This window comes from Muscardinus avellanarius, assembly GCF_963383645.1.
Source record: "Muscardinus avellanarius genome assembly, chromosome: X".
Classification (NCBI taxonomy): Eukaryota; Metazoa; Chordata; class Mammalia; order Rodentia; family Gliridae; genus Muscardinus; species Muscardinus avellanarius.
The window spans coordinates 33,099,273-33,171,050 of record NC_137792.1 but is presented as its reverse complement, the minus strand read 5'-3'; positions in this window follow the sequence as shown (position 1 = coordinate 33,171,050).

The window sequence follows — 71,778 nt, the reverse complement described above, 5'->3', positions numbered from 1 at the left end:
TATAGCATAGTAAAAATATAAACCACGAACAGTCATTTATTATTATTATAATTCATTGTTTTTGTCAAGTATGATTTGCTGTCCATAACTGTATATGCTATGGTATTATATGGCTAGCAGAACTGGGCACGGTGGCGCACACTTGTAATCCCAGTACTTGGAGGCTGAGACAGGAGGATCACAGGTTCTTGGTCAGCCTCAGCTACTTAGGCCCTGTTTCTAAATAAAAAAAAAAAATATAGGGCTGGGGGTTAGCTTGGAGGTAGAATGCCCCTGGGTTCAATCCCTAGTTCTACAACACACACACACACACACACACACACACACACACACACACACACACACACACCACGAGTGGCAGTATAGTTTGTTTACACTAGCACCACCGCAAACGTATTAGTAAAGTGACAGGAAGGTCTTAGCTTCATTCTACTTTCATGGGCCCACCGTCATATTGCGGCCCACATTGGCCTGTGGCCTGCGCGGCGTCTACGCAGCACAGGACTGCCGTCCACTGGGTGGGGAAGTAAACTCCTCCCACCGAGGGACTGGCGCATGCGTGCGTGTGTGCGTGCGTGCGCGCGCGTGCGCACTTGGCGGGCAAGCAGGTGTCTACCACAATGCGTGAAGAACGTAAGCGTTGATTAAGGACGCAGCCCCAAAGGCCTGAAGCCAGAGCCGTGGAACCCACGTTTTTAGGGCACATCCAGAGGGAAGAAGGTCCTGGATAAGCTGTCACCGGCGAGGAGGAGCTGGGGGCTGGTATCATAGCCTTACGGCTCACGTGCAGTGTGCTCAGTGTAAAACTGCACACTTCTAGAAACTTCCAGTTTCTGACTGCAGCTCAAGGCTCCTACAGAAGCTGCTAAGGACATTGCTATGATTATTGCCAATCGGTTTTTCCATCTCAGTGATTTCTCTCTCTCGTCCCACTGTTCACTCTTAGCAGCAAATATTTTTTTTTTCTTTTTGGTAATGGGGATTGAACCCAGGGGTGTTCTACCTTTGAACTACATTCCCAGCCTTTTAAAATTTTTTAATTTGAAATAGGGTCTCTCTAGGTTTCTGAGAGTTTCACTAAATTGCTGAGATTGGTCTCAAACCTGTGATTACAGGTGTGTACCACCACACCCAGCAGCAGGGAAGAATTTGATTATCATTTTCCCTTTTCTTTTCCATTTTTCTTTCTTTCTTTTCTTCCTTCCTCCCTCTCTTCCTTCCTTTTTGTGGTACTGGGGATTGAACCCAGGGACATTCTGCCTCTTAACTACACCCCCAGCTCTATTTTATTTACTTGGAAACACGATCTCCACTAAGTTTCTTAGAGCCTAAGTTGCTGAGGCTGTCCTGCGATCCTCCTGGCTCAGCCTCCCAAGTACTGGGATTGATAGGCTTGCACTGTTATTCATGCCTGGCCCCACACTGGTTTTGAAATTTAGCCAAGTTCTGCATGAGGCTGGTAGGCCTGGACAGAGGTGACCCTCGGGTTGGGAGGATAGGAGGTGATGGATAGATCTGAGGGACTGCCCATATCCACTCTTTCCCACTGGGCATGTGTGAGACATCAATCACCTGAAAAGATTCAAGTCTACCTGATGTTGAAAAATCCGAGAATGAATTGAATGGAACTAAGGTACACCTCGTGAGAGGGTTCTGCGGGCTGATGCTTCTTCAGTTGAAGTCAGGATTCTTATTCTGATATGGTGGTGCATGCCTGTAATCCCTGTACTTGGGAAGCTGAGACAGGAGGATCACAGGTTTGAGGCCAGCCTCGGCCACATAGCAAGACCCTGTTTCAAAACAAGAAATAAAAAGGCTGGCGTGTAGCTTGGAGATAGAATACCCCTGGGTTCAATCCTCAGTACCCCCCCCCCCCCACACACACACACAAAAGTCGAGTCAGGGTTGTCAGAATTCTTTTTTATTTTGTGGTGCTGGGATGGAACCCAGGGCCTCATACATGCTAGGCAAGTGCTCTACTACTGACCTACACCTCTAGTTTCTCCTTTCTTTTCTTTTATTCGTACTGGGTTTGAACCCATAGATACTCTACCACGGAGTTATACCCCCAGCTCTTTTTATTTCGAGATGGGGGGGGGTCTCACTAAATTACCCAGTTTGGGCTGGGCGTGGTGGCGCACGCTTGTAATCCTAGGATTCAGGAGGCTGAGACCGGAGGATCGCAGTTCGCGGACAGCCTCAGCTACTTAGTGAGGCCCTTTGCAACCAGTGAGACCCGGTTTCAAAATAAAGAATAAAAAAATAGGGCTGGGGTTGTGGCTCTGAGGTAGAATGCCCCTGGGTTCCACCCCCAGTACTGCAAAATAAATAAATAAAAATAAAAAAAATTGCCCAGGTTGGCCTTGAACATGCAATCCACTTGCCCCAGCCTTGCAGTGAGCTGGGATTCCAGGTGTGAACCACCCCACTTGGTTCAGCAAACAGGTTTTGATTCACAGTCCCTCGAGTCTCTGGGTGGCCCCGCTCCTGTGGCCTTCCCTGGCCCTGGCTTGTGATCTCACCTAGGTGACCCGAGACCAGAGCCTGGGTTTTCTAGCTCCAGATTCCCTGCCCTGCCACCAAAAAGGCCATCATCAGTTCCCGCCGGAGCCACCCCTGAAAACCCGGCAGCATGGCATTGCGATCTGTTAAGGAGGACGGAATCATTTTGTCACCTGTCACCTCGCAAAATAAAAGCTCTGGACAAGCACGGAGACGGGGAGACCTTCGCTGCCACGCATATAATTAGAACTTCGGGCTAAACCCATGCCGGAGGAGCAAAACATTATGTTTTAAGGCACATGCTCTTTTGGTTCATAGTTTAAAAACTAAAAAGGGGGCCGGGCAGCCGGGCGTGGTGGCGCACGCTTGTAATCCCCGCGCTTGGGAGGCAGAGACAGGAGGATGGCGCAGGTTCGAAGTCAGCCGCGCTGGCTTAAGAGACCCTGTTTCAAAAATATAGAAAATAGGTCTGGGAGTGTAGCCCAGAGGTAGAAGGGCTTCCAGGAACCCCAGTACTACTAAAAATAAAAAAAATAAATAAAAAATAAAATAAAAAGAGGGCCGGGGATGTGGCTCAGTGGTAAAGTGCTTGCTTAGCATGCAAGAGGCCCTGAGTTCTATCTGCAGCACCTCCAAAAACAAAAAACAAAAATAAACAAAAACAAAAGGAGCGAGGCATGATGATACACACCTGTAATCCCAGTACTTGGGAGGCTGAGACAAGAGGATCACAGGCTTGAGGCCGACTTCAGCAATGCACGAGACTCTCAGAAACCTATAAAGACCCTGATTCAAAACAAAACAGCAACAAAAAGGGGCAGGTGGTATAGCTCAGAGGAAGAGTGCCCTGGGTTCAATCCCCAGCACCAGAGAAAAAAAAAAGAGGAAGAAAAAAAAAAAAAAGGCCGTCCCCTCCGGTCCCCTAATGACATCATGGCTGAAAATAGCTCTCAGTTCCTCACCACTTTAAAGGGGTAACTTTTTTTTTTTTTTTTTTTTAGCGGGTCTGGGGATGGAACCCAGGGGCATTTGACCTCCGAGCTACACCCCCTGCCCTATTTTTTATTCTTTATTTTGAAACCGGGTCTCACTGACTTGCAGAGGGCCTCACTAAGTACCTGAGGCTGTCCTCGAACCGCGATCCTCCGGTCTCACCCTCCCGAATGCTGGGATTCCAAGCGCGCGCCACCACGCCCGGCTGGGGTAACATTTTTTTGTGCCTTATTTGACTGGAAACACTCCGAACCGCGAGGAGACCTGCGTTCAGAGCCCCGGCTGGACGGGTATTTTTCTTCAGGTGTGAGGATCATTACAAAGCAGGCATTCTGAAGCCAGGCCGGCTCCCAGCACACCATTTCCACATATGGATATTAATTTATGTGATCACTTGAATACAAACGCTCAGCTGTCTCCATAAGTTATAGAAGCAATCATCCCAGGGAGCATCGGAGACACCGAGAGTCAATTCTTGTGTAATAATTTCATATTCGAGCCAGGGATGCCAAATCATGGCCCCTTTGGATAAAATGTGGGCCTGCGGAAGCGCTCCCTCCCCCTCTTTATTATGGTGCATTTTTATTCCTCCATAAAATACGTTTATGCTCTGGAAAAACAAACCAAGCCAGAGGGCCAGGCTGACAGTGGGATACGGGGCTTCCTTCTGGTCGCTGCCTACAGCTGCAGGAGAGCTCCTGGGGCCTGGAGTGCGGAGAGGTCACCTGGCCCCAGCTTCGGTGGGAAGCCTCTCTTCTTTTTGAAAAAACGAAATCAAACCAAACGTGATGGTGCGTGCCTAAAATCCCAGTGCTTTCGAGGCTGAGACGGGAGGGCGGCAAGTTTGTGGCCAGCCTCGGCAACCCTGTTTGAAAATACAAAATAAAATAGGGCTGGGGGAGGGAGCTCAGAGGTAGAGCACCTCTGGGCTCAATCCTTAGAACCACAAAACAAACAACTAAAACAATCACAATCACAACAACAAGTCCAGCTTTATTGAGATACGATTTGCATACCATGGTTTTCAGTACATTGAGTTGTGTACCTATAAGCACTGTGTGTGTGTGTGTGTGTGTGTGTGTGTGTGTGTGTGTGTCTTACTGGAGATGCAACCCAGGGGCATTCTACCTCTCAGCCATAATCCCTACCTGATTTTATTCTTTGTTTTGAAACAGGGTCTCACTAAGTTGCATAGGGGCTCACTAAGTAGCAGAGCTGGCCTCAAACCTACAATCCTCCTGTCTCAGCCTCCCAAGTACAGGATTACGAGCATGCGTCACCACGCCCTACTTCATAAACACTCAAAATGGAATCCAGGGCCTCACACTTGGTAGGCAAGTGCTCTACCATTAAGGTACATTCATAACCCTTTTAATTTTTCAAGTCTTGAGCTGGGTGTAGTGGTACACTCTTGTAATCCCAGTATTTGGGTGGCTGAGACAGGAAGATTGCTGGTTCGTGGCCCTCCTCAGCTACTGTCTTTATTTTAATTTTTTGGTACTGGAGATTGAACCCAGGGGCGTTCTCATTCTGAGCCACACTCTCAGCTCTTTTATTTTTTATTCGGAACCAGAGTCTCACGAAATTGCCGAGGCTGGCTTTGAACCTGTGATCCTCCTGTTTCAGTCTCCCAAGTACTGGGATCACAGGCGTGTACCACCACGCCCGGCTGGTGTAACCACTCTTGTGTGTACGGTTTGGTAGCATTAAGTACATGGACAGTGTTGTGTAACTGTCACCACTATGTATTTCCATTACGTTTTTCATCATCTCAAAGAGAAATGCTGTATGGGTTAAGTGCAACTCCCTGCTCTCCCTCCACCAGCCCCTGCTGGCCTCTGTTCTACTCTCTGTCTGTGCATTTGCCTACACTAGTGCTCATTCCTTTTGCAATTGTCCCAACAGACATTCGTGTGAGTTCTGCACAAACGCCTCCGGTGACGGAGCGCCCACGCCTTCGCCAGACATCTCACTCCAGTATCAAAAGTGATGACAAGAAAATCCCCGCGCTTGGGAGGCTGAGACAGGAGGATGGCACAGGTTTGAAGCCAGCCTCAGCTACTGAGTGAGGCTCTCAGCAAGTCAGTGAGACCCTGTTTCCAAATAAAATAGAAAAAATAGGTCTGGGAGTATAGCCCGGAGGTAGAAAAGCCCTTGGGTTCCACCCCAGTACCAAAAAAAAAAAAAAAAAAGTTTAAAAGTGAGTGGTGACATTCTCAGCACGTAGTGAGCCTCTCTCTCATCGATTCAGTGAGTCCTTGTTTCCAAATAAAAAATAAAGCCGGGCGTGGTGGCGCGCGCTTGTAATCCCAGCATTCGGGAGGCTGAGACCGGGGGATCGCGGTTCGCGGACAGCCTCAGCTACTTAGTGAGGCCCTCCGCAACTCAGTGAGACCCGGTTTCAAAATAAAGAATAAAAAATAGGGCAGGGGGTGTAGCTCGGAGGTCAAATGCCCCTGGGTTTCATCCCCAGAACACCCCCCCCAAAAAAAAAGGAAAAAAATAATGATGATGAAATTTATGGAGATTTAAAAACAGGTGGATCTAAAGCTACCACTAACAATAAAGGAGAAGATGGGCGAGTGGAATTGAAATTCATTCATTTTGACATCCTTGTATTATTTGGGAGGAGAGTAGAGAGATACTAGTTAATTTTATATTAGTTTAAGTTCAATATGCAAATTACAGTTTTAGGAGTAATTGCCGAAAGAGTAGAAATAAAATGTATAGCTTCCAAAATAGAGAAAGCAAAAAATAATAAAATTGATGTATTTTGTTTATTTGAAAACTGCAGTAGGTACTTTTTTATGCCATCCTTCTCTAGATGACAGATAATTTTTAGTAATAATTAAGAAAAAATGAAAAATAATAATGATCAGAAAGGAAATAGCTTTTATAAAGCTGTCAGAAACTTTGTCAAAATATATGTATTACTGAGCATGGTAGTGTATGCCTTTAATTCCAGTATTTGGGAGGCTGAGACAGGAAGATTGCAGGTTTGAGGCCAGCCTCAGCTACTTAGCAAAGCTCTCAGCAATTTAGGGAAATACTGTTTCTTTATTTTTCTTTTCTTTTCTTTTTTTATTTTTACGGTACTGGGGATGGAACCTAAGGCCAGTCTACCTCTGAGCTACACCCCCACTACTATTTTTTATTCTTTATTTTGAACCAGGGTCTCACTAAGCTGCAGAGGGCCTCACTAAGTAGCTGAGGCTGGCCCTTGAACCTGTGATCCTCCTGTCTCAGCCTCCCAAGTACTGGGATTACAAATGTGGGCCACCACGCCCAGCTAGGGAGACACTATTTTTTCTTTCTTTCTTTCTTTCTTTCTTTCTTTCTTTCTTTCTTTCTTTCTTTCTTTCTTCTTTTCTTTTCTTTTCATTTCATTTCTTTTTTTTTTTTGTGGTACTGGGGGTGGAACCTAGAGGCTTTCTACCTCTGGGCGATACTCCCAGACCTATTTTATATTTTATTTGGAAACAGGGTCTCACTAAGTTGCTGAGAGCCTCACTCAGTAGCTGAGGCTGGCTTCGAACCTGTGTGATCCTCCTGTCTCAGCCTCCCAAGCGCGGGGATTACAAGCGTGCGCCACCACGCCCGGCTGAGAGACACTTTTTAAATAAAAAATAAAATAGGGTTGGGAGAAATAAAATGCCCTTGGGCTCAATCCCCAGTACCACAAAAAATAAAATAAAATAAAATAAACAAACTTTTCATATATTCATGTCCAGGACATGATATCCCAAATTTGTCAAATCTGTTTGTTCACAGTTGACCAAATAAAGCTTTTAGTCTAAAAAAACAAGAAGTTTTTTTCTTAAAATAACATCTGCCCCCAATTGTCTCCTATGAAGCCCATCTATTGATCTCTGTGTCTTCTGGATTAGGGACCTCTAGAAGAGGCAGCTTCCCTACCCACAAGAGGGCCTGGCAGGCAAAAAACACCGGGCTTTCCTTTTTCAAACAAAGCCTAGGGCCTCTAGGCTCTGGCTCTGGCAAGACAATCTCTTAGAGAAGTGAGCAACTCTGACCTCGTGCCCCGAGAGGCCCCTTCCCCAGGGGACCCTCATTTTGACGTCCTCCGATGCCACCGAACTAGTGTCCAACGCTGCCCCCCTCCATTTTATACCTGGGTGCCCTGCGTGGCCGCACTCTTTCCCCATTGGCTCCTTTTGGCTCAGCTGACACCACTAAAAAGGAAATTGACACAGAATACAAAAACCGTCAAAGCAGCTGGGCTTACAGAGTGCAGGGGTCGCCCCCAGCCCGCCGGGCCTGCTTGGCGGCATTGTGAGCGGCCGCGAGGCTGGGGCTGGGGGCGAGGCTCAGCCCCTCTGACTCCTCTCTCCTTTCTTTCTAAAAATCCTATTATTCCTCGTATATTGGACCTCCCAGAAAGATTCTCTATGTCCCTCATCTTTTCTCTTATGGTTTCTGTCTCTTTCATTATGCCTGTGTTCAGGAAGATTCTCTTGATTTTTTTTTTTTCCTTTCTGGCCTTCAATTGGTTTCCTTCACCTCTCTCTCTCTCTCTCTCTCTCTCTCTCTCTCTCTCTCCCCATACTTTTAATTTCCAGGAGTTCTCCTGTTCTCTCATTGACTCGCTGTCTTTCTGCCTTACAGATGCCATAGCTTCCCAAATGGCTCTGAGGATGCTGCTATGTAAAGCTTCTCCTCTTCCTCCTCCTCCTCCTCCTTTTTTTTTTTTTTTTTTTTTTTTTTTTTTAGTACTGGGGAAGGAACCCAGGGACTTTCTACCTCTGGGGTACACTCCCAAACCTATTTTTAATTTTTTTTTGAGGGTCTGGGGATGGAACCTAGGGGCATTCAACCTCCGAGCTACACCCCCTGCCCTATTTTTTATTCTTTATTTTGAAACCGGGTCTCACTGAGTTGCAGAGGGCCTCACTAAGTAGCTGAGGCTGTCCGTGAATCGCGATCCTCTGGGTCTCAGCCTCCCGAATGCTGGGATTACAAGTGTGCGCCACCACGCCCGGCTCCAAACGTATTTTTTAAAAAAATATACTTTATTTGGAAACAGGGTTTCATAAGCTGCTGAAAGCCTCACTAAGTAGCTGAGGCTGGCTTCGAATCTAAGCGGTCCTCCTGTCTCAGCCTCCCAAGTACTGGGATTACGAGCGTGCGCCACCACGTCCAGCACCCCGTTCTCCTTCTGATTGAACCCAAGGACATTTTACCTCTGAGCTGCACCCCCAACCTTTTGTGTGGTAGTTGGGATTGAACTCAAGGACATTCTACCTCTGAGTGAGCTACAGTCCAAGCCTATTTATTTATTTATTTATTTATTTTTGTGGGTCTGGGGATGGAACCTAGGGGCATTCGACCTCCGAGCTATACCTCCTGCCCTGTTTTTTTATTCTCTATTTTGAAACAGAGTCCCACTAAGTTGCAGAGGTCCTCACTAAGTAGCTGAGGCTGGCCACGAACCTACGATCTGCCTGTCTCAGCCTTCCAAATACTAGGATTACAAGCGTGCGCCACCAAGCCCAGCTTTCCTTCTTCTTCTTTTTTTTTTTTTTAAAGTTCTCCTCTACTTACTAAATCATCTGTTTCTTTAGGGATAATTTTTCTGTTGATCATCCCATAGTTTTTTCTTTTGTGTTGCCAGCTTTCATTAGATGAACAATCGTGGTGGTTGCATTTTCCTGTGGAGCAAGAGGTACGTGGCGTGGAAGCCGTGTGAGTGGAGGCGGGGTGCTATGTGGTAAGCTTGGCTCTCCCACATGATGGGTTCTGGGGAGACTTTCTTGCAAGACATTAACATACATCCAACCATTCCAGTTGTCTTCAGAAAATGTGCTCCCATTGCCAGGTGTGGTGGCACGCGCTTGTAATCCCAGCATTCGGGAGGCTGAGACCTGGAGGATCGCGGTTCGTGGACAGCCTCAGCTATTTAGAGAGGCCCTCAGCAACTCAGTGAGACCTGGTTTAAAAAATAAAGAATAAAAAATAGGGCAGGGGGTGTAGCTCGGAGGTCAAATGCCCCTGGGTTCCATCCCCAGACCCGCAAAAAAAAAAAAAAAGAAAAAAAAAAAAGAAAATGTGCTCCCATTGGGCCAAGCACGATGGTACACATCGGTAGTCTTGGCAACTCTGAACGCTGAGGCAGGGGAATCACAAATTTGAGGCCAGCAAATTTAGTAAGACCTTGCCTCAAAAAAAAAAAAAAAAGCCGTGTGTGGCAGTGCACACCTATAATCCCAGTACTTGGAAGGCTGAGACAGGAAGATCACAGGTTCGAGGTCAGTGTGTGGTAACTTAGACTACGTTTCAATTTCAAAATAAAATAGGAGCCAGGAGTGGTGGTACACACCTTTTAATCCCAGTATTTAGGAGGTTGTGACCAGAGGATCAAAGGTTCAAGGCTAGCCTCAGCAATTTAGTGATACTTTCAGCAACCCAGCAAGATCCTGTTTCAAAATAAAAAACAAAATAGTTGGGCACATTCGGGAGGCTGAGACTGGAGGATCGCGGTTCGTGGCCAGCCTCAGCTACTTAGTGAGGCCCTCTGCAACTTAGTGAGATCCTGTTTCAAAATAAAGAATAAAAAATAGGGCAGGGGTATAGCTCAGAGGTAGAATGCCCCTGGGTTCCATTCCCAGACCTGCAAATAAAATAAAATTAAAATTAAAAATTTAAGCCAGACATGGTAGAACACACGTGTGATCCCAGTACTTGGGAGGCTGAGACAGGAGGGTCCCAAGTTCAAGGACAGCCTCGGCAATTTAGAGGTACCATCACAACTTAGTGAGACCCTGTCTCAAAATAAAATGTAAGCCAGGCACAGTGGCACGCACTTGTAAGCCCAGCACTTGAGAGGCTGAGACAGGAGGATCATGATTTGCGGCCTAAGCAACTTGTGAGGCCCTTTGCAACTTAGTGAGACCCTGTTTCAAAATAAAGAATAAAAAATAGGGCTGGGGGTATAGCTCAGAGGTAGAATGCCCCTGAGTTCAATCCCCAGTACCACAAAATAAATAAATATAAATGAAATGTAAAAATGGGCTGAGGGTGTAATTCAAAGGTAAAACATCCCTAGATTCAATCCCCAGAGCAAATATATATATAATGTATGTATAGAATTACATATATATTAGCGTATAGATATACTTACATAGACATATATAGAAGCCAGGGCATTCTATCTCAATGCTACACCCCCAGAAATTTTCTTTTATTTTTTTGTTTTGAAACAGGGTCTCAATAGGTTGCTGAGAGTCTCACTAAATTTCTGAGGCTGGCCTCAAACCTCTACCTCTCCCGTCTTAGCCTCCCAAGTACTGGGATTGGAGTCATATGCCGTCAGGTCCAGTCAAATTTTTTTTAATTGAAAAAATTAAGGAGCTGAAATGTAGTTCAGTAATAGAGTGTTTGCTTCTCATGCACATGACCCTGGGTTTCATCCCCAGTACTGCAAAAACACAAATACAAATTTTAATTTAAAAAATAAAAATAAATACAGGGCTCCTGTGATAAGATCAGGCCCACCGGGATAATCTCCCTACTTTAAGGTCAACTGTGCCAATCAACATAACATAATCCCTGGACTGGAATCTCATCACGTTCACAGGCAATTTGGCTATGGAATCTCAAGGGGTCATTTTTTTTTCCAGAATTCTGCATACCACAGTGTCTTTCGAGATCTTTCTCTGTACACGTGTGTTTCTAAATATATATGTGTGTTATAGATACAATAAGAACTTGCTTTTTCCAGTCATCAATCTCCTGCAGCAACCTCTCACCTCCGAGACTCTGAGAACAATGTCCAGGGGTGAACTGAACCGTGAAGCTGTGGTATCACGACAGACCCCGGCGGCCCGGCCCAGGCAAGGACGCCTGGGAGATGAGTGGCCAGCTCCTTTGCCCCTTGGGTGGGTCACCTCTCCACTGACTGGCAGAGGTCCCCTGAGTTGAGCACAATTCAGCACAGTAGCAACGTGTTTAACAACGCTTCCTCAGCCCAGCGCAGTGACACAGGCCCGTAATCCCGGGGACTCGGGAGGCTAAGGCAGAAGGCTCACAAGTCGGAGGCCACCCTGGGTAACCTAGCACCACTGGGTCCGATCCTCAGTAACACACACACACACGCACGCACGCACGCACGCACATACACGCACACACGCACACACACCCTTCCTTTTTTGGTTTTCTTCCCTTCCCTGCCTGCTCACTCCTCCACCTCCCTCCTGATGTCAGCCCCTGCTTCTGGAAACCCAGCTAAGCCTGAAGGCTACAAGGGCTTGGAATCGGCATGAGACTGTTTCAGTGTTTTATGGTTTATTACACGGGATGTATTCATGTATTATTAATGCAATTAAAAATCCATTTTAAATAATAAATGTTTTAAGAGGAGGAACTATGGGTAGGGGACGCAGAAGTCACTGAGAGAGACCACGCCCACATCCCTCATTTCCTCTCCTCTTGCTCTGAGACCTCCCCGTTCCACTGACCCCCACATCGCCCTCCACCCCCCCCCCCACGACAATGGCAAATGATCACTTTAACAGAAGCTGACGTTTGTGGAGCAGACCCCGTGCATGGTGCCTCCCGCATCTTATCTGTTTAACATACTTAGAGCGCACGCATTGATCTCCCCTCCCTCCCTCCATGCCCTCCCGCGATCCCTTTAATAGGATCGTGAAGGAACAAAAAGGTATAAGCCCGCAGTAAGGAAGGGGGGTGTGAGCAAACGAGAGATTTCAACACGTTTCTGGAAGACAGAGAGCAGAAGGAAAGGTGGTGACAGGTGACGCAGACCAGAGAGAGCCCCAGCTGGAGCCCTTCCAGGCCAGGAGACCAGAGGGACGGGCCAGCGGAGACTGCAGCGTCCCCCAGGGCGGGCGCAGGCGTCTGGCTGGAAACTGGGCTGACTGGGGGGGGCTCGAATTGGCCGCCCGCTACAGTCCCCTCCTGGGGGCTCAGCGGAGGGGTAGGAGAGGCAGCTCTTGATTTCTTATGGTGACAAGTTAAAGATTGCACTTGCCAACAATCACACACACGCACACACACATGCACCCGGAAGACCTTTTTTGGGGGGTATTGGGGATTGAACCAAGGACATTCTACCTTCCAATTATAGCCTCGGCCCTATTTTATTTTTATTTGGAAACAGGTTGTCACTAAGTTGTGAAGGCCTCACTAAATTGCTGAGGCTGCCTGTGAACCTGCGATCCTTCTGTCTCAGCCTCCCAAGCACTGGGATTACAAGTGTACTCCACCACACCTGGCTTCCTGTGTAGTGTGTATTACTGAGGATTGAACCCAGGAGCATTCTACCTCCAAGCTATGCCACCAGACCTTTTTTATTTTATTTATTTATTTATTGGTGGTACTGGGGTTCCTGGAAACTCTTCTACCTCTGGGCTACACTCCCAGACCTATTTTATATTTTTATTTGGAAACGGGGTCTCTTACGCCAGCGCAGCTGGCTTCGAACCTGCGAGATCCTCCTGTCTCCGCCTCCCAAGTGCGGGAATTACAAGCGTGCGACACCACACCCGGCTTATTTTTATTTTGAAATGGGGTTTTGTTAGATTGATTAAAGTCTTACTACTTACTAGTGCTGGCCTCGAACCTGCGATCCTCCTATCTCAGCCTTCCAAGTATTGGGATAGAAGATCCTTTTCTGAAGAACTAAAACATGTGGTATGTGCGTGTGTGTGTGTGTGTGTGTGTGTGTGTGTGTGTATGTGTGTGTGTGCGTGTGTGTGTGTTACTAGGAATTGAATCCAAGGGCATTCTACCACTGAGCTGTACCTCCAGCTCTATTCTATTATTATTATTATTATTATTATTATTATTATTATTATTATTATTATTATATTGGTACTGGGAATTGAGTCCAGGGACATTCAATCTGAGTTGGCTTCTGGCCCTATTTTGTTTTTTATTTATTTAACTAATTAATTAATTTATTTTTTGCAGGTCTGGGGATGGAACCCAGGGGCATTCCACCTCCAAGCTACACCCCCTGCCCTATTTTTTATTATTTATTTTGAAACCGGGTCTCACTGAGTTGCAGAGGGCCTCACTAAGTAGCTGAGGCTGTCCATGAACTGCAATCTTCCAGTCTCAGCCTCCCAAATGCTGGGATTACAAGCGTGTGCCACCACGCCCGGCTTTATTTTATTAAAAAAAATTGTTTTTGTTTGTTATTGGTGGTACTGGGGTTCCTGGAAACCCTTCTACCTACGGGCTACACTCCCAGACCTATTTTATACTTTTTATTTGGAAACAGGGTCTCTTAAGCCAGCGCGGCTGGCTCGCACCTGCGCAATCCTCCTGTCTCGCCTCCCAAGCGCAGGGATTACAAACTTGCACCACCACGCCCGGCATTGTATTTAAAATTAAAAATTTTTGTGTGGGGGGGTCTGGGGATGGAATCCAGGGTCATTTGATCGCCGAGATAAACTCCCCCTCCTCTTTCTTTCTTTCTTTCTTTCTTTCTTTCTTTCTTTCCTTCCTTCCTTCCTTCCTTCCCTCCCTCCCTCCCTCCCTCCCTCTCTCTCTCTTTCTCTCATGTTTTGTGCTACTGGAGGTGGAACCCAGGGGCTTTTCTACCTCCGGGCTATACTCCCAGACCTATTTTATACTTTATTTGGAAACAGGATCTCACTAAGTTGCTGAGAGCCTCACTAAATAGCTGAGGCTGGCTTTGAACCTGTGCAATCCTCCTGTCTCAGCCTCCCAAGTGCTGGGATTACAAGTGTGCGCCACCACTCCCGGCTTTTATTCTTTATTTTGAAACAGGGTCTCACTAAATTATGGAGAGCCTCACTAAGTAGCTGAGGCTGTCCGCGAACCACGATCCTCTGGTCTCAGCCTCCTGAATGCTGGGATTACAAGCGTGCGCCACCACACCCGGCTTAATTTTTATTGACATCATTTAATGTACACATCCATGGGGTTCAGTATGGTATTTCCATACATGCATACAATGTGCATTGATCATATCCAGCCTCTTTTTATTTCCCTCCCCTTTCCAACCTTTAATAATTACTATCAGCGGGCGTAGTGTTGCACACTTATAATCCCAGCATTTGGGAGGCTGAGACAGGAGGATCGTGGCTCATGGAGAGCTTCAGCTACTTAGTGAGGCCCTTTGAAATTTAGTGAGATTTGTTTCAAAATAAAGAATACAAGCAGGGCGTGGTGGCACACACTTGTAATCCCAGCATTCGGGAGGCTGAAACCGGAGGATTGAGGTTCGCGGACAGCCTCAGCTACTAAGTGAGGCCCTCTGCAACTTAGTGAGACCCTGTTTCAAAATAAAGAATAAAAAAAATAGGGCAGAGGATGTGGCCCGGAGGTAGAATGACCCTGGGTTCCATCCCTAGACTTGGGAAAAAAAAAATACGATCTTACATTTAGGCCCACTTTTGTTTTCTTGTTTCCACACATGAAGGAGCATATACAATACTTGTATTTCTGTGTCTGGATTCTTTTACTTAACATAATGTCCTTCACATCCAACCATTTTGCTTCAAATAGCAGGATTTCATTCTTCTTTATGGTTAAATAGTATTCCATTGTGTGTGTATACCACATTTTTTTATCCATTTATCTGTTTGTTTTTTTGCAGTACTGGGGATTGAACTCAGGGGCATTCTACCTCCAAGCTATACTTCCAGTCCTATTTTTTTATTCTTTATTTTGAAACAGGGTCTCACTAAGTTGCAGAGCGCCTCACTAAGTAGTTGAGTAGACACAGCAGTAGAAAATGAAGACAGTTACACACTGAGGTGTTAATGGTGGTGATATCTACGAGGTAAGTGTACAATTTTTATTTGGACAGTTTTGATGGTTTGTTTTCTCATGGTCTCTAGTATGTCTGTTCTTCTGTTGTATTAAAAGGATATTAAAAAATTCTTTCAAGCAGAGCATGCAGCCTATAGTTTCAGTATTTGGAAGGCTAAGGCAGAAGGATCACAGGTTCGAGACCAGTCTCAGCAACTTAATGGGACTCTTGGCAACCTAGCAAGACTCTGTTTCAAAACAAAAACTAAAAAGGACTGGGGGTATAGTTTAGAGGTAGAATGTCCCTGGGTTTAATCCCCAGTACTGTCCCCCATGCAATTCTTTCAGACAACTAGGGGAACATGCTCCCCTCCATTTCTTCCCCTTCTGAGACAGCCTACCACAGATTCTTCACCTTCTCCATGATATTTGCTGTATCTTGTATCACCAATTCATTTATTTAGTTTTTATGGCATCGAGGATGAAACTCAGAGCCTCCCACATGCTAGGCAAGTGCTGTACCCCCAGCTATACCCCCAGCCCTCGTGCTACCTATGTTATTATTAACACAATATTTTTATTTAAATAATCTTTTTCCTTTAAAAAAAGCCCTAAATACTTTAGCCTCCTCCTGAGCAATAATATTCATAATGTCATGGCTTAGCTGTGCCAGTTCTCTTTCCCCTAGTACATCGAAATACATAACCATAATTATTAAAAAATATGGGCCTGTGTACCTCCAACGGTATACAAATCAAGCTCTGGAAAGGGCTGATCCCATATATAAGCCTTTCAGCGCTTGGGCTTCAGTTGAAAACAACGGCCTGGGAGGAGGGATTGGCTCCCGGGTGCCTGACTTCAGTGGCGGCCCTGCCCCCACAGCCTGGGCAATCAGGGATAAATTTAAGCCCGGTCGCCTTCTCCAAACCGGAGAGCTGGGGAGCACCAGTGTCTGGCCACCGTCTAGGGCCACAGAGGGGACTGAGCCTACAGCAGGAGGTAGCGCCTGGCTTTGTATTTCTGTCCACTGCCCTGACCCTAGTGGGTGTCAGAATAGGGGTTCCCTCAGGCCTTCGGACTCCCCAGCCCGGACTAATGCCACTTTGCCTCTCGAGGAAAAGACCAGGAGGAATCTGGCATCCAATTAAAGATCGGTGGACAAAATAGGAATTTTTGTGTTTTTACCTACAGGAAGGAGGGAGGGACAGGAAAAGAGAGATAGGTTTGGGGTTTAATATGAATAGGCATCATGGAAAATCCACACCACCCAAATTTTTCTGGTCAAGGACCTTACCATCTGGGAAACTTGAGTGAATTACTTCTCAGAGCCTGCCTGCCTGCCCCTTCCTTCCTTCCTTCCTTCCTTCCTTCCTTCCTTCCTTCCTTCCTTCCTTCCTTTTTTTTTTTTTTTTGGTACTGGGGATTGAGCCCAGAGGCATTCTATCTCAGAGCTACACCCCCAACCATTTTTATGTTTTGCTTTGAGAGAGGGTCTTGCTAGGTTGCTGAGGGCCTTGCTAAATTGCTGAGGCTGGCCTTGAACCTATAATCTTTCTATCTTAACCCCCCCAGTACTAGGATTACAGACACCCATCACCATGCTTGGCATTCATGTATGTATGTATGTATGTATGTATTGTTGTCATGCATCTTAATGGGTACAAGATGGTAGAGGCATACATGCACACATTGCTCATCATTGTCTTTTAAATGAGGAGAATGAAGAAGGTGGGTTTTGCAGAATGCTGATGAAGTCAAGAAAAATTTCTACTAAAATGTACATATAGATGCACATATTTTTTGTGGTGTTGATGTACCTCAAGCCATGTGAGGCAATTGTTTTGTCACTGAGCCATATCCTTAGCCACTTTCTAAAATTTTTATTTTGAGATAGCCGTTTTCTAAAATTTTTATTTTAGTGAGATAGGATCTAGCTAAGTTGTCCAGGCTGAGCTCTAAACGTCAATCCTCTTGTCTCAGCCTCCTGAGTGGCTGGGATTACAGGCCTGTACCACCGCACCCAGCCTAAAATAATACAAGTCCGTTAGTGGTGTTCAGTATTGGATATGGAGAATTACTGGTTGTATTGTCTCTTCATTGGCGACCCTCTTCTGCCCTCTCCCCTCTACAGTCTGTTCTGAGAACATTCTGAGGGATCCCCTAAAACCCTAGTCCCACCTTTTCATTCCACACAGAATGTTCCAGAAGCTTTGAAGTCCATTATCGGAGAGAAAGCACAGGGCACCAGGGAGGCTCTGAATGATCTGGTAACCTCCCGTGAACTGGTGGCCAGCTACCTCCTTCCTTCCCCTCAGCCGCACGGCCTCTTTGTGGTTCTTGGAGCACACTGGGCACCCTCTTCCTCAGGGCCTTGTCTATTAGGCTGTTCTCCGGCCTGTGCGGGCACGCACACTCTGTTGTCCACAAGGCTCCCTCCTTCAGCTCCTCGAGGTCTTTGTGGAAGTGGTACCCCCTCACTCTTCTGTAACCTGTTCCCTTTCCCCAGACCCGAACCCCCACACTCTCTGCTCCCCCGCCCTGTGTCTGCCTCCCACCTACCACCCGAAAACACCCAGCGGGGCTTGCCTGTTTATGTGCTGCTACCTTTCTCCCCCACAAGAATGTAAGCTCCGTGACTACAGGGATTTTTAAAAAATCTGTTTTGCTCACTAGTTTCCCAGGGCCTAGAACAGCAAGTGACATGTAGCAAGTGCTTCGTGATTATTCGTTGCATAATGAACGGCTTGGAAGGATTAAAGGAGACCACGCGTGCGAGGCAGGAGCAGAGCGGGAGGGTTTCTGGGGCAGTGCGAGGAGCTAGAAAGCAGGTTTCCTCTCCTCTCCCTCGTTTTCATGAGGCCTTGGTCCCACAAGCTGCTGTTTGGGGGCAGAAGAAAGCGACTTGTGTGAATGCTGAGGCTGGGCTGGGCTCAGATCTGCTGTGAGCTGAACTTTAGCCCCTTGGGGAGTAGGTGTGGCTGAGGTGGCCCCTCCTCCACAGCCCCCCTCTAACTTCCCAGGTCTAGAAGCTGCTCTCTTGAGGCCGACTGAGCCCCAGCTCCTGGCTGAGAGCCCCAGCCGGGCCCCTCCTCTGCCTAGTGACAGGCCTTACACCTGTCCCCAACGGCCCACTCAGGAGGAGCCAGGTTCTGCCCTCCTAGGCTTTCCAGCATCTGATTCAAATGGCTGTGGGGTAGCCCCTGGGCTTCACCCATATTTACCCTTGTGCCCCCCAGGCCCCGACTAATGGTTAAACCTGTGTGACTGGAATTTTGCCCTGGGGCACCTCTGCCCCTCCCGAGGGACTGCCCTGACCTGCCCTTTGCAGCAGGCACAATGGGCGTCCCACCCACCCATCTGCAGCCCGGCCCCAGGCACCGGTGCTCAGAAGACCCCCGCTTACTGAGAGGCTCAGGACTCTGCCAGGGGGAGGTTTTTTTTTTTTTTCTTTTTTTTTTTTTTTTCTGGTGGCTCAGTCTTCCTGCACAGGGGCAAGCCATACGTACAGCAACGTGATAAATACCCCAGTGGCTCATCCTCGCCTAGGGAAACTTTGAGGCATGTTCTACCCTGTATCCCAGAGACCCCTGGTAGGAGCAGGCCCCAGTTACCCTCATTCCATAAACGTTTTGTGTGTGTGTGTGTGTGTGTGTGTGTGTGTGTGTGTGTGTGTGTGATACTGGACATTGAACCCAAGGGCATTCTGAACTACAGCCCCAGCTCTTTTTATTTATTATTATTATATTATTTTTTTTGAGGGTCTGGGGATGGAACCCAGGGGCATTTATCTCTGAGCTATACCCCCTGCCCTATTTTTTATTCTTTTTTTTTTTTTTTTTGGTGGTACTGGGGATGGAACCCAGGGGCTTTCTACCCCCGGGCTACCCTCCCAGACCTATTTTTATATTTTATTTGAAAACAGGGTCTCACTAAGTTTCTGAGAACCTCACTAAATAGCTGAGACTGACTTTGAACCTGTGAGATCCTCCTGTCTCAGCCTCCCAACTGCGGGGATTACAAGCTTGCGCCACCAAGCCCGGGTTATTCTTTTTTTTGAAACAGGATCTCACTAAGTTATGGAGAGCCTCACTAAGTAGCTGAGGCTGTTCGAGAACCACCATCCTCCAGTCTCAGCCTCCCGAATGCTGGGATTACAAGTGCACCACCACGCCCGGCTAGCTCTTTTTGTTTTTTAAATTTAATTTTTATTTGAAACAAGGTCTTTCTAGGTTGATGAGAGTCTTTACTACTTGCTAGGGTTGTCCTTGAACTTGTAATCCTCCTGATTCAGACTCCCAAGAACTGGGCTTTACAAGTGTGTGCCACCATGCCCAGCTGATTCCATAAACTTTACCGGCTTCCTTCCCTACTCGTTTCCTTCTTGGGATCAATTTCGGATTGTGGAGGATTAATGATAGCTGAAAATTCTTTGTCATTCATTGCCCTTTTACAAAAGGTAGAGTGTTGTTATGAATTGAACTGGGTCCCCCCAAAAGATGATATTTAGGTTCCAGCCTCTCTCACCAAAGGATGTGATCTTGTTTGGAAATAAGGCCTTTGCAGATGTAATCGATTTAATATGAGGTCACACCGGATTAGGATGAACTCTAAATCCAATGACTGGTTTCCTTATAAGATGAGAAAATCTAGTCTGGGCAAGGTGGCACATACCTGTAATTTCAGTACTTGGGGGCTGAAATAGGAGGATCACAGGCTCGAGGGCAGCCTCAGCAACTACTTAGTGAGGCCCTCAGCTATTTAGACCCTATTTCAAAATAAAAAATAAAATAGCTCAGTGGTAGAACCTCCTGGATTCAATCCCCTGTTTACCCTCCGGCTCCTCACTATACACACACAAAGAAAAGGACATCTGGACACAGAGACACACAAACACACAGAGAGGAGAAGGCCATGTGAAGATTCAGAATTAGATGCGTAGACACACCATGTGACCGCAGAGGCAGAGGACTGGGTGTTGTGGCAGACCCTAAGGAATGCCAAAGATCGGAGGTAACCTCCAGAGGGCAGAAAGTCCTCCCTCTCAGCCCTTACCACGAGAGCTAGGCTGAGCTGATTGAGCTGATTTTACCTTGAGTTTGGACTTCTGGCCTCCAGGACTGTGAGGGAATGAATATTCTTTAAAGTCACCCGGTCTGTGGCAATTTGTTATGGCAACCCTGGGAAACTAACAAGGTGTCTTCCTCCAGCCCTTTGAATCTGGGTTGTGCCTGGGACTGCTCTGGCTAATAGCAGTTGGTGCCAGGATGCTGGGCCAGTTCAGGGCTGACACCTCAAGAGACCTGGCAGCTTGTCCCTTGTCTGTCTTGCAGCCCAGCCACTGTGCGGTGGGGGAATTCAAGCAATCGCATGGGGAGACCCCTACAGGGGAGAATCGAGGCTTCAGCTGAGCTGCCAGGCAATGGCCTGTCGCAACTTGCTGGCTCTTTGGGAAATAGGTCTTCTATGTCTAGTCAGGCTGCCACAGCTGATGGATGCTCAAATTGTAAAACTGTGAGCAAATCAGTATCGGTCATTATAAGCCACCAAGTACTGTGGTGGTTCCTTGCCCAGCAGTGGATAATTGAGACAGACCATGGACTGCTTGCCCTGGCATCTTTGTCTCAAAGTCTGTCTCTGCTGGGGAACCCTCCCACAAACATCTTCTGCTATGGCTTGCATGCTTTTGTCTGCTCAAAAACTTATATTGAAACTTAAGTCCTGCTGGGCGTGGTGGCGCACGCTTGTAATCCCTGCACTTGGGAGGCAGAGACAGGTGGATCGCGCAGGTTCGAAGCCAGCCACTCGTGCTGGTTTAGGAGACCCTGTTTCCAAATAAAAATGTAAAAATAGGTCTGGGAGTGTAGTCCAGAGGTAGAAGGGCTTCCAGGAACCCCAGTACCACCAAAAAAAAAAGAAGAAAGAAAAAAGAAACTTAAGTCCTGATGCTACGGTGTGGAGAGGTGGGGCCTGAGGGGAGGTGTTTAGGCGCTGAGGGCTCCATCTTTATGAATGCGGTAGCGGAGGTAGGCTAGCATCCCCTTTTGTTCTTCTGCCATGTGTAGACCTAGAGTGTGTTTCTTGTTGCTCTTTTGCCTTCTGCCACACGAGGATGGAACAAGAAAGTCCTCACCAAATGCCAGTGCCTTGATCTTAGACTTCACAGCCGGTAGCCTGTGAGAAATCAACTTCTATTTTGTATCAATTACCCAGTCTCTGGTATAGTAGCATAAAAGGGACCAAGACAGCTTCCATGTTCTTTGCAGCTTGAGCCTTGCTTCAAACTCAGCCTGGTTCTAAGCACCCCACTTTTCCAGGCCTGGCTCCCACGGATGGTTGTCCTGCCCTCAGTTGCCTACACATACCTGGCTTCCTTGCCTCCACCAAGTGTCCCGTGCAGGCATTCCCCAGGGGTATGGGTGCCAATATGCACATCGTCCTTAGCCTCCAGGTTGCCCTCCAGGAGCTGGCTTTCACGTGGCAGTCAGGGTGGCTCAATACCCAGCATACCTTTCACCCCCACCATCTAGCATCAGCTGCTGGGCAGCCATCGCAGATCCTGTCTGTTGCCCCATTCAACCTGTCACCTTGGCTGAAGACCTCAGGAGTGGGGTTTCTTGGCTGACCTCCATAATGAGGGCCAACCCTGTGGGCTCGCAGAGGGTGATATGGCCAAGTCCTTGACACCCATCACCTCGCTGGGGAGTGTTTGGGAAATCCTGACTTGCTCTTAAGAAAGGTAAGTGCTCAGACCCCAACCGGCCTCTTTCTGTCTCTGGACAGAAACCTAAATGTGTCATGTGGGATGGTAATGAGCACCTCAAGACCTCCAGAGAAACCAGTCTTAGCGTGAAGCTGACGCAAAGCCAGCTGAGCAGGCCAATGGGGCCACGCAAGTGCTGCTCCTGAGCCGCTGAGCGCTCGTGACCTGGAGCTCGTCCCCACTCTTCACGCTGCGCCACGGACATCATCAGTCCCCTTAGTGCTTAGACCACTATTTTCCCAATCGTTGATCAGCACCCATGAACGGGCCATAAAATCGATTAAGTGGGACACAGCCACCAGTGAGAGATCTGAGCTAGAACAGGGAAGAACAAGAAAGAGTAAAAGATACTGGAGTGCATCGCATGCAGTGGCACCTTGTGACGCTTTTGTCTCGTAACGTGGGCATGCGCGGGTACATGTGGACAGTGTGGAAGTGTAAACTCATTTCCTATGGTGGCTCAGGGTCAAAGAGTTCTAAAGCCACTGGTTTAAGTCAGTTTGAGTTGAGGTTTCTGTAACTTGTAGTCAAAAGTATCCATGACATCCTCTTTTCCCATCCCCCACCCAATGGTACAAACCATTTCCACCCTCACTATTTTCTCCTCCCTCCTCTCTCTCTCTCTCTCTCTCTCTCTCTCTCTCTCTCTCTCTCTCTCTCTCTCTCTCTCCCCTTTCTGTCTTGTGGGGAGGGGAGGATACTGGGGATTGAATCCAGGCATGTTCTATCTCCTAGCTACACTCCCAGCATTAGCATTAGCATTATTTGTGGTGCCAGGGATTGAACCTAGGGGCATTCTGTCTCCAGACTACATTGCCAGCCCTATCTTATTTTTATATTTATTTTTGTGGTAGTGTTGATTGAACTCAGGGGCATTTCTACCTCTGAGTTACATCCCAGCCGTATTTTATTTATTAGTTTGAAACAGGGTCTCACTAAGTTGCAGAGGGTTTCACTAGATTCCTGAGGTTGGCTGCAAACTCGCAATCCTCTTGTCTCTGCCTCCCAAGTACTGTGATTACAGGCATGTCCCACCGTGCTCAGCTTTTTTATTATTAAAAAAAAATTGAAATAGGGTCTTGCCAAGTTCCTGAGCTGTCCCTGATCCTAGGGCCCTTCTGTCTCAGCCTCCCAAGTACTGGCATGGCAGATATGCGCCATTGCACCTGGCACTCTTGTTCTTTTCTTTCTGGCCTTCCTTCCTGACCAGCCACATGGCTCCCAGTCCTGATTAGGTCTTGGTTTGCTTTGCACGCTTCTCTGCTCCTTGAAAAACCTTTTGCTCTTCTCTGTTCCCATCATAGTCATTTCTTCAAGTCCTTGCTCAAGCTTGATTGAGTCTCTCCCTGTGAACTTCTGTTGCACTTATTATCTGCAATGGCTAGGAGTGAGGGCTTTGTTTATTATTACTTTTTTTTTCTGTGCTAGGGATAGAACCCGGGGCACTCTAGCACTGAGCTATACCCCCAGCTCTTTTTATTTATTTATTTATTTATTTATTTATTTTTATTTTATTTTTTAGCAGTACTGGAGTTGGAACCCAGGGGCATTCTACCTCCGAGCTGTGCCCAGCCCTGTTTTTAATTCTTTATTTTGAAACAGGGTTCTCACTGAGTTGCAAAGGGCCTCACTAAGTAGCTGAGGCTGGCTGCGAACCCCAATCCTCCTGTCTCAGCCTCCCAAGTACTGGGATTACATGAGTGTGCCACCACGCCCAGCTTTATTTTTTATTATTTATTATTTTATTTTATTTTTGTGGTACTGGGGGGTGGAACCCAGGGGCTTTCTACCTCCGGGCTATACTCCCAGACCTATTTTTATATTTTATTTGGAAACAGGGTCTCACTAAGTTGCTGAGAGCCTCACTAGGTAACTGAGGCTGGCTTTGAACTTGTGTGATCCTCCTGTCTCAGCCTCCCAAGCGCGGGGATTACAAACGTGCCTGGTTTTATTTTTTCTTTTGAGATAGATTTTCACTAAGTTGCTCAGGCCGGCCTTGAACTTGTGATCCTCTTGTTTCAGCTTCCCAAGCACTGGGCCTACACGTGTGGGCCACCATGCCTGGCCAGTGGGCTACTTCTTGCTTGAACTTTTCTCTAGGTTTCTGGTTGTTCTCCCCCTACCCTCATTAGTTGCTCTCCCCCTAGGTAGCCAAGCATACCACCTGCTCAGAGCTGCCCCTCCCACCCAAGCCTCCGCCCAGCCTTTCTTGCCAATCTGGGTGATGGTCACAAGCATTGCTCAGAGGAGGCAAGAGTGTCATATCATTGCTAGGGAGGTGGCACGAGGGATACTTTTAGCCACACGAGTTTTGAGTGTTGTGGCAGTAAGAATCATGCTTGTGAGAAGATAATCGTGATCCCTAGCGCCTTGTGGCGGTGACCTGCCAGGACAGGCTGCAAGCAAGCTCTGTGGCGAGCGACCTGCCTCACTAAAGTCACGTACCAGCTCAGCAGAGCCGGCCTCATTAGCACTGCCTTACAGATTCGGCCACTGAGGCATAGAAGGGAAGGGCTGCTTTCCCGGGCTGCACAGCCGGGGAGAGGCTGGGAGAAAGCTCTCCCTCCTCTAGTGACCTTCCTCAGATAATGCTCTGGCTCTTCCTGACAGTGCGACCCGCTGTGACAGCCTTCTCTGAGCCTGGCCTGACCTGCCCCTCCTCAGGCTAGCTGGGTGCTGTTGGAGGCGATGTGATTAAAGTTGGTTCCCCCCCCCCCCCCAGAGAGCGTCCGTGTTGAAGGATAGAAGGCCTCAAGCAAGGCAAATATTCATAATGATCATGGAGGCCTTGTGCTTGGGCGGCAGTGGAAATATTAGACCGCACAGAAAAACCTGCAGGGTGGTCAGTTCAGAAATGGAGAAGTAAAGAGGAGAATAGAAACAAAGCCCCATCCCCAGCAAATGAAGAAATCCAAAGAACAGCAACATACCTAGAATCCTACCGTGCCAATTCTAAATGAAAAAGTATCTGTGCAAGCGGGAGGCTCTCGGTCCCGCTTTTAATTGCACCTGGAAAGGGGCTTAATATCTCAGCCAATTTCTCCATCATCTTTTGCAAATCTTGGGCTGCTCAGGTCCCGGGGGGGGGGGGTTGTGTAATAAAATGGGATGGCTAAAGGGCATGTTTCTGCATTAACGAATCCTTCGGCATTGGCTGGGCCAGAGCATTATGTAAATGTTTACTGTAATTAAGAGATGAAGTTGTCACCGGTGCAGTATTTTGGTTGCTGGTTTGGAGTTCCTGCCATGAACATGCGTTCCTAACCCAAGAAAAAAGAGAAAAAGGAAGAAGCAGAGAGAAGAGAAGGTGGAAATGTATGTATGATCCGCAGTTAACCCTGGGAATAATTGCCTGGTTTTAATGTGCCCCTTAGAGTGTGCTATAATGGAGGGCCTGGGCCCCAAGGCGGAAGGCGGCAGGTCTGGGCTCGGCCCCACAGAATGGCCTTCCTGGCACTGCCACTGCGCGGCCGTCACACTTAAATACCTGCTTTGGGCTTAAAGTAGGATTTTTCTTGTTTGAACCCAAAGACAGATGTTATGTCGAATTCAGGGACCCCTATTTGTTGTTTGCTTAAGGACAGGTGGCAGAATTCTAGTACTTAAAAACTGAGATATACATTGCCAGGTGTGGTGGCGCACGCTTGTAATCCCTGCGCTTGGGAGTCTGAAACAGGAGGATCACATATGTTCGAAGCCAGCCTCTGCTACTTAGGCTCTCAGGAACTTAGACCCTGTTTCCAAATAAAATATAAAATAGGTCTGAGAATATAGCCTGGAGGTATAAAGCCCCTGGGTTCCACCCCCAGTACCACACACACATACACAAAATAAATAAATTGAGATACACACACACACACACACACACACACACACACATACTTGTGTGTATGGTACTGGAGGTTGAACCCAAGGGCATTCTACCTCGGAGCTACATCCCCAGCCCTGTGTTTTATTATTTATTTTGAAACAGGGTCTCATTGAGTTGCAGAGAGCTGGCCACAAACCTGAGTCCTCCTGATCTCAGCCTCCCAAGTACTGGGATTATAAGCGTGTGCCACCACGCCCGGCTGAGATTTCTTTTTCATATAGTAAAATCTTTCTTTTTTGTGTATGTGGTACTGGGTACTGGGTCATCCGAGTCCTTCTACCCCCAAGCTACACCCACAGCCCTTTTATATTATTATTATTATTATTATTATTATTATTATTATTATTTGATGGTGGTACTGGGGTTCCTGGAAGCCCTTCTACCTCCGGGCTACACTCCCAGACACCTATTCTTTATATTTTTATTTGGAAACAGGGTCTCTTACGCCAGTGTGGCTGGCTTCAAACCTGCGCGATCCTCCTGTCTCCACCTCCCAAGCGCGGGGATTACAAGCGTGCGCCACCACGCCCGGCTTTTACTTTTTTACTTGAAATAGTGTCTTGCTAAATTGCCGATAGTCTCTCTATGCTGCTGAGGCTACTCCTATCTTAAAACAACAGAACAAAACTTTACTAGTTGGGCACAGTAGTGCATGCCTGTAATCCCAGTACATGAAAGGCTAAGGCAGGAAAATTGCAGGTTTGAGGCCAGCATGCAGTAATACAGAGAGACCTGTTTCAAAATAAAAATGAAGCCGGGAGTGGTGGTGCACGCTTGTAATCTCAGCATTTGGGAGGCTGAGACAGGAGGATCCGGGTTTGCAGACAGTCTCAGCTACTTAGTGAGGTGCTTTGCAATTCAGTGAGACCCTGTTTCAAAATGAAGAATAAAAAATAGGCCGGGCGTGGTGGCACATGTTTATAATCCCAGATTCGGGAGGCTGAGACAGGGGGATTGTGGTTCTCCGACAGCCTCAGCTATCTAGTGAGGCCCTCCACAAATTAGTGAGATCCTGTTTCAAAATAAAGAATAAAAAATAGGGCGGGGGTTCCATTCCCAGACCCGCAAAAAAAAAAAAAAAAAAGAACTTGGGGGTGTAGCTCAGAGGTAGAGTACCCCTGGGTTCAATTTCCAGTATCATGAAATAAATAAATAACTTTACTGAGGATTAATTGATATACAATCAACTGTACAGATTTAAAGCTACTTAGTGCATACATTGATAAACTTTGACCTATGCCTATACCCACAATATCACCGCAATATAAATACTGAGCAAGCAGGGCATGGTGGCGCACGCTTGTAATCCCAACGCTTGGGAGGCTGAGACAGAAGGATCGTATAGGTTCAAAGCCTGCCTTAGCTACTTGGTGAGGCCCTCAGCAAATTAGTGAGACCCTGTTTCTAATAAAATATAAAAATAGGTCTGGGAATGTAGCCCAGAGGTAGAAAGCCCCTGGGTTCCATCCCTAGTACCATAAAAAAAAATAGTGAGCAAATCCAGTGTCCCCCAAAGTTTTCTTGTGCCTCTCTGTTATCCCTGCAGCCCACCTCTCCCTGTCTTCTCACCCACAAGCGACCACTGATCTAACTTTCTGACACTATAAAATAGTTCGCATTTACTAGAGTTTTCTATGAGTGGAATCATAAGGCATGTACTCTGGCTGTCTTCACTGAGCATGACAATTCTGAAATTCAGGATGCATGTGTTGCTAGTTTGTTCTCTTTTATTGCCAAGACTCATCCTGCTGTCCAAATTCACCGACATTTGTTATCCATTTTATCTGTTGGCGGACATTTGGGTTGTTTCCAATTTGGGGCTATGACAAAGAAAGCTGCTGTAAATGTTCGTGTATTGCATTTGGGGCCATATACTTACATTTCTCTTGAGTAAATACCTAGGAGGGGAGAGGTTAGGTCTGAGTATGTTTATTTATTTATTTATTTTTTTTAATTTATTTTTTTTATTGGTGCACTGTATTCATACATCATAGTGGGATACAAACTTTTGTGGACATACATGCACACATCACCCAGTCAGCCCCCACCCGATCCCCATCCCATAATCTCCCCATCCCTCCCTCCCATGCTTGGCTTAGTGGTTGACATCTAGTATTATAGCAATTTATCCAAAATTAAAAATGATAATCTCACATAACAGTTTCATTTGTCTGATACCAAGCTTTTGATGACTTAAAGATAACATTTCAATATTTCTTTTTACTTTCTTTCTTACCAGAGAATATTTTTTTTTCTATTTTTTTAGGTGAAACTATCATATATTTATATATTTATTTTTCAGAAAAAAACTCTATCCTAATATGGAATATGGACTCTAGATACCCAAAACGATCTTGAAAAAAAACAAAGCTAGAAGATATATATTTTCTGATTTCAAACCATATAAAGCTATAATAATTGAAACAGTGTAGTACTATTCTAAAGGCAGATATATAAACCATTGGAGTTAAATAAAAGCCTACAGCTAAATTCTTCCCTATATTGTCAAGTTATTTTTGACAAGGTTTCCACGAACATTTGGTGGTAGAAATAATAATATTTTAACTAAATATTGTTGAAACATAATAATTACATGGAAAAGAATAAAGTTGGACCCTTACCTAATCCCATATAGAAATATTAACTCAAAATAGATAAAAGACCTAAATATAAATCTTAAGACTATAAACTTTTAGGAGAAAATCTGGGTCATAAAACCTCACAACACTGAAATTGGCAGTGATTTCTTGGATATGATTTCAGTGGCACAGGCAACAGAAGAGTATACAAACTCCCTAAAAAAAAAAATATTGTATATCCAAAGACAATGTAAACAGAGTTAACAGTTACTAATAGAATGGGATAAAATATTTCCAAATGCTATATCTGAAGGTATATTAATATTCCAACTAGGAATCCTAAAAATTAACAACAATAAAGGCAAACAATACCATTTAGAGATAGGTAAAAGACTAACATAAGTAATGATGGATGGAAACTCTTGTTTCTCTGGTTCTGGTGTGTGTTACCTATTTCTTTGTAGTTAATCTCTTTGAGTATTTTCTCTAGTGCTGGTTTTGAAGACAAAATTTCCTTCAGTTTCTGTTTGTCATGGAAGCTTCTTATTTCTCCATCTAATTTGATAGAAAGTTTTGCTGGGTAGGAAATTTTTGGCTGGAAGTTGTTTTCTTTCAAAATTGGGAATATGTTACTCCAAGCCCTTCTGGCTCTCATAACTTGGTTTGGGAAGTCTGGAGTGATTCTAATTGGTTTGCCTCTGAATGTCACTTGGCCCTTTGCTTTTGTTGCCTTTAAGATTCTCTGCTTGGCTTCCACATTGGTCATTTTGACAATTATGTGGCGTGGGGATCCTCTTCTCCGATCCTGTCTAAAGGGAGTTCTATACGTTTCCTGGACCTGCGTATCGACCTCTTGCTCTATGTCTGGAAAATTTTCTGCTATTACTTCCTTGAAGAGATTGTTGATCCCTTTGGTTTCACTTTCTTTTCCCTCCTCTATTCCAATTATTCTTAGGTTAGCTCTCTTAAAATGGGCCCATATTTCTTCAATATCAGATTCCTGCTGTCGGATATTTTTTCCTAGATTAGAAACTATGCGTTCATTTTTGGAATGATCATCTTCTAAGAGCAAGATTCTGTTCTCCATGTGGTCTAATCGGTTGTTTGTGCTTTGAATTGAGGCCTTTACTTCATTAATTGCATCCTTTATCTCTTTTTGGCTCTCTCTGAGTTCTTTTCGAAGCACCTCTATTATTTCTACAGTTATTTTCCTGATTTGCTCTTCTAGAAATTTCTGATTTTCTGTTTTATCGGGTTCTGGTGTTGTGGGGTTGTGGGCATTCATTGCTCCAGTATTATTCCTCTTTCCCATGATTTCGGAAGTTTGTGCCTTCTCTGGGTTCTTCCCTTGGGTCACTATGACTTCACTTAAGGCGTTCTGGATCTCGAGTCAGTAGTATCTCAGACCCCACTACTCCTTTACTGGGTTGTATCACAGAGTCTCCGACCCAGAGAGTCGATAGAGGCTGCTTTAGACTGTGGGGGGTGCCAGGTTGCACGTTCTCCTAGGGTGTGATATCTCTGCCACCGCCACTCCCCCACTGGGTCAAGTCCCTGGGAGTACAGTACTGGGATTTTTCCTCTGTGGCCCGCAATTTGACTCACTGTTCTTGAGTACGCAGATGTAGCTGTACTGGATTCGGTGAATTCTCTGCTGCTGCTGCTGGTGGCAATATGGCGCCGCTGCCATGCCCTCAGCCGTGAGGCTGGCGTATTTCTTCTTGGTTTTGATTTCCACTCTGAATCCCTGCGGCGTGTGCTGAGCTCAGCCACTGGGAGCTTTAGATTTTACCTGCGGTGAGAAATCCCGCCTGGCTGTTCCGCAGCGGCTCACCTCGGCTTGCTGTAGCCGTCCGGTGAATTTGCCGCTACCACCGGCAGTATGGCGCTGCTGCCGCGTCCTCGGGCGTGAGGCCAGTTATCTCCTCTGTGGCTCTGAGCTCTGTTCTCAGTCCGCTTTCTCTCTGGAGCCTGGTGATTTTTTTATTTCTCTGGTGATGGTGTTTTCTGGCTATGAAAGGCGCTGATTTTGTGGTAATGGAGATTGGTTGTTAGCGGGGCTCTTAAGCCCCGCTTTTCTCGGTCGCCATCTTCCCAGAAGTCTGAGTATGTTTAACTTGATAAAAAAATTGCCAAACTACTTTCCGAAGTGGGTGGAACCATTTTATACTCTTATCAGAAATACATGGGAGTTCCAGTGGCTCTGCCTCCTTGCCAACATTTAGTGTTATCATTTTTAATTTCACCTAGTGTTTGTATTTTAATTAAAATTTCTTTTTATGCTCTTTAAAACTTTATAAGGCTGATGAGTATATACATATGTGAAAATCCACCAGGGTGTACACTTAGGATTTCTGTATTTTAATATGTGTAAATTATTTCTCAGTAAAATACAGACGTTCTTCGACTTACGATGGAGTTACATTCTGATAAGCCTATTGTCAGTTGACGATATTATAAATTAAAAGTGCGCTTAATACACCTAAACTATGGCCCATCAAAGCGCAGTCTTGCTTATCTTAAATGTGCACAGAACACTTACATGAACCTATGGCTGAGGAAGACCATCTACTTCTACAAAGCTTATTTTATGACAAGGTGCTGAATATCTCATGTAATTTGTCAAATACTGTATTGAAATTGAAAAACAGAATGGTTGTATGGGTAAGCTTTCAGTCTATTGTCAAGAAATTAAAAGTTGAACCATTGTATGTCCAGGACCATTTGTACCATTAAAAAAAACCTTCATGGGGAGAAGACTCCCTTGAAATTAAAACATCTATTTATATCCTTCTATATGGTCTCCTACTGCCAATCTTACTAACATGTACAGGGAGGGGAGGAGAACTATGGTGGGATGTGGAGGGAAACAACCAAGTCTGAATGTATCACTTGCAATCTCCCTGTAATGTGTAATTATAATACATCAATAAAAATGAGAGAAAGCCAGGCGTAGTGGCGCAAACTTGTAATTCCCCGTGCTTGGGAGGCTGAGACAGGAGGATCTCACAGGTTCGAAGCCAGCCTCAGCTACTTAGTGAAGCTCTCAGCAACTTAGTGAGACCCTGTTTCCAAATAAAATATAAAATACATCTGGGAGTATAGCCTGGAGGTATAAAGCCCCTGGGTTCCACCACCAAAATAAAGAGAGAGAGAGAGAGAGAGAGAGAGAGAGGGAGAGGGAGAGGGAGAGAGGGAGAGAGTCATTATTGAGAGAATAAGTAAGTAAGTAAGTAAATAAATAAATGGCTTTCCAAATCAGGTCAGAGACTCAGCTTCAGTGACAGATACTTTTAAGAAAGGCTGTGTCCGGGCATGGTGGAGCTTGCTTTGTAATCCCACCATTCAGGAGGCTGAGACCGGAGGATTGTGGTTCACGGACAGCCTCAGCTACTTAGTGAGGCCCTGTTTCAGAATAAAAAGAATTAAAAAAATTATGGCAGAAGGTGTAGCGCAGAGGTAGAATGTTCCTGGGTTCCATCCCCAGATCTAAACAACAACAACAACAACAACAACAACAACAACAACAACAACAACAAAAAGGCGGCCATGAGCTGGTGCTTAAGGTGAGGCCGGGTAGGTGTGGTTCAAGTCTAGGGAGGCTAGCTGGAACCTCAGGCTGGTGCCAGCCCAGGTGAGTCATCTAGTTTCCTGGATCCTGGAAAATTGTGCTCGGGGCATTTTTTTGAAGCTGTTCTTTGAAGTCTTAAAGATGAAAGTGTGGCAAGCCATGGCCACTCCCCATTGCTCCCAGTGGAGAGGAGAGGAGGTTGCCCCCGTGCAGTGGGGTGGCAAGGGAGCTCAGGTGGAGTGGGGCAGGGGTAAACCTTGCCACCTCCCCTAATGCCACAGCCTGAGGATGGCCTGGATCTGCTAGCCTTGCATTGTGTCTAGGGAGTTTTTGAGTTTGCTTTTACACCTAGGTGCCTGCCAAAAATATCCACCCGGGCAGCAGCCGAGTGGAGCCTAGATCAGGTGTTCCCACCCCAGAGCTGCGCTGTCCACCACCCAAGTGGCATTTTTAAATGGGCCCTTGTGTTTTCGGTGGTCACAATGTCAGGGGACCACTCTGGGATTAGTGAGCAGGTACTTCCCTCCCCAAATACTAATAGTGCCCCAGGTTGAGAAACAGGTCGGTTTCGATAGGTAAGAATTAGCTGATTGCTTAAGTGGTAGATATTCCTGTTCCTTCAATATCTCAACTTCATCTCAGGATGCCCATCAGATCCTTGGGGTTTCGTGGGTCTCATTCACACAGTTGCTGCTGCTGATTAAGAAGTATGCCTGGAATACCAACCACACACAAAACCACACACACCCTCAGAGAAACAAACCCTTTCCTATAGTAGTAAAGGTTGCCCTTTGACCTTGCCCCATTTCTAAAATGTTCTGGTGCTTAGACACAGAGTCTTAGAGACATTTAAAGAATAGGGTTTGACCAGACATGGTGGGTGGCGCACGCTTATAATCCCAGTACTTGGGAGGCTGAGACAGGAGGATCACAGGTTCGCAGCCAGCCTCAGTTACATAGTGAGGCCCTTCGCAACTTAGTGAGACCCTGTTTCAAAAATAAAAGAATAAAATAGGGTTGGGCGTGTAGCCCGGAGGTAAAAGCCCCAGTATCGAAAAACAAAAAAAAGAATAAGATTCACTGAGACCCTATTTCAAAATCAATTAAAAAAAAGGGCTGAGGTTGTAGGTTGTAGGTAGAACGCCTCTGGGTTCAGTCTCTGGTATTACACACACACGCGCGCAAACACACACACACACACACACACACACACACACATGAATAGGGTTAATTTCAAAAGCAACAAAAGAATTCCTTACGTTTATTTAATTTGAGTTTGCTTGAGAATTTATTTTGCACCTAATCTTTCAAGGGAACCTAAATCACTTTGCTAGTCTTGGCATGGAGCTGTGTGTGTGTGTGTGTGTGTGTGTGTGTGTGTGTGTGTGTGTGTGTGCTGGGGTGGGAGAGTCCTGGTCGCTGTGACCCGGGCAGGTCTGATGACGTGCAGAGACGGGAGCTGCAGTTTTCTGACATTAAATATTAACACTGGGTATTAATAATGAAGGCGGCCAGTTCCTTTCGTGGTGTTCCCGAGTGTGTCTCTCCCCAGCCTGCAAGCTTGGCAAGCCTCGGGGCCCTTCCCCTGCCTGAGCAATGTGGCCGGAGCCCCTGTTCGCTAAGGTCAGAAAAGGTAAGGAAAACAAGTCTGTGTTCTCACCCAGAGAGGCAGAGATTGGCGGCTGGGCCACTGCACACACACACAACTCCTAGCTCATTGTCCTCCCTGTCGACAGGAAAGCAGCTGGGGGTGGAGGAAAAAGCAGGAGGTGGATGTGGGAAGTGGAATGGACCGCAGGGCTGGGGAGGAGGAAAGTACCTCCTGGCAGAAGTCTCAGGAAGGCTCTGGGCTTGGACACAACCCAATACATCCCCAGGGTGTCCCCCGTCCCGCTGCTATGTAGCTTTGTTGGCCTGAACAGCATTTTCCTCTTCTGGGCTAGGAGTCCTCAGACCTGGGAAAAGGATGACACAGATTGTCCACGTGGGCCTGGGCCACGCAGCCCCTGACCAAAGTACGGACCTTGGCCATGCCTGCGGGAGCCCCGCGCATCCTGTCTTTGCTGCCCCTCACCTTAACTGGACACTCCCCAACTCCCAAACATGCTCCAGTACCACTAGTCCCCCGGGCCGGCTTAGCTCTGGTGGTCTGTGGACAAAGGATGGCCAAGACAACCTTGAACGTCCGTTCAGGGAGGAGCAGGCTGAAGCCTGTGCTTGAAGCTGGAAAATGCAACCTTCAGGGCCCTCTCATGAGATACAAGGAACCAAATGTGAAATAGCCCCCATTTTCCACACCCCATTTATGGATGGTTGTGGGTTACCTTGGCTTAAGTACAACCTTGCCCTCAGGTGTGTACATTTGCCTTTTTCCTCCTCTCTCCCCAGGGGATGATGGCCAAGAGTACAGAAGAAAAACAGAGTAGAGGAGGGGAGCAGTAGATACTTTGAAGTTTGGATTTGACCATGGTGAATTTATTTGATTTTTCTGCAATGCTGGGGATGGAACCCAGGGCCTTACACATACTAGGTAAATGCTCTGCCACCAACGGTCCATTTACTTAGGATTCTTGGAGCTGGTTGGACTTGGCAGGCATTCATGAAGGATCCAGTTCACTTTAAGGCATGGGCCAGAGTTTTGTAGGTCAGTGTCTTGACTTCGCTGTAGGAAAAGCCTTATGCTTGGGGAAGAAACTCATATATTTGAGGAATATGATCATTTTCTCTAAGGAATTTTTTTTTGTGTGTGTGTGGTACTGGGGATGGAACCCAGGGGCATTCTACCTTTAGGCAACACCCCAGTCCTATTTTTTATTCTTTATTTTGAAGCAGGGTCTCACTGAGTTGCAAAGGGCGTCACTAAGTAGCTGAGGCCGTCCACGATCCGTGATTCTTCTGTCTCTGCCTCCCAAATGCTGGAATTATAATCATGCACCACCACGCCCGGCTTTCTAAGGAAATTTTTTATACACAGAAAGCCTCAGTGACTCAGAGCTTGTGGGCCACTGCTGCAGGGAGCTGAGGCTTTGGCGAGGGCCCCTCAGCTTCGTGGCCTTTTCTTCCCACCCAGTAGCCCTCTGGGTTGGTTCCTGCCTGATGTTGCCCTGCGGTTGGGCAAGCCGGCTGAAATGAAGGAGGAGGTGGGGCCCCAAAGGCTCCTTTGGCAGTGGTAATTAATTGGGCTTGTGGTCGCCGCACACCTCTCATTTGAGGCTGTTCAGGTGCTCCACAGACATTAATTAATTAGGCCTTCCGCGCCTCCTGTGGGGTTGGACAGATGTCTGATTCCAGGGCGCTGCCTTTCTGATATCAGGGCAGAGCAAGAGTGGTTTGGTTGGACAACCAGGAAAGCACTGAGTTGCTTGACCCACCACTGCCAGGGAGGCCTGGGCAAATAGGGATTCATTCACTCGTTAGCAGCACTCCTGGGGCCTCTCTGGAAACACACTTGTTCAGGATTCCCAAGCCGAAGCCCTGTTCCCAGAGTCCTCTTCTGTGGAGAGCTCCATCTAGGCCCCATCCGGGGACCACTTGCTGGGTTTGGAATCAGAACAGAGATTCCAGCCTTCCCAGTCATCCACTCGCCCACACAGTGCGAGCATGAACGCGGAGGATCCCGTTCTTCCTCCGGCTGGAAAGCCACGTGGGGGGAGGAAAAGGTTATTTTTGCAAGCAAAAAAGTTAATGAGTAATGTTTTCTGGAATTTCTCCTCCGAGAATATAACCTAGTCAGGCTCTAGGCTGCTGGCTTCTGAATAATTGTTCTCGGTAATAATACAGAACGCCTTCGTAATAATACAGTCTTCTGTGTGTTCAAGAAAGTAGCAATTTATTCCAGGCAAGACAAAAAAAAAAAAAAAAGAAGTTGTCTTTATTATTCATCTTGATACCTGCCCACCCCAGAGATCAAGTAGTGGGGGAGGTCGGTTAATAAGCTCAGGTATTCTGGAGGTCTTTAATGAGCGCCTCTGGCATGCCTAGCAGTGTGTGTGTGTGTGGGGGGGGGAGTGCCATGAGGAAGACAGACTAAAGAAGCCCCAGGAGCTGAGAATATTTCTGTGAAGATAATCCCTAAATTCATACTGCACTTGCTTTCCTTAGAGTGTGCTTTTGAGAAAGATAGGGTGGCCTGATGTTCAGAGTTCATTTCAACTTCTTTTAGACACCCGAACAATACATTTCCCAGACTCCCTTGCAGCTAGGGTTCCATGTAGGAGGAAGTTCCGCCAATTGGATGTTTTCATGTGATACTTGCGTTAAAGAGGGGAGGGGAATATATTTCTCTCTGTGGCTCCTGGCTGAAGCCACATGGTTCTCAAGAAGGCTGTGGTGACTTTGGTTGTGTCATGGCTCACAATTCAGTTCCGTGGTGCAGATTTGGGAAACCTTCCTGAGAGCTTGGCATTAAGCGGCTTCTTCAGCTCTCCCGAGAATCCTGTTAGTTTCTAATACCCAGCAAGGATTCCTCTTCTGTTTCAACTAGCTGGAATAGATTCTCTTCTCTACAACTGGCCCCTGACCCCTGACAGCTCTGTCCACTCTGGCTTTCACTCCCATTGGTCCCCGTTCCTCCCTCACCCCATCCATTCTTGTGTGGGTAACGCCTACTCGTTCTTCAAGACTCCATTCAGATGTCACCACATCCATGCAGCTTTTCCTGATACGTGACCTCTCCATCCTCCACATCCATAGCACAGCTTCTCACATCGGATTGTCACCATCCTTTTTGCTTTGCCTTTCTCCACCACTAGATTGTTAGTCAGTGGACAGTCAGTACTCTGACTTTTTTCTTTATCGTGTTCCTGGTGTCTAGTATCATTCCTTGCACACAGTAGGTGCTCAGTAAAGCTCTCTTGTTGAATTAGGAAACGATATACAGCCGAGGTTCTAATGTGAAGCTGTGTGGTTCAGACTTCGATTCAGTAAAGGGAGATAGTGATGTTGTCTAGATCAAAGAACAGAATCACCAACGAAAGGAAATTATAGCTCAGAAGTCAGGAGAACCCCTTTCTGGGTCTGGTTTCCTCAATTATAAAATGATGGCTGCGGAGTGGGAGACTTCACTAGAGTTTCCTTAAATTGTTACTGGGGGGAAAGGGTTCCATGTGCAAATGAGTTTGGGAAATGCTGGATTCAGCATCCTACTGTCCAAATCATATGCCATCGTCAGGAGGAGGGCACTGCCAAGTCTATGCGAAGGGCCCAGAAGGGTAAAGAATCCAGCCCAGATGTAGAATGCCCCTGGGTTCAATCACCAGTTTAAAAAAAAATCAAGCTGGGAGTGATGGTGTTTGCTTGTAATCCCAGTACTTGGGAGGCTGAGATAGGAGGATAGGAGGATGGCAGGTTCACAGCCAGCCTTAGCCCTTTAGTGAGGCCTTCTGCAACTTAGTGAGACCTTGTTTCAAAATAAAGAATAAAAAATAGGGCTGGGGTAAAGCTCAGAAGCAGAATGCCCCTGAATTCAATCCCCAGTACTACAAAAAAAAAAAAAAAAAAAGAAAAAAAAAGAAAAGAAAAGAAAGAAAGCGGGTGTGGGGGGAGATGCAGGCTATTAAGGCTGGCTACCTTGCAGTGTTTCCCAATCTCCTGACCAAGGACCACCTTCCTTTACATCATGGGTCTCCCGACATGCACTTAGGAAAACACTAGCCTAGCATTGCTTCCAGGCTTTTGCAGTCAGGCCCTCTGATTCTCCATTCTTCTGTGGTTTCAGGACGGGGTGGAGAGCAAAGGTGGATTGTGCTGATTGGATGGAATTGGCCAGAGGCTGCAATCCATTGTGGGACGTCCCTTTCTGCAGAGTTCCATACCAGCTCTTCCCATGATGTCCCTTTTCTTCACCCCAGCCTGTAGTCGCTGGGCCTGCCATTGTTGGGGTAAGCAGAGCCTTGCGGAAGTGTGACTTCCGGAGTGGTGTAGTTCTAGGAACTGTCCAGCTGGACCCGGAACTCAAGTTTCCGGTGTTACATGACTCCAGGAAGGCCTGACTTTGGGACAGCTTTCCTTGGCATGGGCATTGTGCCAGTGGCCTTTCCCCTCAGCTCTAGGCTGGGGGCCAAGCTCTTGACACTGAAAACTCAATCAGGGCCTTGAGGGTTGGGATGACCTTCATTCCAACATACCTGGATGCCTGCGCTATGCACCTACTAAATCCAGGGGCAGACCTGGGGGGGGGCATCACCTGCCCTACTCTCTGCCCACCAGCTGAGCTCAGTATCATAACCACCATGGCTGCCAAGTCCATGCGTACATGACAGCCAGCAGGGACTTCTGCAAGGGGAGGGCCGGGAAAGGCATTGGGTGGGTTGTTCTCTGCACCCACCCAATGCCTCTCCATTTCTCAGACCAGAATCCATCCCCGCAGGCCCGCCTACCTCCCCCGGGCTTGGTGCAAAAGCTTCCTGTTTATGACGGCCTTGTGAACCCTGAAGCGGGAGAGGTGGGGTTTCCGACCTGCCATCAGGGGCTGGCTCGGTTTTATCAAAGCCTGGCCCACCCCCTCGTAAAGGCCCTGTGGCTGTGCGGCCGGTAGTGGGTGGGCTCTGGGAGGGGGAGGCTGGCAGCTGGGCAGCTCAGCTCCCGGTGGGACACATAAATTTGGCCTCGTTAAGAAAACCTGCGGGGATGGCAGGGTTGAAGGTGATCGTGTTACAAAAGCAGGCCAGGGCCAGGCCCAATGGCTTCGCGGGAGGCCTGGGGCAAACAAAAGAGGGTGGGGTAGGTTGGGGTGGGGGTGGAGGCCAGGCCCAGCCAGCCATCCTTAACTAGGTACCGAGTGGCCAACCTACCTCAGGGGACACCTCTCAACACAGCTTAGAGAAGTGGGTTCCCAGGTAAAAAATACCTACCAGAAATAGATTTCTTTCCCTTCCCGGATGGGGATCGCCTGGGAATTTATTGTGATTTTATCAGAAATAAACGCAGTAAAATTTATGCAAAGAAAAAAATACTAAAAGGAAACATAGGGCTATGTTACCCTTAGAAAATTCTTAGCAGGCAATTATAGGTAATTTACATTTCTTTTTTATAGCTTTTTTTTGTAATTTTCCAAATTTTTCTACCGTGGCCACATGCTATTGTTAAATCAGGGGGAAAAAAGTGACAGAGAAAAGAATAAAGAGAATGGTACATTCACGTTTTTGAGAAATAATTGTTCTATAATGCTCTGTACTGTACATTCAGTGGAATCTCAGTTTTATAAAACAAAAAAGTTTATAGGGAGAGACTGAAAGGAAAGACATAAAATTGTTATAGGTGTTTATCTCTGGAAATGCAGTTGATTTAATTTTCTTTCTTTTTTATATTTTGTGAAGGAACATATTACTTTTTGAAATTAGGAAAGGGTAATTGAAAATGAGTGTATTTTTTATTTGTACCTTTATTCCCTCAACAAACATGTACCGAACACGTGCCATGTAAGAAGTGTTGATTGGTAGCAGACACTGAATGAAGCAAAGAGATCCCACGCTCTGCCTCCCAGAACTGAGAGCCTGGGGGAGGCCACAGTCACCAGGTGACCTGAGAGTGTCCCCCATGGGGCAGGTCTGAGGGGGGAGGACATCACAGGTCTGAGGGGGGTATAAAGGCCCTGACTTAGGCTGAGGTGTTAGCCCCAGGAGTCTGTGCTTCAGAAGCCACGTTTGAAATGCATTTGGAAGGACAGGAAGAGATTAACTAGATGAACACTGGAGGAAGGGTTTTCCAGGCTGGAGAGGCGGTGCCAAGGCCCTGAGGCAGGACCACAGACCCTATGGCTTAGGCCCAGGAAGTGACCTGGAGGGGCCTGAAAGCCTGCCTTGGCTTCCAGAGCACAAGGAGCCGAGTTGGTAGCTGCAGACACACTGGTTTCCCTGGCGTCCTTTCTTCAAACTGTACAGTGTGGGACAGTTGACTTTCCCCAGGCCACCCGCTGATCTGGAAATTAAGATCTGGGGTGGGGGCAGAACATTTTTGAGAAGGGATGTGCATTCATCAAGTGGTACAAAAGCAGCCTGCCAAAGGCTCGTTATGTGGTCTGTGACCTTTATCGACATATTAAGTGCCATCTCACACCTTTCCCGAGAGGGCTTTTGGAGACCATTTTCCCAATGCCTTGCAGCGGCCTCCTGACACACAGGATCTCCGAGAGTAAGCCGGTCTTCGGGGCTGCCTTCTCCCTCCTCAGCCTCCTGGGACTCCCTGAGCTGTCTGGTTCCAGCAAGGGGTCCTCAAATCCATATCTGGGCCAGGCAGTCTGTGCATATGTAGCTGAATAAATATTATGTCTCACATGTGGAAATACGACCATTTTTCCACGTCTATAATGCTGCTGTGGTGAGGAAAATATGTCATTACGAAACCTTCTAGCATTCCTACTTGCTTAATGCTGATATGTAGTTTTGGTCCTCCCCCACGTAGCTGGGGAAGGAGGCCAGGGCGTGCGCAGCCTAGGCAAGCATCGAGCCATGCGGTTACAGCCCCAGACCTATTAAGTATTGTTTATAACAGATACTGAAAGTACAGCGAGGGGTGGGCTCTTTGGACCTTATAAAAAGTGGCCCTGGGAATGACAAAGCCCAAAAGCCCCGCTTCTGGTTAGAGGCTATGGTCCTGTGCCGTGGGTCAGCCCAGCTGCGGTCTGGAAGGGTGTTTGAAGATGGTTCTCTGTGACCAGGCTCTCTGCTAGCACCACCCAGCACCTTCAGATGCCCCTGGCTCTTGCCTGGCAACTGTAGATTCCCAAATGCCATTCTTGGGCTCTGTGATAGAGTTCCACTATGTCTTTTTTTTCTTTCCCTTTCAGTACTAGGGATTGAACCCAGGGTCTCACACATTGAACCCAGGGTCTCACACATGCCAGTTAAGCATTCTATTGCTGACCTCCATCTCCAGCTTTTCCTTCTTTATCTTGAGATAGGGTCTTGTTAAGTTGCCAAGACTGGCCTCACAGTTTCCATCCTCCTGCCTCAGCCTGCCGAGTCATAGGCTTGCAGGTGTGTGCCCAAGTGCCTGGCTGGAAGAACTATTGATTGATTGATTGATTGATTGATTGTGTGTGTGTGTGTGTGGTCCTGGGGACTGAACCCAGGGGCATTGTCTCTCTGAGATATATCCCCAGCCCTATTTTATTTATTTTAATACAGTATCTTGTTAAGTTGCCCTGGCTGGCCTTGAACTTGACTTTTCCTGCCTCAGCCTCCCAAGTCTCTGGGATTACAGGTGAATGCCACTGCACCCGGCTAATCTCTTTCTCTTATTTACTTGATTCCAGTTTATATTCTGTCTTTCTCCATTGGACTAGAAGTTCTCAGAGGCATAGGGACCCTATCGAAGTGCCTACCTGTTTAGGGTGTTGGGGCAGGGGAGGCACCAAGGAGTGAGAAGAAGGTCGAAGGGGTGTCGTGGGGAGCAGACCCCAAGAACTGGAGCATGTCTGTTCTTGTTCCTGAGGGTCCTGAAAAGCTCCAGAAATAATTTTAAGCTGATAACAAAGGGATCAGAAAAGACTCTGGACAAAGGGCCCAAAAAGATGTTTCCTACAAGGTGGAGTGTCTTTCCGATCAGGGCAGCACTTGGCAGCAAGACTTTGCACGCAGCTTCCGTACCGGCTCCCTCTGTGCCTTCACTAAGTTGTACATGCTCCTTGTGTTGGGCATCCAACTGGAAAGGCAAGGCCGGAAACCAAAGGCTCAGCCTCCTGGGGATTGGCCAGGAGGCAGTTCATCTCCCAGTCCTTTGGGCAGGAGAGGCTATGGGGGATGACTAATCCAAAATAGTAATGCTCTGCATTAGCGACCTGTGAAGTCTGTGGTATCCTGGGCTTGCTTCAAAGCCTCAAGGTAGCTGGCGTGAGGGTGGCCGGGGATTGGCCCTGATTGCTGTCACTGAAGCCCGTGTCAGGGCCACCGTGCTTCTTATACAATTCTTTCTTTGGATGTTTGCATATGTCTGAAGCTCCCTGAAGTGAGAATTAAAAAAAAAAAACCCCAACAATTCCCAATAAAACGGTAGGATCTCCCTCGTCTGTCTTCCCTTGCTGTAGGTTAAAAAAAAAAAAGAACAAAACAAAACAAAAAGCCATCATGCCAGGCACATTGCATCCCAATAACTTTAAAAGCAATATCTTTTGACCATAATGTTAGGATAACAGCAAGATTATTAGCAACTCTCACAAGATGTGAAAGCAGTAATCTTGTTTTTCGACTTATTGTGGTGACTTAATGGTCATATATTTTATCTTGAAGCGTGGAAAATGAATATTGAAAACGTATACTCCAACACAAAAGCTATTATTTTTAACATTCAACTTTATGTAGAGTACAAAAGTGTCGACTTTCATAAGGCAAGCAGGGAGACTAAACTTTATGGTTTTGGAGTATTTAGAAATGAACTCTAAAGCAAAATATGGTGTTTTTTTTGTACCCAACTGAATATACCTGGGACCCCCAAGACGGAGGATTCGGGGTTGTGAGGAGAGAGAGTGGTGGTAGTAGCATTTCTGCAAAGAGCACCATGTCCTTGGGGATGAGAACTCAAAGCCTGTTTTTGGACAGACCCTGTTCAACATGGCCACCAGTTCTAACATGGCTGCCAATTAGGGCTCTCAAGGGCCCACCAGGAACTGCTGCTGTTCCCAGAATTCTGAGGGAAAATGGCTGTTTTGGATTGTGAGGAGTCTCTCTTCTAAAGGAGAGGCCCAGTAGGCCTGTGTGTGTGGGCATGGATGCTCTGAAAGTTGCGAAGTTAGGTGAGGGCTCTTCTGTGAAACACAGCTGGCCAAGGCCATGAGGTTGATTGTCCTGGATTTCTGGGTTTCATTGCTGGTTGGTAGAAGCCATACCAGGGCCTTCCTAGAGGTGGACTGTCTAAGGAGTAAGGGATATAAAACAATCCTTAGTATATCAAGGCATTCAGTAAATACCTATTGAATGAATGAATGAAAGAATGCATGTACCCACCCTTACACCTTAGGGCCTTTTTTTTTGGGACTGGGGATTGTACCCAGGGGCCTTCTACCTCTAAATTATGTATCTCTAGACCCTGTTTCCAAATAAAAAATCTTTTTATTTTTTATTTGGAAACAGGGTCTCACTAAGTTGCTGAGGCTGATCTCAAACCTGTGATCCTCCTGTCTCAGCCTCCCAAGTACTAGGATTACAGGGGTGTGCCATCATGCCCAGCAGGGCCCTTGCTCTTTGTTGGGTCCATTTCTACCAGTTCAATTCTATCTCATCCTTGGGTGAGTCTTCGGCTGCCTCCTCTCTTCTGTCAGAACAATGACCTCTCTGTGCTCACTGCCCCCGTGTTGTGTTCCCTTGGGTAAGACCCCTTGCTCCTTTGGGCGCCTGAATCTGCTTCCTTTAGACCACCCTCAGTGGCTGTGCCCAGGCCCACTCTCCTCACCTGTCTCCTTGGCTTCCGCCCAGCGCTCAGACTCACCACCCCTGTGTCTCTTCCACATCCATCCCTGTGTGCCCCCACCCACTTCTCTTCCGTTCTCTGTCGGAGGCTCAGCCCCTCCTACTGGCCTGAAGTGGTCCTCTGCCTCCTATCCCTGTCTCCCGGTGTTCTCTCCCTTTGGAGATTTCTGCCTCCAATATCCATAATCCAAAATCAATAAGAAAAAGCCCGACAGCTGAGTGCATGGATTAAAGAAGGAGAAAAGCAATAAAAAAAAGGAGGAAAAGAATAAAGCAAAGTCCAGCTCATTAGCTTCTGTCCAGGGCAGTTTTTCCCCTGCCGTCCCCATCTCTGCTGATGGTTGGACTATTTCTCTGGGTACAGGAGCTGGAAATCAGCATCCCCTCTGATGCCCCTTCGTGCCACTGCACCTTGTCTATTCTCATGGCACTAGCCTGCTTCCGGCCTTCCTCACTCTTCCCCCCAGGGGACGGCAGGGACTGTCTGATGGGGCCTTCTGCAGCCAGCGTAAGCTTTCTGAGAAATCGGACCCAATTATCTTGCATTAGCAAAGGTCCAGCCAAGCAAAGAGAAATACAGGGAATTTAATCCTGGAAACAGGCTTCCCAAATCCCGGAGTTGCTGAAACGCCAAATAGGGGCCGATGAGGCACTTCAGAGATTAGCAATGGCAGTTCCTGTGCCTAGGGCTGGAAGGACAAAGGAAAAGGGAGTATTGCAAGAATGTGGGAGCCAGAGTAAACTAATAGGACTGGAACCACAGAGAAGAAGCAGGAGAAGCAACTGATGCTGATCGAGATGCTACCCAAAGCGGAGAGTGGGGGAAAATGCCTTGGTTTCTCTCTCCCTAACCCTACTTTCCTACTGAGTTCTCTGATTGGCTGAACTTTAATAGAGGCCACTTGCAAAGGCATCTGGGAAATGTAGTTTCTCGTTATAACAGGTAGGGAAAGAGAAGGGCAAGGAATGGATTCAGAGAGGAGGGAAATGACAGATGTACTCTTCCTGGTGAGGAAACCTTCTATAGTTCCCCTCCACCCATCAAATCAGCTCCAGCCTCCTCTGTCTGCCTTCTTGCTCTGGGTTCTATTCCTGCTCACTCTACTGGGCACATCTGCTAATGCTCTTGCACGCTGGCGCCGAATGTGGATGATGCTGGGACCCTGGCTTCCGGCCTTTGTCTACCTCTGCGCCCTTAGTCAGCCACTGTCCTTTTAGCCAGAGCGCTGTTCCTTCAGCCATTCTTGTGCAATCTCGTCCAGTCCTTAATGGCCAGATGCAATGCCACTGCTTTCATGACGTCTTCCCCATCATCGGCCCCAAACACATACCAACAATCACTTTTTTCCCTTGTCCCAGCACTTCCTGTGTTTCTGCCTCGCCTCGTTTCTCCCGGTATCACAGTTATTAATGGGCTTGTCTCAGCTCCCCCATTAGACTGCAGGCTGCCTGAAAGGCTGGTGCAAATGAAGCCTGGGCAGCGCCCTGCACCTACGAAGGACTCACTGCGTTTTAGTTTAATGAATGAACAAGTGAGTCGCCAGCAACACATCAGCAGCTCGCGATGCCCAGGCAATGTAGGTGAATTAATTTTGACTTTGGCAATCCCTGCCTCGGGGGTGTGCGACAAGTCCCAGGGAGAAGCGAGGTGGGGAGTCGTTTAGGGCGGGGAGCAGATGTCCACATTCTGCCTTGTTATTACTTCGGTTTATTGTTTCAGGTTTTTTTTCTTTAGAGAGAAAAAGAATCCGCCCATGTTTTCATGTTGTTCTCATTGAAATACACCCACAGGCTTTGAAAGGAACCCACGGGCGAAGTGCGGGGAGGGAGAGGGAAGCCCGTTTGTTTCATTGCTCGGTTTTGGTGCAGCAGCTTAGGGCTGGGGCTCCCTGGGGCCGGGGAATGGAGGATGGAGTTGGAAACCATGGCAAGCATCTCCTCAGGAACGCTGAAACTGTGTCTGTAGGTTCACCTTTGTAGGAATCGGTTAAAAATGCTTTACCTTTTTGGGAGGAAAGGCCCTCAGGGAGCCAAAAAGGGTGACAGGATATGGGTGTGGATTGGGTGCAGGGCAGAGGTGGCTTGAGCTCAGGCCCTCAATTTAAAGCCATTCATTCATTTATTCATTCGTGCACTCTTAATTTATTTATTTATTTTTTTGCGATACTGGGGATGGAACCCAGGGACATTCTACCTCCGAGTTATATATACCCCCAGCCCTATTTTTTATTTTATTTTGAAACAGTGTCTCATTGAGTTGCAAAGAGCCTCACTAAATAGCTGAGATTGGCTTCAAATCTGCGCAATCCTCCTGTCTCAGCCTCTCAAATGCTGGGATTCCAAGCGTGCGCCAACACACCCGGCTTCGCGCACACAGTCAGTAAATGTGAATTGAGGATGATAAGACTTTTGGAGTCTAAGCCTTGTATTTGGGAGATAGGGGTTCACAAAGGCTAATGCCGTGCTCCAAGTCACAGTGACCAGCAGTGGTAAGATCTGAACTTCTGTCTCCTGCCTCCCAGCCCGGTGCTCCCAGGGCTTTGTAGGTGTTGCTAAGGTGAGACCAGGTGGCCCCTGCCTGGAGCACTCTGCATCAACCCAGGCAGTCCTGCAAGCCCGCGGAGGGAGGTGGCTCCCCGACGAGCTCACACCTGAACCTGCCCACCGCGCCCCGCCCCCCACCACTTCACACACCGCATTCCGCGCTGTGTTTATAAAGCCGAGTCAGCTCAGGGTGTGGACAGCAGTGACCTGTGCTGTCTAAACAAACCGCGAGCTTCTGGCGGCCAGCCTGCCTGCCTGCCTGGGTGCGCGTGACATCCTCCGGCCGGTGAGGTCAGCCTGCTTGGAAATCCTTTAGTGCCCCAAAGCGGAGTGAGGGCTGCTTCCAATCTACCATGCTGAGATGTGTGGGTCCCCAGGGCGTCACTGCCGGCTCCCTTCACCTCCTCCTGTCCTCTGCTTTCTTCTTTCCTGTTTCTTTTAATCACAGGGGACAAATAGGAGGCCTGCCAGTGGGAAAACAAAAAAAGAAAGAAAGAAAACCCAAGCCGACTTCACCTACAAGGGAAAAAAAAACCCCACAAAAAAGAGGCACATTTTAGTAAAAATGAAGGCCTACTCATTTCTGTTTCTAAATAATGCAGCTCCGGTTTGTCGCCCTAGATGTGTGCTTGAAAAACCAGGCTTAAGTATGTCATTTTAAACAGCTTTTCAAATGACACAGAAATTATACTATTTTTAGGTCAAACACCTTGTAGAAATTGACATTTTAAGGTTTGGTTATGTGTGAAAACATCCAAAGGAAGACGTGCGATTTCTCTCCCAGAAACAGTAAACGGGATGCGCGGCCGTAGTTCATTTGTGGGCCTTCTTACCCCTCTCCTATTCGCATCTCCAGTGTCCAGTGGGGGAAATTTTCAGGCACGCCCTTAAAACATGGCACATGTCACCCAAAGGCCACCCTTTGGAGATGTGGTCCCCACAAATGAGAGCAGGTCATTAGCCCAGCACCTCCTTTGTTCCCTAACGATGGAGTCTTCTCTCACTACACAGAGCTCGCTATATATAAAGCCAGAACCATTCAGAGTCACACGCGGACTATATAAAGCGCTGCTGAGAGATGAAAGATGTTTTTAACCCCTTCCTTTTGGGTGCCCGTGACAGCTGCGACCATTCAGCTCCAGAACATGCAAAGTTCTGTTCTGGGCTGGGATGATGTAGGGATGGGAAGAGGGGGGCAGAAGGGGTGTGAGTGAAGCTTCAAGGCTGGAGAAGTGGTCCCCCTCCTTGCCGAGCCTGGCCTTTCCCTTCTAGAGCAGCTGGGAATCCCCCAGGAACAGGGTGACAAAAGAGAAGGGAGCGGTCCAGCAAAGAACAAGATGGGGGGGGCACAGCCACCCACTTGCTGGGGGCTCTGAGTTTTTTTTTCAGGTTTGGGGATGGAACCCAGGGGCCTTCTACCTCCCAGCTATACTCCCAGTCCTATTTTTTTTTAATTCTTTATTTTGAGACAGGGTCTTACTAAGTTGGAGAGGGCCTCACTAAGAAGCTGAGGCTGTCCGCAAACCACTATCCTCCAGTCTCAGCCGCCCAAATGCTGGGATTACAAGTGTGTGCCACCACGCCCGGATTCTCTGTGGTTTTTGACCAGGGTCCTGCATCCTGAAGTCTCTGCAAGGGTGATAGTACTTGAAACCATTGTCCCAGAGCTTCTTGGAGCGTGTCAGTTAAGTCTTTGACTTCATGTACTTGTCTATGTTGTTTTTACATCCACACAAGCACAGGGACTGATGGAATGGAATGCAGATGGCATGAATGTCAGTGCTGAATGTGGACAGCTGGAGAGATGTCCAGCTCGTGGAGGTCCACTGTGAGCTAATTTGAGACCTCCGGGAGGCTGCTAGTGCCTTTTGGTGATCGAGTCTTGCTCTAAATAGTGTACTTGTAATATAATATACAAATGGATTAGTGCAAGGGGCATGGCTGCGGTTGAAAACCCAGCTCTGCTGCTTCCTATATGATATGGGGCTGGTTACTCCACCTTTCTGGGCCTCAGTTTCTTGCTCTGAAAAATGGAGCTGATGATAGATCCTTAGAGAATGTTTTGGGAGATAGACTGAAGTGATTCCTGGAGAGCCCGGCCCTGGGAATGGTTTGCTGAGAGCTGGAGAGTCTTTCAGTTAAATTGTAGGCTATAAGCCGGACGTGGCGGCACACGCTTGTAATTCCAGTACTTGGGAGGCTGAGACCGGAGGATCATGGGTTCACAGCCAGCCTCAGCTACTTAGTGAGACCCTCTGAAACTCAGTGAGACCCTGTTTCAAAGTAAAAAATAAAAAATAGGGAAGGAGGTGTTGCTCGGAGGTAGAATGCCCCTGGGTTCAATCTCCGGCACTACACACACACACACACACACACACACACACACACACACACAGCAGGATATATGAAAATGACTTGCCCTTTCTCACATCTCTTTGCTCAGGTGTGTGTGTGTTGTGGCCAAGTGGGCACTGGCCATGTGGAACTGTGGGCTCACGGCCCTCTCCTTCCCAGAAAAGCAGGAAGGGAGAAGGGTGTGGGCCCCGCCGTCTCCATGTTCTGTCCAGGTGCCTGCCCTTGGAATCCCTGGAACCACAGAAATGTGCAGTCAGAGCCCAGGCCCTCTGGCAGGGTCCACTACAGCCACCAAGCTGCTTAACTGCTTTGACCTGTGCCATCACAGCTGTGGTGATAGAAAGCAGGGGGTGACCAGATGTGTGATGCAGACCATGCAGACACACAGTTCCCTGGGTTTTCGGCGGCTGTTGCAGGGCAGTGACTAGCCTCTGGCCGCCCCCTGCCTCCTGCGGCCACCCCGTCCTTTCATCTCTTCTGTGTGACCTGTATGGCGACTCCTGAGACAATGCAGGCTCTCCTTCTGGGAAAGTGTTTTTCTGGATCATGTGACCCATGCCACACCATCCGGGAAAACGCTAGAAGTTCTCATATCATAAACCATGTTGTTTTAAGCCACAGCAATTTAAGGTAATTTATCATGTAGCAATTGATAAACTTCTCCTTGGCTTTTAAAATGCCATTGAAAGGTTCCAAGACTTCTGCTCTCTTGCTTTCTTTTCCTTCCTTCCTTCCTTCCTTCCCTCTCTCTCTTTCTTTCTTTCTTTTCTTTCTCCTTCCTTCCTCCCTCCCTTCCTTCCTTCCTTCCTTCCTTCCTTCCTTCCTTCCTTCCTTTACAGTGCTGGAGCTGGTACCCCCAGCCCCGGCTTTCTTTTCTTTCCAGCTTGCTAAGATCTGGGAAGATGGGAGAAGAAGCTGCGTGGTTTGAGGAGGCAGTAACGCCGTGGGTGTGCATGCCAAGCATTTCCCACCGCTTATGTCAGCTTCTCCTCTCAACCAGCCCATGGGAAGGTATTATTAGTCTCATTTTATAGAGGACACTGAGGCTCAGAGAAGACTCTTGCTCAGAAACGCCTGGCTAAATCCCAGCAGGTCAGGTGGCTGAGGTAGGAGGATCGTAAGTTCAAGGCCGGCCTGGGCAATTTAGCGAGACTGTCTCAAACTTTAAAAAAGGGCTGGGAGTGGAGCTCAGAGGTAGAGCACTTACCTAGCATGCGTGAGGCCCTGGGTTCCACCTCTAGCACCACATCCAAATGGATACGTGCATGCTCAGAAAGAGTCCCCAGCTAAATGCGTCGCTTGTTTGTTGGGATGCCACGCCTGTTTCTTATTTGGCCTCTGCTGGGGACCAAGGCAGCAAGGTCAAGGTTCTGGTTCTGCTTAGGACTAACTGCATGGCCTTTGGGAGGTCACTACCTTGTGTGAGCCTCTGTCCGTTCTGGGTAGCCTGAGAGGCTGGCCATCGTGGTGTCCTAGTCTCCTTTGGCCACAGGAATGGAGCACGTGCTTCTGGCCTGGCCAATCCGACTGTCCTGTTCTTCTGACTACAGCACTTGGTGAGGGATGGACATGTGACTCTAACCAGGTTAATCGGAACTTCCTCAGAGCATTTCTGCCCGAGCCGGTGGGGCGGTGGGGCGGGGCTCTTTCTCTCTGCCCGGGTCTCAGCGCCTGGAGGCTGTAAGCTGGCTGCTACCTGGGTGGGCAGGGCCCTCTGTAGAGTCAGGTCAGTCAAGTCCCACGGAAGTCCCTGGATCCAGCTCTGCTTGAAGCCGCTCTTCTCCCCGGACTCCCCAGTTACAAGTCAGTACATTTCCTTTATATTTTCCTTCTTGTCTCCGCTGATGTGACTTGGGTTCGTGTTGTTTGCAGTGCAGCCGGCAAACCCGGGCGTTGCTTATACCATCTTTGGAGCAGTAGAGTGTAGTTCCTTTATATGGTGACAGAACGTAGCAGGTGCCAATGGTGCCCTGCTGGCCCGTGCTGGAGGCCATGGCAGACTGTTCCTTTACAGGCCAGTGGCTTCCTGCATCTCTCTGCCTGCAGGATTCTCTGGCTTCGGGACCATGCTAGGCTGAGGTGGGGGAGGGGTACAGTAGGCAGCTCTAAAGTGCTAGGGAATTTCTCTCCCACTGAGGGCGGGCGGCGGGATAGCCACATAATTTGGCCCTTAAGAGGATGATCTAGTGGCGTGCTCTACACGATATCTCCAAGGGGCCCCAGAAGGAAGGGCTGGGCCAGCCAGTCACCCCCCCCCCCACCGTGGGGACCTGTTCAATATAGCACCCACCACTGGCTTTACCTCCCCAGTAAACTACTTCTAGCCAAGTCCTCGTTTAAGACCGCCTAGGATGAGGCCCTCCTATATCACTACAAAGCATTAGGATTTTCTGGATCGACAGATCTGGAGAGGGCTATCATAATCGGAAAGACTGAAGTCCCAAGGCGTGACCTGAGTGATCTGGGGAGTGAATTGTTCCCCACATGGGGCCAGGGAGGTCACGCAAGGCCTGGGTGCTGGGTGAAGACAAGCAGGGCAGGAACGGCAGGGGGCTGGCACCCCGCGGCCTCGCAGTAGCCATTTTTAAGAGGAAGTCCGTGGGGTAAATGCAGCCTGAGTATTGGGGTGATTGTGGGTGGCACTGTGTGTGTGTGTGTGTGTGTGTGTGTGTGTGTGTGTGTGTGTTTCATTTGCTCATGTGTGCCTATTCCAGAAGCATCTTCTGACAGACAGGAACCAGAAGCCCTCAGGCCGCAGCGAGAGGTGAGCTTGGTTTGCAGCCTTGGGCTCCCTCGCCTCCCCTCTGCCGTTATCACCCCTCCTTTCACTGCTCTCATTTATTTTTGTCTAAACACATCCTGGGAGGCCTGAGCAGAGTGGCTGCAGAGCGGGTGGCAGTGTGGCTTCTTCCCCCTCTCCCCCTGCGAGGCCTGGGGCCCTCAGCTCCAAGACCGCTGGCGCGGGGCTCTGGCAGAGAGCTGCCCCGTGGGCCTGGGACCACTTGGCTGCGCGGCTCTGTCCCGTCGGCTTCCTCCTCTCCACAACCCCCCTCCCCGTTCTTCCCGGTCACTTTCTCAGTGGCATCTGGGCCACAGACACTGTTCTCTAATTGCACCTCCGCCAAGGAGAGCTGCGGGGGAGAGGCCTGGCAGAACTTGGCAGAAGGGCTACAGTTCCTGTGGAGGAGGACTCTGATCACAACAGAAAAGAGCCAGATGTGGTGGCACACGCCTGTGATCCCAGGACTCCGGAGGCTGAGACAGGAGGATTCAAGTTCAAGGCCAGCCCCAGCAACTTAGCGAGGACCCTATTTCAAAATGAAAAATAAAAAGGGCTGGGGGGTGTAGCTCACAGGTAGAATGGTCCTGGGTTCAATCCCCCGATCTCAAAACAGACAAGCAAGCAAGCAAACATATAAACAAACAACAACAAAACAAAACAAAACAAAGGAAAAAGAAACCCAGAAAAGAAAAAGATCCACTTAGGTTTCTTCCTGTCGGAGCAGTCCCTATCCTTCTGTATTTTTCTTTTTTCTTTGAGCTAAAAAGTAGATGCAAAAGCATCAGAACACTAAAGTGTGAAGCTTGAGGATTTTTTGTTCACAATGTCTACGCCTCTGTTGTCACCGTCCAGATAAAGACAGAAAATGTCTCCATGCTCCAGAAGGTTCATTAGTGCTTTTCCCAGTTTGCACCTCCACTTGTTCTTCTGAGATGGGCCTTCCTGTGTTGCCAGAGCTGGCCTTGAACTCCAGGGCTCAAGCGATCCTCCAGCCTCAGCCTCCGGAGGAGTGCTGGCTGATCTCCATCTTTTCAACTATAAAGCAGAGCTGTGAGACACTGTCCACCATCTGGCTTCTTTGGTCCAGTGTTGTCTCTGAGCATGAGATCCCTTGCCCCATCCCTTTTTCATGAATGATTTGATGTATTCCATTAGTCACCATGGAGAAGGCTGAAAGTCGAGGCTGTGTGTGTGTGTGTGTGTGTGTGTGTGTGTGTGTGTGTGTGGTGGGTATAAAGCTAGAAGATCCAGTTTTGTCCCCTTTGTAACCCTGGAGGTGGCAATCCCAACCTTTGCTCCCAACACTGAGAAGCCCCTGTGCCCATTCTGCCAAACCCTGACTCCGGAGGCCGGGCCAGTCATAGGCGGCATGATTGCTTGTCTGTTCCAGGCTGCTAGACCATAACCTCAGCTGGAAACTTCGCTAGCTTCTTGGGATGTAGGAGGTGACTGAGCGGGGCTCGGAAGTTCTAAGCAGTGATTGACAAGCATGCATTCAGCGGCAGAAGAGGAAAGCCACTGAGGTTTGGGGACTCTTGCACCCCTCGCCTTCCTGGACTTGTGTGGTCTCTGGCCCGGCCTGTGCAGGATATCTTTGCTTCCCTAGCCTGCTGCTGCCAGCCAAGCTCCTGGGGCCTGCTCGGAGCCCACCACTCCTCTGCTTGCAAGAGCTTCCTGGCCCCCTACGTGCTTCTCCTGACATTCAATTAAGAACGCCACAGACAAATGACTGTCTTCCCTTTTCTATTCTGCCATTACCTCTGAGTAGATGTTGCCTTCTTCTTTGAGCTGTGGGGACTCGGAGCTGGGATCGTGCCAGGTAACGTAACCTGTCTATTCCTGTCTATTCTACTCATCGGAGAAGATGCTCCTGTCTATTTCACCTCCCCGCGAGGTCCTGACTTGCTCTTACCCTGCATAGCCTTGGTTCCAAGGTCACTTCGTGTACCACGATGCTTCCTTCAGCCCCAGCCATCATAACCGCATTCCAGCCCGTAAGGAGGAAAGGAGAGGGACATATTGCCTTCCTTTAGGGTTAGTCATAAGCACGGTAGTAACAATCCCTGCGCCCTTATGCATCTTCTACTGTGTGCCAAGCACTATCTCAAGCACATTTAGTTTTCATATAACTCTATGAAGTAGCTACTATTATTAGCCCCATTTTACAAAGGAGGAAAGGAAGGCACAGAGGAATTAAGTAACTTGCTCAAGATCACACAGCTAGGAAGTAGTTGAGCCCAGATGTAAATTCAGGCTAGATCTGGGCTCCTAAGTCCTCTGGCCTTGTGCTTCTCATTTCCAGGTCATTGTCTGTGCTCCTCCCCCTTACAACCCACTGGTCTGAGTGTAGGCAATATGGCTTTATCTACCTGCAAGGGAGGCTGGGCAATGTAGTCTTTGTCCTTGGGAATCACGCACAGTGCAAGGCTCTGTCCAGAAACCTGGGGACCACCCTTCACACCTCATAATCCCTACATCCAACGCAACCCAAGCCATGACAGCCTACCTCTGGCAGGTCTCCCAAGTCTGCTCACTTGTCCCCAGGGCCTTTGCCCCCTCCACTGTCTCTGGGCACCCTACAATAGCCTTCCGTTTGGTGTCCTGCCCTTCTCCCTCATGGTCCACAGTGCAGCCAGAGGACTGTGCAAAGTCCACACTCAAAGGCGAATCTGGTCACCCATCCACTCCCCTGCTCACAACCCCTCAACGGCTCCCTAGTGCCTGCGTACAGCGCCGCCGCCTCTTCTCATGACCTGCGACATCTGGGCCTTCCTGCCTCTTCGATCAGACCTCTAGCCGCGTTCCAGGCTGAGAGCAAAGCACCCCAAACTTAGAGGCAAGAGGTCACTGGCATATGATCTGCTCACTGGTTCTGTGCCCCGGGAATTTGCAAAAGCGACAATAGAGACAACAGCTCATCTGTGGCTTCAACTAGAAGCCTTGAAGGCTTGGGGGTGGGGCTATCTGAAGGGTTTTTTTTTTTTTTTGATACTCAGATACTCTACCTCTTAGTATATTTATCTTTTTAAGAGTCTGAAACAGAGCCGGGCGTGGTGGCGCACGCTTGTAATTCCAGTATTCAGGAGGCTGAGACCTGGAGAATCGCGGTTCGCGGACAGCCTCAGCTACTTAGTGAGGCCCTCTGCAACTCAGTGAGACCCGGTTTCAAATTAAAGAATAAAAGCCGGGCGTGGTGGCGCGCGCTTGTTTCAAAATAGAATAAAAAATAGGGCAGGAGGTGTAGCTCAGAGGTCAAATGCCCTTGGGTTCCATCCCCAGACCTGCAAAAAAAAAAAAAAAAAAAAAAAAAAAAAAAAGAATAAAATATTGGGCAGGAGGTCTCGGAGGTCAAATGCCCCTGGGTTCCATCCCCGGACCTGCAAAAAAAAATAAAAATAAAAAATAAAAATCTGAAACAGGATCTTGCTATGTTGCTGAGGCCGGCCTTGAATCTGTGATCCTCTTGCCTTAGCCTCCCAAATGCTGGGATTACCGTGCCCGGTTTCCACAGTTCTTTTCATGGTTTTTAGTTACAGGTATTTTTGTTGATTTAGTTGGTTTCTCTTTCCCTCACATAATGTAAGCTCCTGAGCTCAGGAACCAAGGCTGTCGGGCTCTCTGTAGTATCTCCAGAGCTGAGCCAGAGGGCTGGCAAACCAAAAAGAAACCTTTGAAGCCTTCTAGACTCTTCAGGCAAGTTTGGGAGAAGAGTCCACACGCTCTGGGCCATTTGCAGAGTGGTCAACAGAGACAACCTCTGCCCCAGTCCTGGTTTCTTCCTTGCGGGTTAGTGATACCAGCCCCACTTCCCTCCCCGGCCCCATGTACATTTCCTTCAGACGCTTCAGCTCCCTTTGCACCTGCTAAGGCACATTATTCCCACTCCTCCTGCTTGTAAACTCTAGAACTTTCCTTAACTTCACAATGCTGCCTTGGGCTGCTCTGCCCCTTCCTTCTGGAACTCTTCCTGAGCATGCCCAGAGGGGTGTGTGGTGTGTGTGTGTGTGTGTGTGTGTGTGTGTGTGTGTGTGTGTTACTGTGGCTTGAACCCAGAGGCATTCTACCTTTGAGCTATATCCCCAGATCCCCTTTTTGTTTTGAAACAGGGTCTCCTCAGGTTGCTGAAAGTCTTACTAGGTCGCCGAGGCTGATCTTGAACACGAAATCCTCCTGTCTCAGCCTTCCAAGAACTGGGATTACACACCCCCTTTTCCAGTTAACATCTGCTTTTGGGGGCCTGCCCCCAGCCTGCAAGAACTGCAGGGGCGCAGCACTGACAATGGGGCCACCCAGGGAAACCCCTGGACTTTGCTCTCTCGTACTGACTAAGCAGTTTCTTTCGCATGCATGGCTGCTGTGTGTGTACAGAGCCTTTCTTTTGTTTTTGTGGGTTTGAGGATGGAACCCAGGGGCATTAGACCTCTGAGCTACACCCCTTGCCCTATTTTGTATTCTTTATTTTGAAACATAAAACCTTTCTTTTTAAATAGCTTCTTAAAAATTACTTGTAATACTAGCATAAAATTAGGACCCAATCTCATACTCTACAGAAAAATGAATATCAGATGGATTAAAAAATCAAAAAGTCACAAAAAGTGATCAAAAGCCGAGATGAAATCTCAGAGTGGACTATTTAACAATTGTGGGCATCGGAAGGCCTCCCTGGCACAAATAAGCAACAGCACTGTAGGATGCCTGATCTCGCTTATAAGCAGAGGAATACAAATCAGAGTATCAATAGGATGTGGCTTTTCATCCATCACATCGGCAAAAAACGAAAGAGAACTGGAGAGAGTAGAAAGAAACAGGCATCACGCTGCTGGAGAGTGGGGATCTAAGTCGAACACCTCTTTGGAGAACAATTTGTTTCTATGCACATTTAAATGTGGTCATAATCTTTAGCCCAGAATTTCTAGTTGGGTCTTATTTCATTCCTTCAAACCTACATGAGCAGACAGACATATACCCAGAGATTTACCTGACATCATTGTTTTATGGGAAAAGTTGGAAACAATCTATATGTCCAACAGAAGGGGATGGTTAAATAAATAGGGAGCATCTATGTCATGAAATACCACATAACGATTACAAAAAATAACATGGACAGACATGGGATAATCTCCAAGAAATGAAGTGAAAAGAGCTATTCGCAGATCCATATTTGTACACGGGTTCAATTGTCCACACAGTACATGTATGTATTTGTAAATGTAGAGAGAAAGGCCTCAAACTGTGGTCAGGCGGGGTTGGGTTCCTTCTAACAAAGAGGGCGGTATCAGAAGAGGACAGGGAGGTGGGTTCCCTTTTTTTTTTTTTTCTTGGAATTGTTTGAATTTTTGTAGACACATTTTACCTTTTGAATTTAAACAAGGAAACATTTAAAAAGCTTAAAAAGCAACACATACCTTTGCAACAGGCTAAGGGAATGGAAGCAGTTCTAATTGTTATATTTACTGCTTATGTTAGTATGTATGCCTCTGGGATCTTGATAGGTATTATCTCATTTAATCTTCACAGCAATACACTGGGGTGTGTACTATTATGAACCCATTTTATTATTATATTTTATTTATTCTTTTTGGAGGTACTGGGGATTGAACCCATGGGCATTCTACCTCTGACCTCTACCCTCAGCCCTATCTTATTTTTTATTTTGAAACAGGGTCTCACTAAGTTGTGGAGTGCCTTATTAAGTTGCTGAGGCTGGCCTCAAACCTGTGATCCTTCTGTTTCAGCCTCCTGGGGTACTGGAATTACAAGCGTGTGCCACCATGCCCAGCTTTGTTTTATTTTTTACTGAGCTAAGATGGAACCCAGGGCTCCACTCATGTTGGGCAAGCACTCCACCCAGCTACTCTCTCAAGGCCCTATTTTACAGATGAGAACATGGAATAACTGTGAAGCTTGATAAGGTCCCCTAAACCACACAGTCAGGAGGAGGAAAGTCAGGGTACAGAGGCAAGTCAAAGTCCCCTGTGACCCCACTTACCTAGAGATGACCCCCGTTAAGGGCTTAGTATTTGCTGACTGTGTGATGTGTCCAGGTCCGTGTTGGAGAGCACCCGGGAACGCCCTTTCCTTGGGATATGAGACGGAATCCTATGCCTTCACTATCTCCTTCGGCCTTTCCCTCTTCCTCACTTTGGTTCAAATGGAGCCTTCTTTTCCACTTTTGGGGTGTTTCCAGGACACATCTAGAGCATCTGCTCTGTTCAGGTCTTGGAACCAGACTTTGGAATTAAAGATAAGGCTTTTTAGGGAGTAGAGGAAATCAAGAAGATCCCCTGGGGGCAGCGTCCTTGGTGGGAAGTGACCCCCAGGGGCCACCCTTGCTCTGCACCTGGGAGACAAGTTCGGCGGCGGGCTGCGGGGATCGCTGGGTGATGTGGCTATGTGCCCTGGCCTCTGAGTGGCCGCAGGAGCTGGGCCTGCCTCCTTGAGACCATTTTTCCGACGGGGATGTGGACTGCAGCATAGAGAAAATGTTTTGCATCCACAAGCCAGGAAGTCATTTCCACCCGGAGGAGGGCTGGCTGGGAGCCCAGGCTCAGGAGAGTTTTGCTCCTGGTTCGCAAGAGGCAAAGCGGCCGTGGCCGGGTGAGGATGACGCCTTTTACACACTCCTCATTGTTCAGATTGTTGAAAAAGAACAAATAAACTCATTGGAACCCATCTTGCTTATGATCATTGCCCCCCCCCCATCGTGCCGTGGCAGCGGCGGCGGGGTGGGGGACAGCTTGGCTGGAAAGGGGGGCAGGGAGGTACAGCAGGATGGGAACAGTTGGTGATTTATGGCACCAATAAGCACAACGGCTTGGTCTTGCGGTTTCCCCTCCAGATGTGTTTGAGCATAGTCCTCCGAGCATCGCTGTGTGCGCGGGGCTGAGGCCTCAGCCTGCCGGAGCTCAAGAGCGCGGTATCACTGCCCTCCGTTAGCAAATCCGTGCTTCTCCACACTGGGGGCTCAAGGAGAGTCTCCTGGGTCTGAGGGAACAGTGGGAAGATGTACAGGAAAGATGCGGCATGGTGCAGGACACAGGATGGTGAGCAGAGAGGTCTGGCTTCTTCATTGGGACAGACTCCACGATGCAGGGACACACGGGGCCTTGTGGATGATCAGCCAGTGAGTAGATTTCACTTGGACAGCTGTCTCGTTGCTTTGAGCATCCACAAGCCTGTGCCAGGTTGTCCCTGGCTAGGATTCTAGGAATCAAAGGTAGCAATGTTTCCCTCCTCCTCCTCCTCCTCCTCCTCTTCCTCTTTTTTCCTTTGCAGTGCTGGGGATTGAATCCAGGGTCTCAAACATGCTGGGCAAGTGCTCTACCGCTGAGCTCCATCCCAAGTCCTTTGAAAAATTTAAGATGGGGGTCTCCTTAAGTTGCCGAGACTGGTCTTGAACTTTTGATCCTCCTTTCTCAGTCTCCCAAATCACTGGGATTACAGGTGTGTGCCATTTGGCTTAGTAGAACTCTTGAGTGTCTTGTATGTACCAGGCAATGAACATTTATGTCCTTTCAACTTCACACCCCCACCCTGTCATGATTATTATTTTTTAGCTTCATTTTAAAGATGAGAAAAGTAAACTCAGACGAAGGTGGCAAGACTGGAATTCAAATCTAATTTTTTCCCAATCTGGAGCCTTTTTACAAAATACCATACCTGATTGAATCACAACTTATCTTAAGAACCAAGGATGTCTTGCATACTTGAATGCTTAAGGATTGCGTTTGCTAGAGGGTAGGCTCTAGGGGACCCAAAGAGGACACGGGATCAGGGACCCCAGAAGCCCTCCAGAGTGAGGCTAGACCCCTCCCTAAATAATAGACTCTTTCTAAAACTTGTGCTTTAGGCCTCTGGATTTTTGGCTGTTAGACAATCTGTGTATGTACGTTCTGTGTGCGTGCGTGGTGCTGGGGATTGAACCCAGTGGTGTTCTACCTCTAAACTACATCCTCAGCTCTATTTTTTTCCCCTCAGCTCTGTTTTATTTTTAATTTGGAAACAATGGGATCTTGTTTCCACTAAGTTGCTGAGAGCCTCACTAAGTAGCTGAGGCTGGCTTCAAACCTGCGTGATCCTCCTGTCTCAGCCTCTCAAGTACTGGGATTACAGGCGTGTGCCACCAGGCCTGGCTGTACATTCACTTTAAGGATTGATAAGTTTTTCTTTTTGAAAGGACTAACTCCATTTGGCTTGTGAGGTTCCAGTGCTATTTCTAAGTGGAGGGGCGGGGGAGGGGAGAGAGATATTGACCTCGGCCTTGGCTGTTAGAGGAGAGAGAGAGAGAGAGAGAGAGAGAGAGAGAGAGAAAGAGAGAATGAATCATTGACCCCGGTCTTGGCTGCATTCAGCTGTTAGGTCACTCAGAAGCTTGTCTTCGGCCATTTGTTGCACCAAGTGTGACCAGGAAGATGTTGTCCTGGCCATGGGTGGCCCCTGCCCCCAGCTGACCCCTCTGTGTACTGTCCCTTCCCCCACTGATCAGGGTTGCTTCCCTTTCCTCTAGAAGCTCAGGTGCTGGAAGCAGCGCAGCCTCGGCTTGAGGGAAACACGAAACCAGCCCAAACAGAAATAGTGTCTAGAATTGCAGTGCCCTTCACTTCCCTCTGCTAGTGCCATTTATGCAGCCCGAGCCTTCCCCGGGGGCTCCCTGGCAGGCCGCTGGGCTGCCCAGGAAGGCTGCTTCCCAGCCGTGGCGGGCCTTGGGGAACATAGGCAGCTACCACTGACTGGAGGCCCCCTTCCTCCACTGCCCCAAGGCTCCCTGTACCCTCAGGCAAGATGCACCTGGGCAAGATGGCACTGGGGGCAGAGGCCTGCACAGCCTCGGGCCCTGCTTGGGAGGGCCTGGCTGTGGACAAGTGGCCAGACACCCTGCGCTTTAGTGCGGGTTTTTCCTAGACGGCCTTGTGATTAGCAACCTCCAGGCCACCACACGGCAGAGGGAGGCTAGGGAAGAGGCACCTGGCTTCCAGGTGACGAGTCAGAGGAGGGCAAGGCCCCAGGGCCTGGCTACCATCAGCCACAGAGGCCCAGGTGGACATGACAGAGATGTGGTTTTCATCTGGGACTGAGAGTTCGCAGATCCCTTTGACATGAAGATTCTCCGGGCGCTTGGTGACACGACACTCTGGGGTGTGACAGGCCAAGACAACTGATGGAAGCAAGGCCGCCAGGAGACTGCCAGCAGACGGAGCAGCGAGGCTGGTCGACAGCACAAGTTTTGGTCGGCTAGGACAGGGTGCAAGTGCTGGTACCAGGAGGGGAAGCTGATGAGTTATATTTTCCTTTCCTGGTCCCTCATCTCCTGCTTCGTAAAATGGAGACGGTAAGCGATTCCTTCGGGGCTACTGTTAAAGTCCCATCAGGTCACATTCTTTCAAGCTGAGCACAATGCCTGCCACCTAAAGCGCTCTCATATTGCCACAGGGACTGTTCCTGGTCGGTTTGCCCCATATCCGGTACAAGCACGTGCTCCTAGCTTTTCCCTGCGCACTTATCCTCTTTCGCCGGGGGCTAAGTGTTCTCAGGCAGCCAAAGAGGTCCCGACAAGATAAACTCATTTCTAAACTGGGTGTGGTGGTGCACAACTGTAATCTTAGAACTTGGGAGGCTAGGCTAAGAGGGTTGCAGGTTCGAGGCCAGCCTTAGCAACTTAGACTCTCTGCAACTTAGGGAGACCCTGTTTCAAAAGAAAAACAGACAAAACAAAAAATAAGGGTGATAGTGTAGCTCAGAGGTAGAATGTTCCTGGGCTCAAACCCAGTACCTAAATAAATAAATGAATAAAATCATCTCTCCCTGGCAGCAGGGGCTGTTTGCATTTTAACCTGTCTGAGGCTCATGAGATGAATTTATTCATTTGATAAACATTTACTGAGATAGAAAAAGGGTCTCAGTAAGTTGCGGAGAGCCTCACTAAGTAGCCTAGGCTGTCCTCGAACTGTGACCTTCCTGTCTCAGCCTCCCAAGTACTGGGATTATAAGCATGGGCCACCATGCCCGGCTCCCTTTTTATTTTTTATTTTGAAACAAGGTCTCGCTAAATTGCTGAGTTTTGCTTGGTTGCTGAGGCAGGCCTTGAACCTGTGGTCCTTCTATTTCAGTCTCCCAAGGACTGGGATTACTGCATCCAGCTAGAAACAGTCTCTTTACAGTGTCAGATCGCTTTAAGGCCAGAGGCTAGAATCAGGAGATGTTCTCCTACATTGCTCTGACTTGTTATGTATGCTTTCCCAGATAGTATAGGAACATACAAGATACATGTATATGGCTATACATACATTTATTTATTTATTTATTTATTTACTTATGTACTAGGGATTGAACCTAGGGGCATTCTACCTCTGAGCTACACCCCCTAGCCCTATTTTCTTTTGAAACAGAGTCTCGCTAAGTTGGTCTCACTTGGTTGCTGAGGCTGGCTGCAAACCTGTAATCCTCTTGTTTTAGCCTCCCAAAATACCGGGATTACAGGTATGCACCACCAAGTCCAACTAACGATTCTTTTTTTTTATTATTCTTTTGGGGGATACTAGGGATTAAATCCAAGGGCATTCTACCTCTGAGCTACACCTTCAGCCCTTTTAATTTTTTATTTTGAAGCAGTATCTCACTAAGTTGCTGAGGCTGGCCTCGAACTCACTATCCTCCTGTCTCAGCCTTCTAAGTACTGAGATTACAGGTGTGCCCAGCTTTAATGTATTCATTTAAAAATTGTAAATGATAATACACTATAAACAAATGGTGTGACAGGAGTACAATATACAGAGTAAAAGCAAGCCACCCTCCTGACGATTTTCCTTCTTCTTTTTTTTTTTGTGGTATTGGGGGTGGAACCCAGAAGCTTTCTACCTCCAGGCTATACTCCCAGACCTATTTTTATATGTTATTTGGAAGCAGGGTCTCACTAAGTTGCTGAGAGCCTCACTAAGTAGCCGAGGCTGGCTTCGAGCCTGCGCGATCCTCCTGTCTCAGCCTCCCAAGCGCGGGGATTATAAGCGTGCGCCACCCCGCCCGGCTCACCCCTGGCTCTATTGTGTGTGTGTGTGTGTGTGTGTGTGTGTGTGTGTGTGTGGTGCTAAAGATTGAACCCAGGGACATTCTACCTCTGAAATCCATCCCCAGCCCTATCTTATTTTTATTTTGAAACAGGGTCTCCCTAGGTTGATGAGAGTCTCACTACTTGCTGAGGCTGTCCTCGAACCTGCGATCTTCCTTTCTCACCCTCCCAAGTACTAGGATTACAGATGTGTGCCACCACACCCAGCTTCTATTGCATTCTCTTAAAGGCAGTGTAACATTTTATTGTGAGAATATGCACAACGTTATTTAATCAGTCTCCTATTAGTGGATATGCACAACAATATTATTTAATCAGTCTCCTATTAATGGATATTCTTTTGGGTTGTTTCTGTTCCTTTGCAGCTACACATGATCCTGCCATGAATATCCCTTTATATAATTTCTGTTTGTTTGTGCTTTGGGTGCTGGGGATAGAACCCAGGGTCTTGTGCATGCTAAGCACACTTTCTACCACTGAGCTACATCCCTGAACCTTTACATAGGTTTTTAATCACATGTGGTATGCTGGAGAAAAGGGTGTGCCTTTTTTTTCTTTTGCAGCAATGGGGATTCAACCCGGGGGTTCTCTAACAACGAGCTACATTCCCTACATTTTGAGACAGGGTCTCATTAAGTTATCCAAATAGGCCTCAAGCTTGCAATCCTCGCCTCAGTTTCCCCAGAAGCTGAGATTCTAGGTGTGCACCCCTGCGTCCAGCTGCAAGGGTATGTATTTTCTTCTTTCTTCTTTTTTTTTTTTTTGCGGGTCTGGGGATGGAACCCAGGGGCTTTTGACCTCCGAGCTACACCCCTGCCCTATTTGTATTCTTTATTTTGAAACAGGGTCTCACTGAGTTGCGGAGGGCCTCACTAAGTAGCTGAGGCTGTCCGCGAACCGCGATCCTCCGGTCTCAGCCTCCTGAATGAATGCCTGGATTACTAGCGTGCGGCAGCACGCCCTTAGGTTAAGGATATGCATTTTAACACGGAAAATCATTAAGGTAAACCTCTGTCATATTTATGCCTAAAATTCCATTCAAAGAGATGAATCACTAAAGATGGAATTCTGACAATGGACAGAGACACCATTCCTTCGCATGGAGCCTGCCTGCCTGCCTGCTTTGGAGTGACCTTCCCCTCCGTCCAGCTCCCAAGCCTGAGGGCACATTGCTCCTGACCCCCTGGGGAAGCAGCGGTGCTCTCTGGGGCTGAAGCTCCCCCTCTAATCTGTTTTCCCACTGCATCTCATTGGCGTCCAAGAGAGACTTCCATAACTCTTGCTATCTTTACAATATGTTGTTCAAATTTAAAACATGCTAAAAGGGAGAAAATATTTATAGAATTTTTCTCTGGAAGGAAAAAAAAACCCCTCCTTTTAAGCCTAGCCAATGACATTTCTGGAAACCACAGAGGGAAAACAGCATCAACTCGCGGAAGATAAAATGGACTAATTACACAACAGATCTCTAATTTAAGAAACTAGCTGCATTCTTCTGGTGTGTGTGTGTGTGTGTGTGTGTGTGTGTGTGTGTGTGTGTGTTTAAAGATGTCAGGGAATAAAAATACTGGGTTACCAGCTTATTAAAAAAAAATCCAATAGATCCCGTATGAGACCTGTCTCCTTGGGTGCCGGCTTCAGCAAGGGCTGTAGAGAGGGTCCCTATGGTGGCATTTCTTGGCCTGTGAAATAGTTTCCCATGGGAAGGAACAGGGATCCTGCTGCCCGAGTTATTTAAATTCTGGAGTCTTCCTCTTTTCCAAAGCTCCTAGAGTGTCTCCATGGCCACAGTGGCGGACGACACCCAGCCCAGCAGCCTGGCTTCGTGGTGGCCGGGGAGACCCACGCTCTCTCCTGCTTTGTGTCGCCCCTCAGCCCAGCCACCAGAAACCCTGACTGGCTGCCTCAAACAGGCACCCTGGGTTTCTAGAACAATTGCCATAGCTGCAGGGTGGTCGGCCAGGAGACTAGGGTTCCCCTCTCCCCTCCCTAGCTTCTGTGAATCCACGTCAGAGCACTTCCAAACGGGCCACAGAGGGGCTCTTTTCCTGGCTAGAATTTCCAGAAGCCCAAAAGCGACTACAGCCAAAAAACCTCCCTGTGAACTCAGTTTCTGTTTGGATTTTTATGGAAACTGTTTCTCCCAGACACACATCCTGTGGGAGTGCTCTCCTTCCCCTTCCCTTATTTTTATGTATGAATGGATTATGTTGGCTGTTTAATGGGCTTGCAGCAAATGAAGGCCACCGAGCGGTTTTAACGAAGTCTCTGGCTGGCCGGCATGTGGCTTTCAGAGGCCTTGCGAGGCCTGCAAGAAGGCTCCGGGTGCCTGTGTGGGATTTGCTCTCTGCTCTCTGCATGGAAATCGGCTGCCCCAGCGTGGCTCTGATTGGCTGGGGGATTGAGGGCAAGTTCTTTAATCTCCCGGCCTGCCGTGTAGACTGGCACTAAGAGCAGCACTGGGGCATTAGCAGAACTGGGCGGGACGAGGGACCTTCACAGAAAACAAAGAATAGCAGTGAGAAATGAGCGGGGGGGGGGGCCTTGAGTGGGGCTGTGCTGGGCCGGAAGGGAGGTGATCCTGCCCAGGGCCAGGATTCAGATCTAAAACCTAAGCGTTGGGTTCAGCTAGGTTGGCTGGGCCTCAGTTTACCTGACTTGCCTTCTGTTACTCATTAGACTTCAGGGAGCAGAGCGGGAAGAAGAGGCACACTCAGGGGTGCTGGCTAGCCTTGGGGCCTTCTGTAGTTCTGCTCAGAACGACAACATTGGCCCCTGAAGGTGGCTGTGTTCCAGGGCTAGCTGGAAAGGGAACTGAGAATCTGGACACACACCTTCAGGCCTTCCCCCTCAGCCTCCTGCCTGGCCTGGGGACGCCTCGTCACTCTGATTCCCAAGAGGCCCCATTGTCAGCAGCTGCAGGAGAGCTGACAGATAAGGCTTCCCTGGCAGAGGGTCCTCACCCCTTCTTCCCTGTGGACCCCTTTTATGATGCCTCTCCTGGGGTTCTCAGGTTGACAGTGGCGATGTGGTGAAGGCCCGAAATTCCTGATTCATTGGATCCCACAGCGCGCGCTCTCGCTCTCTCTCTCTCTCTCTCTCTCTCTCTCTCTCTCCTCTCAATTTCTCTCTCCTCTCAATCTCTCTCTCCTCTCAATATGTGTGTGTGTGTGTGTGTGTGTGTGTGTGTGTTTAGCTCGTTTAGCCCCTGATAGAGTCGGTGGTCCTGAGTCTCCAACCCCCTCCCCCCCCCATCCCCCTTGGGCTGCTGGCCTCATCTTTTCAAATCTGCTCTGGGCAGAACTGCCTGAATGGGCTCTTTAAAATGCGCATTGGACTCTGTGATTCCCTCCTGAAAACTCTTTGTGGGGTTTCCAGTGCCTGGAGATGATGGCCTCCTTGCGTGGTTTATCACCCCTCTGCATGCGTCCTCTCCGGGCTCAAATCTCCTAGCCCTCTGCCTCAAAACCAGTACCTCAGTGACCCCAAAGGATGTGGGCATCCAGCAGGCATGGTGATGCAGCCTCCCACAACTTGGATTCTCATCATTCCTGAATGATACTCTCCAGGTCCCTCCAGACTCACTCCTATCTTAGAGTCAGGAGGCAGCTCTGGTGTCACTTCCTGAGTCTGTCTATATATTGTTAGTTATGAATTCATTCATTGTATTGCATGTGTTTTATTGGGGATTGAACCCAGGGGTTTTTCTACCACTGAGCTACACCCTCAGCCCTTTCGATTTTTTATTTAGAAACAGGCTCTTGCTAAGTTACTAAGGGCCTCACTAAGTTGTGGAGGCTGGCCTTGAACTTGTGATCCTCCTGTCTTAGCTTCCCAAGTGCTGGGATTACAGGCGTTCGCCAACAAGCCCAGCTTCATCATATCGTTTTTCAGTCAATCTGAGGCACATACAACTGGATACAGCTCTGTATCAGCCTGTAATAGCCTGTCCTAGCCCTCGGGTCTCTCTGGAACCCAGGAAAAGGGTCCTTGGTGTCAGGCCTCACCCATCTCTCCCCATCCTGCTCTTGTCTACCTCAGAGAACCGCCATCTTGTTTTACTCTCAGGCATAAGGTGTCCTGTTTGCCAGCAGGGAGAGCTGTGTCTTATTCTCTAGAAGTGCCCAAGGATGCCTTTGGCCCAGAGCAGAGGCCGTGCTCTGACCTCTTCCCCTCTCCTTTAAGCTTGGTCTTCTAGATCTTGGGTTCATTCACTCAGGGTCTGTGTTCGCCTGGGTACATGTCCTTGGTGAGACTAAGAGGTCTCAATTTGGGACTCTCTCGAGGCCCATGGCCACCTACGGGAGTGTGGCTTGCAGCGGGCTTCTCTTGGGTCCTCCGTCTGAATGCTTCTAGATGCTGGCAACTCCAGCCTAAGCCTCCCACCTGAACCCTAGCTTCGTATGTTCCTGTCTCCTCAGCCCCGCCTTCCACATGTCCAGTCATCATGAGGGCACAGTGTGTCCTGAGCCGGCTCCCATTCCTGCTCCTCCACAGCCCCCTCCAGCCCCGGCTGGCCACTCGGGAACCCCCACACTCCCGCCTCGCTCAGCATGTTCCAGCGGCTTCCTGTCTCACTCAAGGTAGCCTCCGTCTTCCCCATGACCTTCAGCCATGTGCAGAATGGCTCCTGTCGCCTTTCTGACCTTATTGCCCCTCCCTTCCTACTCTTTCGCTCCGTGCTAGTTAAACACTCTTCTTAATCTTGTTTCTTGTCTATTCTGCCCAGGTGGGAATGCAGGGCCCCTGTAGTCAAAGATAGAGTTTGTGTTTTCTACTTCAGAGTCCTCAGTGGCTAGAACAGGGCCCGGCACAAAGTAGGCACTTATTAAATAGCAGATGAAAGAATGGATGAACAGAAAGGGTAGCAGATCTTCTGGGCAACATCTGGAGACCAACAGCATCCGGAAGCAAACAGACTCTAGTCGGTCAGTGGCCATCAGTCCTGCCATTCACTTTCTTCCTCCTCAGCTGGCTGCACGTGCTCCTGCTGTGGACATCCTTTTCTTTGGGCTGCAAGTGAGTGTTTGTCACTTTCTCCTTGCTCTGCTATAGCTCAGCAACACTTTACATGACTTACTGTCGGGGCTGTTGCTCTTGGAACAGTCTAGAAGTCTTGTAGGCCTGGTGAGAGCTGCACAAGTTTTAACTGCAGTGTCGGTGCCAGCAGCCCTTGGCACCCTGTAGAGATGAGAATGCGAGGTGTTGCTTTCCAATCAGCCCTTGCTGGCTGTCTTGGAGGACATTTTTGCCTCAACCAAGTTATCGTTTCAGTGGCAAAATGAAATGCTTACTTTACCTGAAAGCACAGTCCTAAATGACTTCCACCGAGCAAGGAATGTTCATAAACAGGGGCCAGTGACAGTGACCTCATGAGGTCTTTGAGAGGAATAGATGATGATCCACATAAATTGGGAAATTTATAAAGATATCTTGTTTTATTACTATGGGTGGGGCAGACTCCTCAGGACAGCCTGCTTCTCTGGAAGGTGGGAGACATTTTTAGGGACCTAGAAAAATTGGGCACCTTTGTTTTGTTTTGGTATTGAGGGCTGAACCCAGGGACATTCTACCTCTGAGTTACATTACAGCCCTATGGTTTTTTTTTTTTAATTTCAAATCAGGGTCTAAGTTGCTGAAGGCCTAGCTAAGTTGCCAAGGCTGATCTTGAACCTTTAATCCTCTGGTCTCGGATTCCAAAGTACTGGGATTACAGTCATGTGTCACCATGCCTGGTAATTTGGTGCCTTCCTGACAAGATCCCACAGCGTATTGATATTCATACCTGGTCTTAGGCTTGGCTGGACATCCAACCTTCAGAGATTAGAGTCTTTTAAATGTTTGGTACTGGAGATTGAACCTAGGGGTGTTTGACCTCCAAGCTATACTACCCAGTCCCTCCTTTTTTGGTACTAGGGATGGAATCCAGGAACATTCTACCTCCGAGCTACACCCCCAACCCTATTTTTTATTCTTTTTATGTTGAAACAGGGTCTCACTGAGTTGCAAAGAGCCTTACTAAGTAGTAGCTGAGGCTGTCTGTGAATCGTGATCCTCCTGTCTCAGCCTCCCGAATGCTGGGATCACAAGTGTGTACCACCACACCTGACTCCTATTCAGCCCCTTTAAAAATGTATTATTTTGAAACGGGGTCTTGCTAAGTTTCTGAGGCTGGCCTGGGACCTGTGATCCTCCGGTATCAGCCTCCCAGGTACTGACATTATAAGTGTGTGCCACCACGCCCGTTTCCGGCTTCTCTTTTCTGCCGGGCTCCTGGTCTCTGGCTGGCTGCTTCTGTGTGTGAGTGCTGTGTGTTGAGAAGGGAATGACCCCTGACCTTTCTGAGGTTTTCCGTGTTGTCCATTTACATTTTCTGGTAAGCTGACGGTTTATTAACCAGCAAAGGGACTGTCAAATCCAAGGCTGCTTCTGCTCAATGAGAAAAAAAGGAACAGGGAGGCAGCAGGCTGCTGCAGTGGGAAGAGCACATGCCTGGGAATGTGGCGATTAGGATCCAGTCCTGATTTCTCTCCTCGGCTTTGTTAGCCTCAGGCTTGCCAGGTAACCGCGTGAGGCCACAGCTGCCTGTCTGTGGAAGAAGGAGCTTAGATGAGCCGGTTCCCAGGTCCTGGGATCTTATCCTGTGACTTTTTTTTTCTTTCCCTGGGGCTGGAACTCAAGAGTGTATATGCTAAGCACATGCTCTTCCACTAAGCTACACCCACAGCCCTTATCCAGTGACTTTTATTTTATTTTGGTACAGGAGAGTGAACCCAGGGATGTTCTACCTCTGAGCTATATGTTCAACCTTTTATATTTTATTTTATTTTTGTGTTATTGGGGATTGAACTCAGGGACAGTCTACCTTTGAGCTACACCCCCAGCCCTATTTTTATTCTTTGTTTTGAAACAAGGTCTCAGTAAGTTGCGGAAGGCCTCACTAAGTAGCTGAGGTTGGCCATGAACCTCCCAAGTTGGGAGTTACAAGCGTGTACCTCCATGTCCGGTTTTAATTTTTAATTTTGAAACAGGTCCTGGCTCAGTTACTGCATGCTGGCCTCGAATCTGTGATACTCCTATGGAGTACTGGAACTACAGGTGTGCGCCACCGCACCTGGTTTATCCGGTAACCTTTAAACAATAACCATTTTAGACCTGGAAAGAAAAGTCCGGTCCCTGTTTTTTCTTCAAAGTAATGGCCATCATTTTGAATTGTGAGAACATTTCACCTGTACACAGCTAAGGTTTCTGGTGTCTCTGCTAAGGGTGTTTCCCAGTCCTGGATGTGTGTTCACTCAGCCTGAGAAGCAGCAGGGAAGAAATGCCTCCCACGGTGAACTCTTGACCCAGGTGTGCTTTCCATGTGCTCGCTGAGGTCTCTGGAGGGCTGGGACCCCGATGCCTACCATGTAGCCTGCTCACCAGTGCTTGCTTGCTTTCCGTCTGTCTGTCTGTCTTTCTTCTCTCTCTCTCTCTCTCTTTCTTTCTTTTTTTGTGGTACACTGGGAATGGAACCCAGGGGCATTCTACTTCCGATCCACATCCCCAGCCCTCTTTTTTATTCTTTATTTTTTTCTTTTTACTTTTTATTGACATATATAAGAAAAGTATACTTATCAAGTATATAGGTCGATGAGATTTTCAAAAACAAAGCATGTGCATGAATTCAGCCCCTAGAAGAAGAAATTGAACATGACTAGCAGTCCCCCGCCCCACTCCTTCCTGTCATCCCTGCCCCAGGGGCAAACACTCTCCTGACTTCTGACGCCACTGATGAGTTCTGGCTTTTTTTTTTAATTGATCCATATTTTATTTTATTTTTTATTAAAAAAAATATATATATATATTTGGTGGTACTGGAGATGGAACCCTTCTACCTCCAGGCTACACTCCCAGACCTATTTTATATTTTATTTGGAAACAGGGTCTCTTAAGATAGCGAGGCTGGCTTCAAACCTGCGTGATCCTCCTGTCTCTGTCTCCCAAGCGCGGGGATTACAAGCGTGCGTCGCCACTACACCCGGTATAATTTTTTTTTTTTATTGGTGAATTGTAGTGATACATCTTAATGGGATAAAAGATGGTGGAGTATTCTTTATTTTGAAGCAGGGTTTCACTAAGTTGAGGAAGGCCTCACTAAGTAGCAGAGGCTGGCTTTGAACCTGCGATTCTCTTGTCTCAGCCTCCCAGTACTGGGGTTACAAGCGTGGGCCACCATGCCCGGGTAACCAGGGCATTCTTTATTGGCCTCCTCCTTCTTCATTGCACTTCATCAGCCCCTTGCCATGCTATCATGGGCTGACTTGTATCCCCCCAAATTTATATATTGAAGTCCTAATCCCCCCCAAATCAGAATGTGACCGTATTTGGAGACAGGGTCTTTAGGGAGGTGATTGAGTTAAAATGAGGCTGGCAGGGTGACCCTAATCTAATCAGACTGATGCCCGTATAAGAAAAGAAGATTTGAAGACAGAGACACCAGGGACATGCAAATAGAGACAATTATGTGAGGACTCCAGAAGGCAGCCACACGCAAGCCAAGGAGAGAGGCCTGACTCTGGCCCTGCTGACACCTTGATCTTGCACTTCCAGCCTCCAGAGCTGAGAAAATAAACTTCTGTTGCGGATGTCCCCCAGCCTGAGGGATTTTGTCATGGCAGCAAGTTGCAGACTAATATTCTTTTTATTTTATTATTTATTTTTTGGCGGGTCTGGGGATGGAACCCAGGAACATTTGACCTCCGAGCTACACCCCCAGCCCTATTTTGTATTCTTTATTTTGAAACAGGGTCTCACTAAGTAGCGAGGCTGTCTGAGACCCACGATCCTCCGATCCTCCGGTCTCAGCCTCCCGAATGCTGGGATTATAAGCATGCGCCACCACGCCCAGCTCAGACTAATATTCTTGACTTAGGGTTTGTTTCTCTAGGGAAAAATAATCAGGCCATTGACACTCAGGGACAAACTGGGGCGCGGTAGCACATGCCTGTAATCCCAGTACCAGGGAGGCTGAGACAAGAGGATCATAGGTTCGAAGACAGCCTCAGAAACTTAGTGAGACTCAACAAATTACCAAGACTCTTGTTTTAAATTAAAAAAAGGGGGGGGCTGGGGGGATATAGTTCAGAGTAGGACTCCTTTAAAACAAAACCAAACAACAACAACAAAATAATGACACCAACAAACTCAGGCACAAGCCAGGCTTGGTGGCACATGCCTGTAATTTCAGCTATTTGGGAGGCTGAGATGGGAGGATAGGAGTTCCAAGGAGAGCCTGGGCAATTAGTGAGACACTCGGCAACTTAGTGAGATTCTGTCTCCAAATAAAAACTAAAAAAAAAAAAAAAAAGAAAGAAAAAAAGAAAAAAGCTGGGGATGTAGCTCCGTGGTAGAGTGCTCCTGAGTTCATTCTCCAGTACCAGAAAACAAAAACAAATCTCAGGGACAAAAGGTGTGAAAGACCTTTTCTAATCCCCATGGCAGAGCCTGAGAGCACTTTGTAGAGAAACCAGCTCATCCTCGCTTGGCAGGTAAGGAGATGAAGATTCAGAGATGCGGAATAAGTCAAAATTCATTGCCACATTCACCTTCTCGTGTTGC